The sequence below is a fragment of the Monodon monoceros genome, unplaced genomic scaffold (genome assembly GCF_005190385.1).
Source record: "Monodon monoceros isolate NGI ecotype Baffin Bay Population unplaced genomic scaffold, NGI_Narwhal_1 Super_Scaffold_1, whole genome shotgun sequence".
NCBI lineage: Eukaryota > Metazoa > Chordata > Mammalia > Artiodactyla > Monodontidae > Monodon > Monodon monoceros.
Genome location: NW_021703765.1, coordinates 54,929,988 through 55,002,076, shown reverse-complemented (window position 1 = coordinate 55,002,076; position 72,089 = coordinate 54,929,988). Strand labels below are relative to the sequence as shown.

The 72,089-nt window shown below is 44.7% G+C and overlaps 1 protein-coding gene across 2 annotated transcripts; it reads left to right on the top strand.

Moving 5' to 3' along the window:
• The first annotated feature begins 47,187 nt into the window (after nucleotides 1–47,187).
• On the top strand, nucleotides 47,188–54,515 carry TMEM200C (transmembrane protein 200C). Of its 2 annotated transcripts, none has more exons than XM_029232754.1 (2): nucleotides 47,188–47,697; nucleotides 51,379–54,515. In XM_029232754.1, exon 2 carries the CDS (start codon nucleotides 51,476–51,478, stop codon nucleotides 53,330–53,332), a length of 1,857 nt encoding a protein of 618 aa, XP_029088587.1. In that variant the 5' UTR covers nucleotides 47,188–47,697; nucleotides 51,379–51,475; the 3' UTR covers nucleotides 53,333–54,515. The 2 variants fall into 2 exon arrangements, with proteins under 2 accessions (XP_029088587.1, XP_029088578.1); XM_029232745.1 differs by lacking the exon at nucleotides 47,188–47,697 and adding an exon at nucleotides 48,160–48,511.
• Nucleotides 54,516–72,089: the final 17,574 nt, after the last annotated feature.

Genomic DNA, 72,089 nt, shown 5'->3' with positions numbered 1-72,089 from the left:
GAAAAGGAGAAAAGTCTAGGGTCTCGTGTAGTGGAAATATGACCTTGCTGGTCCTCAGATCTCAAGGACACACCATCAGGTGGCACCGCTGGGTGGAGTCCCCTGGCACTCAGGTCCACATAGGATTCACACGACACACACCTGTGCAGCCCCAGGCGTTGCTGCTACTCTTTCTAGGCCTTTCTTCTTGCTCTGCCATAGTAAACAGCAGAGAACTCCTCATACCTTCCCACAGGACCTAGAACAATCTTCCACCAGAGGTGCCGCCCACACACATTGCTGACTGACTGGGTCAAGGGTGGGAATATTATTTGGAGTGCCAGCTTGATGTTAGCAATTAAGTAATCTGTTACCTGGAAATTTCTGGACCTTTTTCCCTCCAGATTCTAAGCAGCAATTAACAAGAAGTAATCAGAGATACTCGTAATGTGATTAAGTAAAATTGTCATCAGGCAGGTAATTTTAAGTACAGCCATGCTTTAAATACAGACTCATTAATTTTAGCTCAGTGGTGTTCTAATATTTATTATGCATACAGAAGAATTTTAAATGTGAATATGTTTTCACATTGTTATGCTCGGTAGTCCTGCCACCCCCCGCAAAAAAAAAAAAAATTATCCAACTAATAATTCCCTCCCAGAGGGAAGCTAAAGGTTAATAAATGTGATTGTCGAGTGCAATGCTGAACTAAAAAGGATAACATCTTGATGAAATGGGTCTGATAAGAAGGTGGAAGGGCTTGACCTTTTATGTGAGTCACAACACTCCCAAAGTAGGTCCTAAGTCACAACTGGTTTCAATGCCCCCATTTTTCAAATTAATCATTTGGCTGCACGTTAATTTGAAAACTGCATGTTAATTTCAAGCCTTAGAGGATGTACAATTTTAGGAAAAGCAATATTTAGTTAGTTCATGCCAGGCAAGTTCTCTTAACCTGAAAAGTCTATAACAGTGTGTAACAGTGATCTGAGCTGGAATCATGAACTTTCAGAGAAAAGACCTGTTTTTCCATGTCTGACACTTTAAGAGTCCTTTAGAACTTGTGAGCACTCCCAGCTGACCTGGGCTGCAGAAACTCATTTCACGATTCCGTCTACATTCTGTGCAGACAGAAGGAAACGCCTTCAGGAGGAAACAATAAAGAAATAACTCACTGATTTCAAAACCTCAAGCTCAAAGTTCCGTACTCCATTTTTTACTGGTATTAAACTGGTAACAAGTATTTGCTTCCACAAATCTGTTTAGCCCCTATTTTCTATTTCTCTGGAGACAATAACTCATCACACACACCCATCCTCAGAAGCAACTACATCGCTTTCTCGACTTCAATGAGGATCTGAAAATAAAGTAATAGATGAATGGAACGTGACAGAACAGTTGGGTCATGTGACTGCACTCTCCTTCGTTATCCCATTTCCAAAACTGCCTAGTAAAGCAATTATCCAATCTGCTTCACAGGCTCATTCAGGAGCCCTTAGAAAAAGAAGACGATGTCCTGTAGAATTCTCCACCCCATTCAGTGCTTGCCCAGAGTCTTACCCACACCGGGTCAATAGAATTTAATATTTAACAACCGGATGGTGTTGAAGAGGCATTTGAGAAATATTAAGTAAAGGAGAAATAAAGAAAGGTGGACTTTTTCAGATATTGCTTCGATTATTCAAACTTCAGCTTAAGATGTAAAAGAGCTAGTTCTCCAGTCCCTGTAAAATCATCTTTCATATACTTTTGAAGATCCTAATGAAATCACCCTTAGTCTTCTCTTTTCTGGATTAAATCCCCCTACTTTTAGTCTCTTCATCGATTAACTTTGAAATGTTCAAATGCCTGTACTGCTAATTCTGCTTTTTTCTAATCTTTGTCCCTACGTACCTTCGCTGCTGTTAGGTTCATTAGAAAGCCCTTCCCTTCGTGATCTCTGCATAGCCCTTGAGAAGCCGGCTGTTGTCCCTCTGACCTATGGCCTGTTTCTGCTAAAAGTTAATGGTGCCATAGGTCTATTCACCCTCCTCCCTGTCAACTCTCAAAACAGTGTGACCTGTGGGGCACAAGGTTGGAAACAGCCCAGAAAGCCATGGAGTCATGCAGCCATGAGATGAATCCCGGAACGAGCATGGGAGGCCTGCCATCCTGGAGGAGAATTCCCAGGGACGGTCATTTTGCTAATCGTTTGTAAAATGTTACACAGAACAAGCACCTAAGGAAGAGGCGTCAGGCAAATTAGAATCCAGTTTTCAGGCTTAAGGATGTCACCTGAGCACTTCTACTGTGCTTCCTATAGCTCCTGTCCCACGTGGCTAGCTGTTTGGTTTGCAGACTTTTCTGTTTGGCCCACTGCGTTTGGTTTCTGCCCAATCTGAATTTCTTTCTCATGGAGAATTTGTATGGCCTGGTTTAAGCAACTCTGATGCTTCCTCGTATTCCCTGCAGCACTTTGCTCAGGGCTGAGACTGTGGTCACATAATACATTTCTCAGTTACATGAAGTTGGTTGTATAGAGGATTAGAACATTTTTATGAAGACTTCACTTTCTGAAGACATAACTTGCTTTGAATAAAGCTAACCCATTTTGGCCAAATTCTGGTTCTATCTTCCATGAGTATTTATGTCCTGCCAATGGATCCAAGCCGTGATTGTGATAACATTGATGCGGCCACGATCAGTGTGATCAGTGTGGCCCAATGCAAACCAAGCACCGTCCTCACTTGGATGAGTATGTCAGCAAAGAGGGAAGTCCTGCCTTGGCCGGGAGAAGAGAAACAAGTTTATAAAACTAACTCTTGGAAAGACTAGGCAAAGCATTACCTAATAATTAATTTAATCACTCATTCTTTCATTCATTATACATTTTTTGAGCATCTACTTAAGTCAGACACAGTGCTTATCACATAGGCACCAGTAATTACATATGGTATTTTTGATCTTTGAACTGTAATAATGAATGACTGAATGACTGAATAAATGAACAAAAGTCAGAATTAGAATATAATTTTTAGACTGTGGAAAGCCTTTAATAGTTCACACCAACTCTGATAGACTGTTTCAGAAGGTCTGAAATGTTTGAATCACATAAGGCAGTCGCCTTCTGAATTTTTAAAATTTCATCGCACAGAAAGAGAGATGCTTTAGACCGCAACCCAGTGCATAAACACACACACAGACACACGCACACACACACGTTTCTGTCAACTGTAGGTTTTTTTAATTGTTGGTCCCAACCCATTAAATTGTTCTTATGACCATGGGTTGTGACCACAGTTTGCAAAGCACCACCATGGGGGACCACAGCAGTGACCCTCCGCCCTGGCTGCACAGGAGTCACTGGGAGCTTTTTAAAAACAATCAGATGTCTGGGCCCTATCCCAGACCAACTGAATCCGAATCTGGAGATGAGGTCTGAGCCTTGGCGTTGTGTTAAAGCTCCCTCTGTGATTCTAGCGAGCAGCGGGGGTTAGCATCACCGCTCTACATCATGAGAAATGTTCTTTTAAAATAAACAACTACCATATTAATCATATCAGTAATACGTGCACACACTGAAAAGTTCAATAGTATAGATGGTTATGAAATAAAAACTAAGACTCTGGATCAACTCCTTACCCCTCACTTCCACTGTCTGGAGTTAAACATTATTAACAGCTTCTTCCCCAGAACTCGTGTTGCAGATACGGGCATCTATATAGTTTCCACAAGTTTACGTTTCCAGGTGACTTTAATAATAGGTTTTGCCAAATTATAAAAGTCACTGTTGGCATTTTGATGAGGATTACACTGGATTTATGGATTGATTTAGGGTAAACTGACGTGATTACAGTATTAAGAATATAACAGATCTTTTTATTTATTCAGTTATATTTTTATGTCCTTCAAGAAAGTATTACAGTTGTAACCTACACATTTCTTATTACGTTTATACCTAGGTGTTCTTTTTTTTTACACTCTTATAAATGAGATGGTTTGCCTCATTGTATTCCATTGCTAAATACTGCTTGCTTATCGAAATGCTACTGAATGTGGATATTAATTTTGAACCCAGTCCACCTAACTGAATTATCGTCTGTTGCTAATTTCCCCCAATTGATCCTTTTGCATTTTCTGTGTAAACACATTGTCTGAAAATAGTAATAATGTTGTATCCTCAGTTGAAATATTGATGCCTCCTATTTTTCTCGTATCTAATTGTATTGATCAGAACTTTCAAAACAAGTTTTAATTTGAGGCGATTCCAGAAAGTAACATCTATTATTATAATAATAATCTATAATAATAGTCTATATATGATGATCTATTATAACAACTTACAGCTAAGAATTATATACACTATATATAGGCATGTTAAGACTGAGGAAAAATATAGAAAACTTGGTAAAATCACTTTCAATAATTTTTTTCAGTTACCTTTTTAGGAGTCTGTCAGCTTTAAAGAAAAACATCATTCCTCCGTATTTATTATTATCACAGTTGAGATTTTATCATGGATATTCATAACAGATTTGCCCACTTTTTTTTTTTTTTTTTACTATCATTGTCAGGTTTGGTTTCAGTGTGTTGCAACTTTATAAAAATAATTTAGGAGCTTTTACTCTATTTTTAGAGTTTGGAATCATTTAAACAGCGTTTGGAATCATTTAAATCATTTAAATAGAGTTTAAATCATCATTTAAATAGAGTTCAGAATCATTTAAATAGAGTTTAAATTATCCCTTGAATTCATTTCATATAATTCACCTGAAACCATTTTATCTTGATGCTTTTTTGGCCTTTGACAAGTTCTTCATGTTTCTCCATAGTAATTTATCTATTTAAGTAGAGCTACCAGATAAAATGCAGGACCTCCAGCTAAATTTGAATTTCAGTAAAAAACCAATAATTTTTTAGGATGAGTATGTCTTGCACGAGACATGTTAAAAAAGTCTTATTTATCTGAAATTCAAATTTAACTGGGGGTCCTATCTTTCTGTTTGCTAAGTCTGGTCACCCTAGTTACAGATTCTCTTGTGGTGTGAACTTCGGTAATAAATATTTTCCTAGAAAATTGTATTTTTCATTTAGGTTTTCAGAGGGGTCAACCTAGCTTTGAGCAAAGTGGTCTCTTGCAGTATTTCCTCATTTATAACTTTGTGTTTTCTCCCATTTTCTTTTTTGGGCCAGTTTGTAGTTTATCTATTTTATTGGTCAAAGGAAAAGCCTCTCTTGGAATCATTTTGTTTTGCTTTTCTCATCGGTAAATTAGGACTGTTTCTGTTAATGTCTCTCCATCCCTTCCAGGTCCACTCTCTGGGGTAATTGTGCTTCTCCTTGACTGGGAGAGATGCAGGCTGCACCAGAAGTGGGGGAGTTCCCAGCGAGCAGTTGAAACCGTGTGGGGAGAGTGGAAGATGGGAAGAGAAGGGGCTCAGGAACAGGCCTGAAGGGGCTCCCACATTCCCAGACCTGGCAGAGGAACGAGTTCATTAGGAAGCCTGAGAAGGAGTAGCAGGCAAGTCAGGCAGGAGCCAGGAGAACATCGAACCTCAGCCCCCGCCAAGTCTCAGCTTATGCCTTCATGAAATGGGCAGAATACCACCTGCCTCACAGTCCTGACAATGCAGACGAAACCCCACACAAAGCAGGGTCCAGTGAGACTCCTGACCCCAAGGCTGCCCACGGCAGGATGAGGGCTGCTGCAGCCCTGGTCCAAGCCCATCCTGTGTTCTGTCCTCACTCTCTGGGTGGGCCCCGTGCCTGCCTGCATTTACTTAATCCTCCATCCTTGCGTCACAAGGGTCACAAGGACCCGCCACCCTGAACCCTAGAGCTGCCACTGCTGCGGGTGACACCCCGCCCTTGCCATCCACTCAGGTCTCCAGATCCTGGTTTCCCTAGGGCTCACTTTCCTCTGCCGTCCTCTCTTCTCTCTTCAAGGCTGCCCTTCTTCTTTGGTCTTTTGATTCAGGACCCGGACCAGGATCCTGGCCCCAGAGCCCCAGGCTGGCCCCGATGTGCCGCCTTCTGGGCTACACTGAGCCTGGACTGCAGTCTCCCGTGTCCATCCAACACGCTCCAGGGCTTTCGCTCATTAGGGTCTGAACGGGCCGCACGGGCGTCTTCAGAATCCTGGAAGAAGTGACTGATCCCACCCTGTGATTTGGGAGCTCAAGGAAGAGCTTCTAAGTAGAACTATTACCTACTCTAGGAGATCACTTACCTTTGTGTTGTAACATGGTCTTGACCTCACTCCTCTTTAAGAAAGTAGATGGCTACTCCCGCAGCAGAAAGAGGAGGCAATAAAGGGTCCAGATAAATATCCAGAAACCACAGTTGCCACGTGAACGGCTGCTGTGGACGAGAGAACTGGTCCTCAGGGTCTAGACCTTTGGCCCCTTTCCCCTTCCCCTCTTATGCGGGTGATCCCGGTGGATGCCGCTTGCAGCTCGCTATGACGATGTTCCCCGGCGCCATCCAGGACCACAGCACGGACCACGTGTGGCTGTTTAAATTTAACTAGTTCAATTCAGAGTAAGAAACGCAGCTCCTGACACCTGAAACTACTATAATGTGGTATGTCAATTATGCCTCAAAACAACAACAACTCAGTTCCTCAGTCTCCGGAGCCACAGGGCTGGTGGCCACCATGGGTTCAGCATGGATCCCAGAACACTTGCAAAGCTGCAGAAAGTTCTACTGGGCAGCATTGCCCTGGGCCATCAACTTGGCCACAGGGCCAAGAACTTTACACAGTCACCCTCGGAAAAGCAAAATCAGGCAGATTAACCCCCCGGGGCCTGACCTTCTTATTTCCAGGAATGACAGCGGTTCTCTGCTGCTGGAGATGGACAGCCTGAAGGTACCAATCCAGGAAACAGTCTTTTATGCAAAGTATTTCCATGACAAAAGGAAGAAATCATGTGGTGTCGTCCAGACCACAGTTTCAGGGTTCTTTTTATATTTTTAAAGAGAAAACAAAAGAGGCAATAATTCCTGTTTCCCATTCCATTCTGTTCCTTCAAGGTCCTTGAGCTGTGAGGCAGGTTTAAGAACAATACTCTTTTCTCTGTGTCCAGCCCACCCCGGAGCTCCCAGGATGGGAGGGAAGAACAGGTGAAAAAAGGGAGAAAGTCACTTTGTCCCTTACGAAACATTTGTTTAAAGTTACATGGCCCGAACGTCCACAGCAAGGCAGGGCTGGAGTGCACCAGCCGACCGGGTGAGGGTCCTCGAAGCTCAGGCCACGGGTGCAAAGGTGGAGGGAACCCAGCTCTCCCCTCCCCCCACTACCCCCACCCCCCACCCCCCGCTTCCCTTCTCCTGCAGGCAGAAAGCTGGCCAAGCTCCTTCACTGGATTCCTGGGCTCAGCCGCCAGCACCTTCTCGGAGCCCAGCGTCATCACTGCACTGCAGCGAGGGCAACCCAGCAGACGCTCCGTCCCTTCAGGAAAACAAACATAGCGAAGGCTTCTGTTCCAAAGCCTGTGCGTGGAGCCCAGCCACCACCTGCCTCGGTCCTGCGGGCGCAGCTCTGGTGAAAGGTCCGGCGTGTGGATGCGCAGAGCCGGAGACCAGAGGGGTGACCCCCTGGGGTTTACAGGAGCATCTGCCCTCTCGGAGGCTCTTACGAAGGAGCATTAGCCAAGCATAAGTGGCTGCTGCCACTTACAATGACAACAACGACAATAATGATACAGCAGCACTCCTCACGCGTCAACTTCCTTAATTCCCGCAGCGGCTCGTTTATGATCTTCATCTTGCAGGTGGGAAACTGGCAGGGGAAGGTTATTTCACCCGCTCAAGGTCACACAGGTAGCAAGGGAGATCTGAACCCAGGTATTCTGAGCACATGGGCCCCTCTGCTAACCACCACAAAGAGCTGTGAGAAAAAACTGAGAAGATACGCAAATTTGTCACCTTCCCACCCATCCCCACGCTTCACATTTTTTCTGATGATCTGGCCCAGCTCGAGACTGACAGACGCCGCTGGGGCCAGTCAGCCTTGCCCAGAGGGACCTCTAGGAGACATGTCGTCACGGGGCACTGCCAGCCTCACCCAGCAAAGTCGCCTGAGGAGGGAAGGAGGTGCAGCCCCAATCTCAGGCCGTTAGGGGACCAAAAGCACATCCACTGAATAATCCAGTGTCTGGTTTCAGGAGAGATACCCGGGGCCAGGCCTTTCTTCCACAAATACTGGTTGAGCACTCAGGATGGGCCAGGCCCGGTGCTGGGCCCGGTGGGTGACACGTCCGTTTCCAGGTGACCGGGTGCTGGCAGTGAGCTGCATCTGGGCCCCGCACACCTGCGTGAGTTTATTCCACGGCCCCGCCTCCGATGTCCTTCCCAGCATGGACTTCAGGTTCCTTTCCCAGATTAAATCCCATCAAGGTCAGCAGCAGCAACAGTGAATGTGCAGGGCTGGGGCTCAGGTAGAAGTTTCTAAATGACCCAGTGAACAGAGATGGCTCGGATGCCTCCACCGTGATCAAGCGTCCCAGGACTTTTGGTGGCCGTGGCACTGGCATCCGTCACCGTCCGCTTCCCTCCCACCGTGAGCTCATGAGCTGAGCCTCTGACTCCCAGCTTCAAGAACCACACGGCAGTCCGCGGGCCGCTTCCCCCATGCTGCATTAAACCCAAGGGCACCCAAGTTCACCTTTGAAGGGCTGACCATGCCTCAGTCGTGAGCCTGTGGCGTTAGAGATTCAGTGGCCCCTGAACCCCTGAGCCTGCCCCGTCTGTGCTGCATCTGCCAGGCTGCCCCTTCAGACAAAGTATTCTCTAAATAATTGCTCAACATTTATTTAAAGGCAAGGTTTTCCTGCCCCACACAGAAGAACCAAAGTCCCTACAGTCGAGCAGACACCCTCTTCAAAAAGCAGATAATTATCTGTTAGTCTCTGAGGATATTACTTCCTCATCCCAGCTGACTTGTCCCAAGATTCCTTCCTGAGAAGAGGGCTTGCAGATATCATTGTTCTCTATCTTGTTGGTGACATTTAGCCTCTCTCTAGGTCGGGGTCCTGGGTCGCTAACTACCTGGGCTCCATCTCAGTGCAGATCAGTGAGCCCCGAATCTGTTGTCCTCAGCCTGTAGTTCCTCCAGACCTATAGACGGAGAAGCTCCCTTTGCTCCCATTTGTATTTCCCTCCAGGTTTGGCATCTTCAACATGCCTGACGCACGCAGCCCCTGCGCTCTGCCGGCCCCCAGCCGGATCCTCAGCCTGGCTGGCATCACCACCCACCCCGTTAGGTGGACACGCCAGGCAAACTCAGGAGCCCCCTGACTCTGTGTCCACCTGCTTTCCCCGGTGACCCAATCCTATCCATTTTGCCCCCCGAGCAACCTGGGAACTAGCCCCTCTACCCTGGCTGCATTTCCCTACTGAAATGACTTTTTCTCACCACAGTTACTTCTCCCACCTTCCTCCCAAGAGGAAGATTGATACAGATTTTGATCACTTTCCTCTCCTGCTGAAGACATTTCCATGGCATTTCATTGTCCCCAACTTAATGGCCCAACTGCTCAAATGCCTTAGAAGATTCTTGTAAACTGGCCTCTTTTAAAAATTATTTATAAAAGAAAAATACTGGTAATAACCTAAATGTACAATAGGGCAAGAACGTTCAAGTTCATTATGATGAATCGAAGTGAAAAAAAATGCTACGTAGCCGTATATGTTTTCTGTCACATAATATTAAGGGAAGAAAAAAGTAGGAGACAAAATTACATATATCAATTTAGTAATATTTTAGATCTGTATAGGAAAAGACAGGAAAGGAATCTGGCAAAATGTTAATAAGTTTTATCTATAAGTAATGGTTTCATGGGTTATTTACATTTTTTTCTACGTACTTGTCTCTGTTTTCCAAATGTTCTTAACTGAACGTTAGTTAGTAACACTGTTCTAATTGGAAACACACATGGGGCACGCAGGCACCCGCCCTCCGCTCCCCAGCACCTCAAGATCCAAGTCAGTGGGTATAGGACTGGGGGAGTAAGTGCCAGGGACAAGCTGTGATGCCCCAACAGGGTGTGCCCACCACACCAAATTCTGCTAAGCAATTCCCCAGTTTCCTTATTAAATCCAGAGACCCCTACCAATACCTTAACCCAGCCGTCTGTACCTAACACTGGTACCTCTGTCCCTCAGCACAGGACCTTCCTCCCCGATTCCAGCCAGCCTCATGCAACTTCCAAGCCAACGTGCCTCCACATTCGTGGATGGCTCCTGAATCCACGTGCCTCCTCACCGGATCTTTATTCATCTTTGTTTGCTCAATGTGCCAACCACCTTCTGCCCTGAACCTAACCAGCACCTGCCGGGCAGCTGACACAGGGAGGTGGACCCTGAGAGCTGAAAGGCACCTTCTGGGTCGTCTGTATCAAAGGAGGACACACAGGCCACACACAACACAGAGCAGAACTTCAGCCAGATTGTGCGTCTGGGTTGGATCTGCTGACATAACGGTCTCACATGGTCTCTAACTGGTGTTTCCTTTGAAAGAATTATCTAGCTGTTTTAAGAACTGAAACTCTAACATGCTGATAAACCACGTGTCATGAGCCCAGCGTGGGCCGGAGAGAAGAACGGAGCATGGTGGGGTGGGCCGTGGGAGCGCTCGCAGCCATGGTGAGGGTTATAGAAATGCTCATACAAAAGATACGAATGGGAAGGCACAGACACAGGGAACCACTCGGGATCTCAACCCCTCCCATGACCTGGACGTTTCCAGTGAGTTCCGTGGGGTCCTCTGGGCCTTCTCCTCCTCTCCAGCTGCCACCCCCATCATCACTGACCCTAAGGCCATCAGTTACGCTCCTGGGGGGACCGTGCAGAGGCAGATATCCTGCCCTATTTAGAATCGCCTCCCCCTCCAAAGCCCACCTGCGACCTCAGTTAATGTGTCCAGCTCAGCTATGCCTTCCCTCTGCCTGCCTTCTTTTCCAGAGTTCTCCTTGGTCCCTCATACAGAGACCGTTAGAGGCTCTGCCCTGCTCCGGACTCCAGTCCCTGCCATGTCCCATCCTGAAGTGATTCAAGCCAGAATTCTTGCTGCATCATTACACCAGTGATGAGTCAAAATTCTGAGTGTATGGGGGTCCCCAGCATCCCCCTCACCCCTGAAGGAAAGTTCTGGCATTCTCACCAGGTTCACCCTCTCCACCTGCCCTCCAAGGAGAGTCTGCTTTTGCCAGCTCCGTGCTGAACCTTGTGTGATGCAGAATAGGAAAAAGGGGGGCAGAAAGTGAAGAGGCACCCAGGTGGGAATTGAGAAGAACTTACTGATGGTTGAGAGAAAGAGAAACTTCGGAAGAGTTGCCACAGGCCTCGTCTTGAGTTATTTTACAATGTGTCTATTCTCATGGCGTGGTCCTTTTTTGGGGTAGCCTCTCTCGTGTAGTATTGTGTTTAGATCATGTGAGTCATGGCTTCAATGGGGCTGCATATTATTTTCTGTAAAAATACTAGTGGATATGGGGAATGGTTTATCCCTGTTTTTTTCCCCAAAATTTATCTGTGTCACAGAAAGCATAATAATATGCCATGTTGACAATACTACTTGAATTTGGGGGCAACATAACAGAAGCTAGGAGAAAAAGAAACCTTAAGAAAACCCCTAGTGCTTTTGCAGGTTACCCTAAAAATGTTACAGAAGATATCTGAGAATTGACCTTGAAGTCCAGCTCTCGGGCCCAGCATGCGTTTCACTGTGGTCTTCCTTTCTCATCAGCCAAGGGAATCAAAGTTATTAATACACTGTAGGGAGCTTTCTAGTTTCCAAGTGATGTCTTAGGTATTAGCTAACCTGGATGTTCAGAAGTGCCTGGGAAGACATGAGATGTGACCTTAGCTCAATTAGGAGATGATAAAACTCAGGTTCAGGAGGGTGTTAAATGACTCAGTCGAGGTCACGTGGCCAGAAGGAGCTGCTGCTTCTGATGGAAAGACCGTCCAGAATCCAGATGAGTCAGTGATCTCTGACGCCCCGGCGAGATTCGGTTGAATGATTCAAGTGCCTCTGATGCTGTCAGAGAGTGAGGGTGCTTCTCAGTTGATTGTTAGCAGGAAAGAAGCTATTTAGATTATTACAGATGTTCAGGCCTGAAAATGAAGGAAATCAGGTTGCTGTGGATTTAACGACTTCATACAGAGATTTCATAATGCCTTAGACTCCCCATGTCCCAGGCTCACAGCTCTGTCATCACAAAGACAAGGGAAGGTCTGAGAATCATCGAGGTAACTTTGGGTCTTGAAAATTACTCATAACGGTGCAGTGAGATTTCGGAAGCTACCAACTGGGCTGGAAGGAGGAGGCTGAAAATTCTTAAGCCAGGAACTTTGCAAAGTTTCTGACAATAGAGTTCGCTGCCAAGTTGCCCCTTTACCCCAAAGTCACTGGAGTCTGCATTGACAAGAAGAGGAAAAACTGGTCTAGAAACATTTTCTAGTTGATTGGTCCAAAACTGAGGGGGAAAAAAAAAAAAAAAAGCCACTGAATTTGGTAGCTGATGTTTTGTGACCTGAACAGCCTGGCAGTGCTACTATCTGGCCAGTTACTGAGGTTCATGTGTAGAACTGTGCACAGCAAGGGAGACCCATGCTTATCTCTTTGATAAATATGCTGTTATCGTAAAGTTATTTGGAAAAACTTTCCCACTCAATACATTAGCAGTTGGAGCCCTGGTTAGGCCAAAGATCTGAGGTATGAGCCTACTTCTGTACCAAGCTAGATGTCCTGAAATCTGTCTGTCCTTCACTCAGTCTACGTGAAGCACAAGTGACTTCTCCTCTTTGGGGAGAGGGCAAAAGGCTGGTGGATTCGGGGTCACTTTGAGGAAGTGGAAGCAAGTGATAAAAGCAAGAGATGCTTCCATGCACACCTGTGGAATGTTGACTCCACCCTCCCCGCGGGGGCCTCAGTGACTCACCGGGTAACGCAGATGGTAGAAGCCGGGATCACTCCTTTTCTCTTCTCTTTATTTTGAGACCTTCTACTCACCTACCAGTCTCTCCTTCTTAAAGCTTTCCCACCCCCCAAAATGGCCTTTTCCTCTTTTCTTCTCCCTCTGAATTTAAAACTCCCAACTTGTGACCTCTGACTTCAAATATTCCTTATGACACTTGTTGAATTGTTGTCTTTTAGTTGCGGCAGAAGCCCATGAAATCATGTGGACTTACACCCTCTTTCTCCTTTCCCTTCTAAGGATGGTGGGTTCCCCCAAGGATCCTTGTTTTGCCAAACTCTCAAGAATATCTGGAGAGATGGGAGCGTATGACACACACATGTGGCCTGAGAGAGGATAAAGAAAGGCCGAGAAGGAAGGGGAGGAAGAGACAGGATTTTCAGAAAGTCTTGCTGTTTCAGAAAGTTCTGCTTTATAATTGCAATGCAATTCCCACCTTTGTCTTCTGGTGTCCACCCTCCAGAAACCTTTACAAAGAATCTCCAACAGTGTCGTGTGTGTGTGTGTGTGTGTGTGTTTTGATGTAACAACCTACTGAGACTGACCTTAAGGTGACTGGATACATTCAAATTACACACGTTCTAGAAATTCTCTCACATAACTTTTCACGTGCGCACGTGTTGCCTTGCTCTAAATTATATACTTCCTGAAGATGATAACTGAGGCTACACAATGTCTCTGTATCTAGCATACTGCCTATCACTGTGTCTTGCATATAAATACTCATTCAATGTTTCACTCCTTGACCGACAGGAAAAGCACGTTTGGCAAGAATTACTGTAATGGATTATTTTTATTTATAATTATTATTAAATTACAGTGAGGAGCCGATATTTAATAGGAGAGAATCAAGAACTTCAGCCAAAGGACACATTTTTGTTGGGATTTTTAAAAAGATATTCCATTGGCTAGGCATAACTGTATTCCTATTAACCCTGGAAGGAAAAGCTTCCTACTCAGTCTTATGCTAACAGAAAACACAGATGCCTATAAGCCGTGGGGTGCGACTGTTGTCATGACTTTACAAATTTCCAAGCAGAGCAATCTCTGAGAGGACCCTGCCTCCGGCTTTGGAAGGTTGTCTTAAGGGAAATGAACCGTGGTCTAAGAGGATCCCGGGCAGTGGAATGCTGGTAAATCTTTGACAACTGGCTTCAGGAAGAAAAGCCCTGGTCTGTGGTGTGTGCCAGTTTCCGTGGTTTAAGTACTCCCATCATGGTGGCTCTCCAGCCACCAACATGACATCAGTGAATGCAGAACTGGAAAGAGACGGGCCAAATCTGCTCTTGGAGCCAGTACAAGTCAGCTCCAGGGCACCCCTGATTCTAAGGCTGTCCCCTTGTACATAACCAAAGAGCAGGTCTGCAAACTGCAGAGGAAGGCGGGAGTTTTGTGTTTTTTTGTTTTTTTTTTCTTTCAGAAACATGAGGCTGAGACTCACAGAAGTTACAGGAGGCACCAAGAATTATTTTTAAAGCATTACGGAAAGAAAAAGATACATGGAATACAAACATCAGGCCAGTCGGCCAGGTGATAAAGCATCCCCTTGTACAGTACTATAGTTGCAAAGATGTCTCAAATTTCATTACCCCACTGGGCTAATGTGAGTACCAGGAGAGCCAGAACAGCACAATTATAGACAGTTAAGACCTTGGAGGTCGGCCACTAGCTCCTTCGAGGCATGAGATTTTTATTCTGATAAGCGCAGAACAAGGAATGGGCTGGCATCTACACTTAGGTCAGTCATCTGAAGATTTCTCCTCCGCTTGGGCCACATCCTTTGGCATCCGATATGCCATTAGAACATTAGAACACTCTTCTGTGCCTTGTTTCCCCAGGGCCCAGCTAAGATGTGCTAAAGTGCCCCGGTCTGGTGACCCGCAAAATGGGGAACAAGCTTCAAACAATGGAGAGCTTGTTGCAAGTCAATTCAATCTGTTTAAAGCAATCTCCTTCTGGTGTGTGTACTGCAAGTGGTAGAGGTGCAGGAGCAGGCATGCACCTACACATCTGCTCTCCATCCTCAAAGCCCCTCCCCTCCCCACACACCCCTGCCTAATTCCTGAACCTACAGAGAGGAGGGATACGGATGGGGGCCCTCGAAGGGTTCCTCTTCATTCTGATCAGCTGACCCTCTTCTTATTTTAATCTTAAGAAAAATATCCCCCAGGAATCTTAAGAAAAATAGACTAGATTCCAAAATAATTACTGTGAATGTACAGGGAGCATATGTCTTTTTCAAAGAAGCCCAAAGAATTTCATGTGAAATATGCTATATCACTGGAAATTATATATAATTTACTTTGGGGGAAATTTTACAGAGCAGAATGTTGTCACTTCCTAGTGTCAACTATTTTCTTTTTTTAAAAATGCTATTTGTGTGTGTGTGTGTGTGTGTGTGTGTGTGTGTGCAATGCCAGTTTTATTTATTTTTATTGAGGTATAATTGACACAGAACATTACATTTGCTTCAGGCATACAACATGAGGATTCGATAATTGTATGTATTGTGAAACGATCGATCCTCTGTAATTAATGAATGAAAACGCCTACCCAAAAAGGTTATGAACACCTCATTGCTAGTACTCATGCACAGCAATCATTAAAAACCACAAAAGAGTTCCCAGGGTTTGGTGTGTAAGCCTGGCGAGGTGCTTTTTAGGCAGAAGAGGTCATGGATGGAGCTAGCTGAGGGGAGAGTGGTGTACTTCAGGGTTCATTCTGTTTCCTGTTTCCACCCCTACGTCAGAATGTCTGTCCTTGACCCAGGGCTTGTCGAATTTTCAGAACTCAGCCTCCCAGAAGGGAGGACCAGAATCGTGGAGCTCTGCGTGAATTATTAATGGGCGTTAGTAACAGTGCCAAGGGGTCACACGGAATGGACTTCTGCGGTTTACGTACTTTCATCACACAGACATTCAACGACAGAAGGAATGTTGACCTCGTGTCAGAAAAATGATCCAGAACAACCTTCTGCTTCTGACACCAGAGCAAACAGATATTTTATGGAAGAGCTTGGTTGCCCTCTTAAATCCTAACATTTGGGGTTAAGGGTGTACCAAAAAATTCCTAAATAACAAGTTTAGCTCTGTATTTCATTTACCTAACTAAACTTTTCCGTGTTTATTTTTTTCAGCCAAGATGGACCATGTCAGCCAAATTTTAACACTCTCCATAAAAAAAGAAAAAGAATTTCCCGGTAAGTTTAGCCAAAACTTCAGGTGAGCTAAGATTTAATACAGTGTATTGCACTGAACAAAAATGAAGCCAATGGACATAGTTTTATAAGTGCTAATCATGTCTTTTAGCTGTAATCTCTGTATTACGCAGTTCACAATTGTTACAGCTTCTTGTCTGACTGTATATTTTGCTGCTGTTTTATTCCTGTTAATGCTTCTTCTCTTAAATTCTATTTTGCCTCATATTAATATTGCTACACTAGCCACCTTTTAAATTTGGTTAGTAATTATTTACCTGGGTTATCCTTGTTCTTATCTTCATCCTCCACATATGTGTAAGATTTTGTTTTATGTGTGACTTCTAAAGCAACATATGGCTGGATTTTTGTTTTAACCATTCCGATAGCCTCTGCCTTTCGCGAACGGGTAGCTATAATCATAACTGTAATCACTCATATTTGAACTAATATCTACATACCACACTGCTTTCTTTTATCATCCCTTTTGTCCACTTCATTTCCTCTTCCTCTTTCTCCTGAATATGATTTTCTATACGTCCAACTTTTGTCTCCCGTGGACAGTTTGGAAACTAGAGATTATAGTTATATTATGCTTGTAATTACTTTGAAATATATAATGTACACACCAAACTATAAATTTAGCATATTTATCTATTCAGAAGTTTTTTGCATAACTAAAACCATACCCCTAGTTATCTGTTTTATATTAGTTATCTAATATATAGTTATCTATTTTATAGTCTATTTTTAATAACATTTACTGACATATCCTATTAATTCCCGTATGTATTATTGTTCCCCCCCACACCATTTCATGTCTTCCCTTCAGGTTCCCTTTCTCCTTGATAATACCTTTAACAGTGAAGGTCTGTGTCTTTATGTGTCTGAAATGTCTCTGATTTGCCTTCAGTCTTGAGTGATAGTCTAGGTAGGTATAAAATTCAAGGTTGAAAATGATTTCCATCAGTATTTGAAGTCCACTGTTTTCTGGCATCTACTGGTTTTTGTTTGGTTGGTTTTTTGTTTTTATTTATTTATTTTTGGCTGCATTGGGTCTTCATTGCCGCACGCTTTCTCTAGTTGTGGTGAGCGGTGGCTTCTCTTGTTGCAGCACATGGGCTCTAGGTGCACGGGCTTCAGTAGCTGTGGCACGCGGGCTCAGCAGTTGTGGCTCAAGGGCTCTAGAGCGCAGGCTCAGTAGTTGTAGCGCATGGGCTTAGTTATTCTGTGGCATGTGGAATCTTCCCAGACCAGGGCTCGAACCCGTGTCCCCTGCATTGGTAGGCGGATTCTTAACCAATGCGCCACCAGGGAAGTCCAGTGGCATCTATTGTTGATGAGAAGTCTCTCTTAATTGCTACGCCTATGCCAATAATCTGTCTCTTCTCCCTGGTGATTTCCATAATTTTCTTTTTGTTCCTGATATTCTATGTTTACACTCTGATGTCAAGCCTTAGATTTGTTTCCATTTAGCTTTGTTAGCAATTGGTAGGTACTTTCAATCTGAGGACACGTCTTTCTTCAATTCTGGAAAGCTCTTAGCCATTAATTCTGTCAGTTCATCCACTATGCCTCTGAATGTCTCTTGTGTATTTTGACTTTGGTCTCTCTGTGCTGCATTTAGGGTAATTCTTCAGCACTATCCCCAAGTTTAATTGATTCTCTCTTTGTGTCCAGTCTGTTGTTTAAATTGTCTATTAAGTTTTTAATTCCAATAACAACACTGTTTGTTTCCAAAGTTTCAAGTTGATTCCTAGTCATATCTACTTGACCTTGTTTTATTTCTGCTTGGGTTTTGTTTCACAATTTTTTGTTCTTTTTATGAATACTCTTCCTGTGTTTATCTCTTGCAGCATTCTAAACTTACCTGTAAATGTGTTTCTCAGGCTGACAGACCATTTTAACTCCAGGACTTAATTCATGTTAACTATCAATTTTGTTTTCTTTCTTAGCTTCAAAATTCTTTGTGCCTTTTACAAACCAAAAAACTTTTGTAAGCCAGCAGACTTGCAGGATCATTTTGAGGTGTTCGATTTGGCTATTTGTTTTGTGTTTCTTTCTTCCTTCCTCTGTGTTCCAGACTCCCTGTCCATAAGGTGGGGTTGATCCTCACCCACCTGCCTGCACCCACTGCCCAGGGTTAGGGTTATTATTCAGACCTCCTCTTCCGTGCAACGATCTCAGCTTCAGCCTCCCAGTCGGGGGGAGGTTTCCTGAGGCTCCTCCCTGCCCCCGGGTCTGCTCTCCCTGGTCCACAACTTCCTTGAAGCAGCAGCTTGTCCGCAGCAGTTTTCCACATTGTCCTCTCATAAGGGACGGCTTAGCACCGCCCCAGCCCCAGGCTTCAGGCGCCCAGCCTGCTGCCGGCCCCCCTCGGCTGCAAGGCTGTGGTCTTCTCTCCCCTGCAGCAGCCCCCCTGCCCCTGCCTGCTTCCTGTCCCAGAGACCCCTGCAGGCCCACGTCTACAGTCTAACCACTGTTTGCATTGTTGTTGCATTTCTGGTGTAGGGGAGGTTTATCCTGAATGTTTAGCCCGCTGTGGTTATTCACCTTTTTCTTTTTCTTTTTTCATCAATCATTGCTATGTGCTTGGAGCACCAACAGTACTCAAAGCATGAATTCACTGCACCTTCCTCTCCATTGACAACAAGAAAAATGACCATTCATTAAATACTTATGTGCCAGGCATTGTGCTAGGTATTTTCATCTCTTACCTCATGTCATTCTTAACATGCTTCTGTAAGGCAGGTGCTGTTCCGCATCTCCATTTTACACAAGAAGAACTAACCCTCTCTAGAGCTTAAATAATCTCTTCTGTGACACATATTCTGGCAAGTAGTGTAGAATCCAGGTATGTCTGACTCCAAAGCCAGAGCCCTTGACCTTGATACAGTAAGGATGAGATGATGTCTCCTGATGATAATATCACATTCATTACTGGCTTTGTGATTCCAAAGAAGAACCCAAGGAGGAGGAAGGGCATGGGCTGCGTTCTGTGGTACTGGTTTCTAGTCAGAGGTCATTTACTAACTACCAGAGTAACCTTGGGAAGCCACTGCGGCCACCTAGGTCTTTATTTTCTCTATAAAATGGTGTTATTAAAAATTAATATTTCTCCCTGCTTCCTTATGAAGGTCAAAAAATAACAGATCGTGGGGTGGGTCGTGGTGGTGGGATGAATTGGGAGATTGGGATTGACGTGTATACACTAATATGTATAAAATACATAGCTAATAAGAACCTGCTGTAGAGCACAGGAAACTCCACTTCGTTGTACAGTAGAAACTAACACAACACCGTAAAACAGCTATACCCCAATAGAAAAAAATTTTTTTAATAAAATAAAAATATGAAATATTATGTATGTTATATTTTATATTGATTCTAAGCTTCTTTACTTGTATTGAAACCAAGGGATATCATAAGCAAAGTTTATATTATTTTCCCTGAATATATTGCCTTATAGTCACCCATGCTAGAGCTCATTTGCTATTTCTCTACCCACTCACTAAACCTCCTGAGATCTTACTATGGTTTATCCCTGTCAGTCTGACATTTCACTTCCATCTTTAATTTTGGAGATCTCACTGTGTACTCTCTGATCCACATCACTTATAAAACTATTAAATAAACTTGTAACATTTTTTCATCTGGAAAAGCAAATGTTTTCCTCTAGTTTTGATTTCCCACTAAGCCAATTCTTTACCTACAGGAAAACAAAATACGACCCCCTGGTGGCTGGTGGCAAATGACTATTCCACAGTTTTTCTTCAGCATATTCCTTTTCTTATAAAGAGGGAAAGATCAGATCATGCAGCAAAACCACCTGCGTGGGCGTCTGTCAATGGCAGGACCCAGCATCCATGAGCTGCAGTTATCTCATCTGTAAAGTGAAGGTAACACATCCATCCTTAGGAAGGATGCAGTGATCTTGTAAGATCAAGTACGCCAAATGCCAAGCAGCGTATCTGACATATGATAGGTTTTCGATAAATACAAACTTATCCTTATACCTGAAGCCAGAAGCATTGATTTGCAGCAAACTTCTTTAAAAAAAAAAAAAAAAAGCATGTTGACAACATTAACCGTGCTCCAGTGATGCAAAGAACTTGCTTCTTTTTTCATTTTTATTGCACTGCCAGGTTCAATAAAGCAGCAACATACCTTAACGTTCAATTTTGATAGATAACGATGGCTTTTCAAACTTCAACAGACAAGCAGGCTTCACTCTCCACGTAAGCAGGGGTCCCTTTCAGAGCGCCTCTGAAGTCTTTGAAAGAGGTGTGGGATCCCGAGGGATAATGACGAGGCCACTGAAGCCGGCTTGTGGACAGTCAGCTGTCCTTTACAGACCACGGAGAAGCTGTCCGTGTGACTCATTGGTGGCTACAGTGTGCTGTCCAGCTGAATGCAGATCTGTCCCGGAGAAATCACTGCCCTGCTCCAGTGGACAGAGGCAGCTGGTTTGGAAGGAGTTTCACATTCTTCGCAATCATGTGGCGTAACCTAAGCCTCCGTGGGTACTGGACAGAGAGACTTTCAACCGAAAGACAGCTTTTAGGAATTCTCTGGCCTGGAGTTTCCTAGGCTGAGTAAACGCATGTGTGCCAGAGGCGGGGGGCGGGGTTGAGGGCATCCAATTAATTGGGGAAAATGGAACTAACTGGGGGGGCGCGGGGGGGGGGGGAAGACTTGAGGGAAGGAGGGGGGCAGGGGAGCCACATGGAATCTCATCACTGTCTCCTCTCCCTTCCTCTTAAAGAAGTTTCCCCATCGCCACTTATGTGCTACCTTGCTAGCTGCATTTTTCCAGAAAGTTTCACTGTTAGGTTTGATAAAGCAAGAGCATTCTCTAATTTTCAGTGTTGACAGATAAAGATGACTCATTTCAAACTCCAACCAACATGGAAGCTTCATTCTCTACATAGGCAGTGGTCCCTTTTAAAGCTAACCTGCCCACTGCATACGTCTGCCTATTTTCAGAACCTTGTACAGATTCATATAATTGTCATCGTAGCCTATAGGAAACAGAAGGATTTCTTCCTAGAGGAAAGGAGCTATAACTGCAGCCTGTTCTTTCAGAACTATATTTGTTTGCGCAGCAGTAGATTTCTCTCCAAGTCACTGAGTCATCTTCCCAAACACAAAACTCAAAACTGAAACCTTCTTTTCTTTTTATTGGGAGACTGACAGTCTCATAGGACATTTCATAATAATGTGTTCAAAGGGCACATTTAAAATATATATGAAATAAAGTCATTGAGAACTGGAGATATTACAAGCCTCAAGCCAGCAGGCTGGCTTAATAAAGAACCACCATAACTCACAGACTAGAAATTCAGACTAAAGCCCAAATGAAGACCCTCTCTCACGTCTCATCCACCTGAGTTCTAATATTTTCAGGTGCTGCCCCAGGGAAGAATCTTTAACTGGATGACTTCAAAACTATTTTTTTCCCACTTAAATAGAAATGTGCTGTGTGGAATAAACTGCATCAGATTTAAAATACGATGACTTCATATCTGTTGCAGCTGCCTTTTATACCACGTTGAGTTTGGCAAAGTATCGAAAATTCCAATGACTTCTTGAAAAAGCAACACCTCTCTCCTTGGCACTTACTGTTATTTCTCAAACGTTTGTGAAACCATCATCCTATCACACCTCAGGGAAATTTTCTTCAATGAAACTAAATTTATGTTTCTATTTTTCCTGAACATGCGCCCAGGTAGGAATTTAGTAAAACCAGAATGAAAAGTGTTGCGGTGTTGGTGTGCAGCACTGAAGCCTGTCCTCCAAATAAAGATGCGTAAACAATAAGAGAAAAGCTCTGGCTTCCCGGTTCAATATTACCATCAGCGAGCACACAGCTTTCATTATAAGGAGGCGCGAAAATAAGTCCTTCACTACTTCTTCCCACCCACAAGCCCCTGGAAGCTTCTAAGGAGTCATAACCCAGACATCACTGTGGCTTTCCCAGACTCTTAGGAACCGTATCAGGTCAGGCTAAACTCCCTATGGAAGTGTAAAGCCAAGAAACCTTGAATTCCTGAAAGGCTTATGTTTTCATGGCCACTTTTTCACTTGGTGTCTTGCTAAACAGATGAGAAGTTCAGCTTCTGACTCAACACACGCACACACACACACCCCGTTATACAAAGCCAGCTCTAGTGAAGGTTGGAGGACCATGAGAAAAGGTCACGTGTTCAACATACGTCAAATGACAGAGCATCCCACAGTACATCTTCCTGTCCTTAAATATCCTTTTGGCCATTCTTTGTCCACTGTCTCCATCAAGGAGGCTTCTCACCACCCTTTCCTCAGCCCTTACCCAGACTCCTCTCCTCAGTCCCACCCGTTGACTTCCTGGACCGCCCTCTGAATTCTTTTCCCCATCTCTCCCTGCAGGTGTGCAGAGCAGTTCCGCCCTTTCCAGGTCCTTCTCCCAAACGCACGGAGATGCTCCACACACAATAGCATCGCAGGTTACAGGGACCCACTCCCTCAGAGAGACAATGTGGTTATACACATTACTGTCCCATCACACAGTATACATTTTCCCCGTTTGGGGTTTTTTAATCTTTTCAAAACATTCTGCATCTTTTTCACTTTTTGCCAGAGACCATCCAATATTTTTGCAGCTTCAGTCTCACATTTCATTGACAGAACAAACTCATTTGCTCCCCAAATGGAAATTTTATAGGATACGTTTATCTTTCACAGTCTGACTGATAGTTAAATTGCCTGCAGTAAGACTGAGAGTAATTTTCTCTTCTTTATAGGCCCTGATTGCCGTGAAGCTTTTCTAAGCCCTGAGGACTAAACGTAGAGTACGGGTCCTCCCATAGCTGAGGGGCAAGGAACTACCATTAATCAATGCTTGACTCTGTGCTAGGTATTTACATCTACAGCGTTAAAGTCAGAACGTAATTACTTTTGAGAAATGTTCTAAGTATCTATGTTTAATAACAACCTCAGGATATACTGGTGGAATCACTTTTAGTATCAAGTAGCTTTTTAAAAAGAATTGTGTCCCCATTTCATAGTTATTTTCTCTTTCATACTGGAATTTATCCTTTTTACAATTTTTCAAGTATCAGGACCAAATTTTAATGCCAGACACTTTCACGGACCACTGTAAATTGGGAAAAAAAATTCCCAATGACCCAAACCCATGGTGCCTTTAGCAACATGTTCAAACTAACGTGCATTTTGTGAATCACCGTGGTGCTCCTATAGGCCCCCCAGTCTCTGTAGACTGGAGGAGAAGCCTCTCTGAGGAGCTGACATCTGAGCCGAGACGGGAAGAAGCTGTCGGGGGAAGATCAGAGCAACAGCCAATGTAAAGGCCTGGAGGTGAGAATGGGCCTGCGATGTTCAACAGGGAGAAAGAGGCTAGGGTAATGAGCAGGGGTTGGCTTTCAAGAGGCAGCCAGGACCAGGCACCACAGGGCTTTGAAGTCCAGGTAAGAAGACTGACCTTGATTGTAAGTGCGGTGAGGATCATGGGGGGGCGGGTATAAGCAGGGGGGTGGCATTGATCCGATTTCAGATTTTACAAGATCGCTTGGGCTGCTGTGAGGAGAGAGGCTGTAGGGGCAAGGGGGGCAGCAGGAGGTCTGTCAGGAGGCTCCTGCCTGCGTCCAGGTGAGAAATGATGGCGCGTGGCCCAGGGTAGGAGCAGCTGAGGAGACAGGAGAGCAGCACGGGGGCATGTGCCACAGTATGTGTACCACCCCGGTTCCCAGTGTCCACATGACGAGACCACATGCATGGCAACAACTAGTCTCCAGGGGACGTTTTGGGTTACATGTATGGAAACATAGGCTCCTTTCAGGAACACCAGGCTCCTCCTGAGAAGCCCTGCTTTAAAATACTGCAGTGGGTCTGTGGGAGACCCATCCCTCCCTTGCGTCATTAGGTGAACTTGGCAAAGTATCCCACAAACTGTTTTCATCTACAGAATACTGGAGGCAATTCTTTCGCCTCAGTGCCTGATGAGGCTTAATTAATGAATGCTTACAGGGTGGTTAAAAGAAACGAAAAATGTTTAAAAGTCAACTATGCCTCCGCCTAACCGTATTGTAGGCACTCAGCGCTGAAGCTTGCTGAGAATCCCTTTCAGTCGACAGCTATTCTCCAGGGATGGCGAGAAGGCGGAAGCAGCCTTTTCGAACTGCAATCAAGAGTCCATCCATCACTTCATGCCATTTTCCAGAAAGGATATAGGAGTCAAGTCCCACAGGGAGGCCCTTCATTATCTTCTAGAAAACCATGTCAGATGATCGTTTTTATGAGAAGAAGAGACGCCCTTCGAAATACCACACTAGTCAGTATCATTAGAGAGGAATCCTTTCCAGATAGTTGGCTACCTTGAAGCATCAGAGCAGTTTTATTTTAACTAAGTTTGACGGATATCTCTTTTAAATGTAGGGCACACTTCCCTCCATATGGGGAGGTATCTTAGGTATGACTGAGCCTTTTTTCCACGTTTCGGGGTCACGAGTCAAACAGTGAGTAATGAGTTGTGATGTCAGTGAGTAGCTCTCCTCCAGGAGCTGTCACGTTCCTCAGCGTCCATTACCACTAAGCGTCTGCCTCTTGTGGCCTCTCTGTGCGTTTTCTATCTTTTCTCTCACAGCCAGGCCACCCATCATCACATACTGTAACTGGCATTACTCTTGCTCCAAAAATTCCTCATCTGTTATTTTACATCTGCTGCAGGCTGGATAACTAGTTAACAAAGCCGTGAGCATTGCGTGTGACATCAAGAGTGAGGGCGTTCTGAGTGAGGGATGCGGTGACTCTGTTTCCAGTTAAAGTGCTTTAAATTTTAGAATCTCTATTAGGACCATGTGGAAGGCTTTGGAACACTGGAATTACTTTATTTTTTTTCCTCTAATTTTTACCTTGTTTTTTTAAAAATAATTTTTATTGGAGTATGGCTGCTTTACAATGTTGTGTTAGCCTCCACTACACAACAAAATGGATCAGCTATACACATACAGATATCCCCCTCCCTTTTGGACTTCCCTCCCATTTAGGTTACCACAGTGCCTTAGGTAGAGTTCCCTGTGCTCTACAGTATGTTCCCATCCGTTGCCTATTTTATACATAGTAGCAATAATGTGTATGTATCAATCTGGCACTACTTTATTAAAGAAAAAGAAAACTAAGAAGGGATGCATCTTTACCAGCCATTATCACTGTATTCGTTTCCTATTGCTGCTTCTGCTGCAAATTACTCTAAACTTATTGGCTCAGGACAACACAGATCTATTATTCTACAGTTCCGGAGATCAGAAGTCTGAAATGGGTCTCACCAGGCTCAGGTCAAGGTGTCAGCAGGGCTGGTTCCTTCTAGAAGATGCTGCTTTCCTTAGCTCACAGCTTCCTTCCATCTTTAAAGTCAGAAGAGAAGCATCTTTGAATCTCTCTCTGACTCGCACACTCTGCTTTTGTCATCACTTCTCTTTCTCTGACACTTTTAAGGACCGTTGTGATGACATTGAGCCCATTCAGATAGTTCAGGATAATCTCCCCATCTCAGTGTCCTTAACCACATCTGCCTTGTAAGGAAACATAATCACAGGTTCTGGAGGGAATTAGGATGTGGACATCTTTGTGGGGGGCAGGGTGCATTACCCTGCCCATCACACTTGCCAATGTGAGCCTCTTTAGTATTGTGTTAGACATGGAAACAGACAGGTGTTTACAATTATTTTTTATTACCAATTTTCTTATAGGTCAAGAGGACCTAACAATTCAAACCACTTAAGGAAATTTAAGCTTATTTCCTTCATGTTTAAGTCAGGATATAGGGATTCACCCACCCTTCCTGGCAGGGCTGGAGATTCACCCACCCTTCCTGTCCGGGTGTAGGGGCTCAGCCCTCTCTTACCTCTATTATTAGTGTTCCATTCAGGGAAGCTCATGTATGCACAAGTGGCCACAGTGCTGTTTGGAATGGATCCCAGAAGCAAACCCTTGACTGCACTGCAGAGATAATTTGGTGCTGGGAATGTGCTTCTTCCTTTAGATGACGAGCTAGCTTGAGGCACCTCTATTCTACCTGCAAAATGTATCTGGCTCCATGTTACACACACATGTGTGCACAGATAGAATGTGGGTACCTGTGCTAATCATGTTAATTGAATAATGAGATTCTTCTAAAAGTTGGGTCATTAAATAAAGAAGCATTTCAGATTTACTCTGAAAGAGGACAAAAATACAGTCACACAGATCTAGAACCTACACTTTCATCCATTCACACATTTGTATGTTGGGAAATAGAGATGAACAAGAGAGATGAGGTCTCTGCCCTTGGGGGGTGATACTTGGGTTTGGAAAGGCAGACTCAAATAAGCAAAACACACAAAAAATTTTAAATGTGATTGGAGATTGTCATTAGGACCATAAAATAAATAAACGGGGCTGGAGTTGCTGACCAGTTGAACTCCAGGGAGAGCCTCTCTGAGGCAGGACAGTTACTCTGAGCTCTGCAGGACGAGGTTGTGGCAACCATGTGAAGAGCTGGGCAGACCGTTCTAGGCAGAGGAAACAAATGCAAAGGTCCTGAGGTAGAAAAGAGCTGAGCACATTGAAATAATAAGTAAAACGTCAGTTTGACTGGACATAGTGGGAGGTGGGGGAAGGGGGAGGGGCAACGGGACCCAGATCAAACAGGGTCTCTTGGTTGCTATTTTATTCTATTCTAATTTTTTATTGGAGTATAATTGCTTTACAGTGTTGTATTAGTTTCTGCTGTACAACAAATTGAATCAGCTATACGTATACATATATCCCCTCCCTCTTGGACCTCCTTCCCCCCACCCCATCCCACCCATCTAGGTCATCACAGAGCACTGAGCTGAGCTCCGAGCTGAGCTCCCTGTGCTATACAGCAGGTTCCCACTAGCTATCTATTTTACACATGGTAGTGTGTCTACGTCAAACCTAACTTGAAGATAAACAGGAAATCAGAGTTTGGGGCAGATGAATGGTAGGAAGAGACTGACATTTTTCTAAGACAATGCTGCCTGCCTTATGGAGATGAGATTGGACCAAACAAGAGCAGAAGTAGGAAGACAACTTAGGTGACCAGCACAGCCCCCCACGCAAGATGGTGGGTGGTGCCCATGGAGATGAACTGAAGGGGATGTTTCCAAGATCATGTCCTGAAGGTGGAATTGACAGGAAGTGCTCGTGGATCAGGTGTAATGTGGCTAGGAAAACTGAAGTGCTCAGAATCACTTCTTTTTGGCTGATTAACTCGGTGGATAGCAGTGCCACTTATCAAGAAGAGGAAGATCAGAGGGAAAACAGGTTTGTGAGAGAAAATTAAGAATTCTCTTTGGAGCTTTATGATTAAGAAGGCTGTTACACACACATGTTGAAATGTCCAGTAGGCTGTTGGATATAGAATTCAGCACAGGAGGAAACCAAACACAAAATTGTATTTGCTGCGGGACCGTCGCCTATGTTACAGTCCCTCCTTCCCTGGGCATCACCCTTTGCCCACAGGCATTTCTAACTTATCCCACTTCTTGGGGTGACCCAGGTTTGCTAGTTGATGAGAGAAGATCCCTGAGTGTTAAGAATATATTTGGTTTTCAGACCTTGGAGTCTTCTGCTGTCACCAGAATTAATGGGGCTACCTATGGTTAGAGTATAACCAGAACAAATACCAAGTGTCTAGCACACAGAAGGTACATAGAGACTTGCTGAATGAATGATTTCCTTCAATTTCTTTTTTTTTTTAATTGGGGTGAGAATGAGATTAGCAAACATTAGTCTAATTTTTACTCAGGTACAAAGCAAGTTATTTATCGGTGTGCAGGCTACGTTCTTAAGAACCTTACGTTCTGTGAATCACTGTGGAGGTGGGTCTTGTTAAAAGGCCGATTCTGATTCAAACTCTGGGGCAGTGCTGGGATTCTGCATTTTTGACCAACTTTCAGGTGCCCCTGAAGCTGTTGGTTCTCAGCTCACACTTCGAGTAGCAAAGGAGTAGACTCAACCTGCCATCCTTCTATTTCATCGGACAAACTTGCAAGAAGTGGACGCGATTAAGTGGGCAAGGCTTCCACAGCCAGTGTGACCGTCAAGACTGCCGTCTCCTGTGAACTTCTACAGCAATTGTTTTTATCATTTGACACTCAACACGTATTGCCTGATGTGATTAGTTAGCATTCTATGCTGTCTTATTTTCCAAACAAAACTAAAAGTGCCTAGAGATCCAGAACAAACCTTGACAAATTTCTTTGTATACCTAGCCCCCAGACTCCAACTCCATACCTTATACGAGGTAACTGCCCAAGAAATATTTGTTGACTATTCGTAGATTTCCCTAGTAGGGGCTATGGCCGCATTAACATTAGTTAGACTCACACAGAGATGGCAATCTGGCTTTTGCTGTGAAGCTTAAAATTTAAATCAGATAAGCTTATAGTTATATTTACATGCAATAAAGACACAGAATGTATGTCTGTTAATAAGCTGGGTTAATTGCATAATGGGATTCTTCTAAAAGTTGGATAATTGAATAAAGAAGTATCTCAGAGCACCTGGACCTCTAAGTGCTTCACAATTACAAAAGGATTACATAAAACTATATCCATATTAAAAACAAATTAAACAATAATCATGAATATTATACGAAATAATAAAGGAACAGTGAGTAGCTGCTTGATATGAATTATCAGGAACATTTTCATGATTGTTCTTTAATTAATTGCTCCATAATCTGAAAGCTTTCTCTGCCTCTCAATGTGCAAAGCAGCCTAATACTGTGTTTCCTTCCCCAGAACTCACTAAGAGCTGAACAGTTAGTTCGATTCATCATGGCAATGAAAAGAGCATCGAGTTATGTAGGAAAACAATCTATGTGTTGCTGCCACTTGGAATTCAGTACGGAATTACATCCTGCAATTAATAAGAAGACCATTGTCTGAATGACCGCCGTCTCTCTGGGGGCCATCAGTTCCCCTCTGTGCTCCCTGGGAAGAGAGTTCCTGGCACGGCCCCCAGAGCAAGACTGCACCAGAGCTCCGAGGACGCCCAGCTCTGATCTCCATCCAACACCACATCGCAGAGATGGTGCTCCAAGTGGTGGCCAAGTCCCAGCCAAGAGGAGGCCTCACCACAGCTGGCTCTGCATTTTCAGAGGTGTCAATTACCCAGTCATTCTTTAATAAGTACTTTTTAAGCATCTATTCCAGGTGAAGTGCTATCCTGGGCTCAAGATGGAGAAGCATGGACAGGATCTCCATCTTTGAGAATCCACAATCCACTAAAATGTAGCTGTGAAAGGGCTGGAGCTTCATCTGGCCTGCTCACACTATACCCCCAAATCCATGTGAGTGCTTGGCTTATAATAGGTCTTCAAAAATATTTATCAAGTAAATGGATGGATGGATGGGTTTAGTGGGGAGCACAGATGCATAAATTATTAACTTCCAACGAATACAGTACTTTATATAAACTTACACCAAGGCTACAGTTTATGGAGCCCTCACTAAGCTATGTGCCAGGTACTGTCCTGCAAACTCTTCAAATTACCTATTTTAATCCTGGCACTCACCTCTGAGTAGCTGTGATGTCACACCATGGCAGGTATGGTGAACTGGTGTGAAGAGCACCCATGCCTTGTGCCCGAGCTCACTCTCTCAGTGATAAAGTGATGACTCAGATTTAGGTCTTTCGACTCTAGATCTCTTAACTACCACACTATACTACTCTCTCCCAGCTTTCACAAAAGTCAGGAGCTTCCAAATTGTGGGCCCAAATTTAAAAAGGAAAAGGAAAAGCGGTGAGTAATTTTCTGCCATGGGACATGCTAAACACGATAGCGAAAGCAATCTGCATCCTGTTGTGAGATTGCTCTGCTTTCCTCGGGGTTTTCCTGCAGTCTGAGCCCAAGGAAGAGGCTGGAAGAAGACCCCGGCTGACTTACTCACTGGTTAGGAGAGTCAAGATGGCGGAGCTTTTCTTGGAGAAAATTCCGGTTTCCATTAGTAGGCAGAAGCCGGGTGGCGCTCCTTCTTCAAGACAAGCTACGAAAGGAAACTTAACCTTCAGCGGTTTTTAATATCAAAAATCTGCTGGAGGGCGGGGGCAAGAGAAAGGTCAACATTCTTTAAAAAGTTGACATTTTTCAATCATTTCCAAATAATGTTACAACATAGAGACTTCCCTGGAGGTCCAGTGGTTAAGACTCTGAGCTTCCAATGCAGGGGGCACGGGTTCGATCCCTGGTCGGGGAACTAAGATCCCACGTGCCCCATGGCAAGGCCAAAAAATATATATATATTAAAACATACAATTCTATATTAAATGACAAAGGAAGCAAGTATATGTGCCACAAATATTTGAAATGAATCACAGATTTATAAATTCAGAAGAGTCACTCTTCAGACCAGGTACCCACCACTTAGCTTGGGAGGGGATTATAGAGCCTCGGGTGTGAGCGGTGGGGGGTGGGGGGGGAGGGGTGGGTCCACGTGGAGGGCAGAAGCTGGGTACCTTGAACAGTCAGAAAAGCCCCAGAGTACCAAGCTCTTGGGATGCCAAGGAGACAAGGCTTATAGAAAGAGGTGGGACCACACCCAAAACAAATTTCTCCTCCTGTAAAATCTGCTGAGGGCTAAAGACCATATTTTTTCAAATCCCTTTTCTCTACTCTTCTATACAAATGCTAAGGCATTCGCCACATTCTGTTCAGCTCCGCAGATTCCCTGCCTTGAGTGGAACAATAAACACTGAGGAGCGTGTCTCCGGGCATTGTGTGATAGGCCAGGGCCAGCTGTGCCAGGAGTAAAAGGGGTGTTTAGGAAATCAGTTTGGAGCAGTGGCCCTCAAAGTCATTCCCAGATGCGCAGCACCTGCTCAACCAGGGACCTGCAAATATTTTCTGAAAAGGGCCAGAGAGCAAATATTTTAAGCTTTGTGAGCCAAGAGGCAAAATTGAGGATATTATCTGGGTACTTATGTAACAAGGGAGGAAATCAAAATTCCCCAGTTTTATTGATGAAATGCAAACTGTAATATTGAGTATACTTTTTTTGTAATACAGATCTACTAATGAGAAGAACGAAATTACTTTCGCGGGGGCAGCATTTCCCTTAACTGGGGTTCAAAGTTAGTGTTTCCTATCATGGAATCAGTTGCAAAGGTTCCACGTGTAAGAACCATTATTAGCTTGCAGGCCTTACCAAAACCTGTGGCAAAACAGATTTGGTCCTCAGGCTAGACCTGGGAACTTATTAGAAATGCAAATTATAGGATCCCACTCTGGACCTACTGAATTAGCAAATCTGGAGGTGGGCCAGATACCTGTGTCTTAACAAGCCCTCCAGGTAATTCTGATGCACCCTAGCATTTGAGAACCAGTGATTTAAAGTAAAAGTTGAGGGGCCAGAATTAGCCCCGCCCACCCTGTTATTACCATGGTAACGGCCATTTCTCAGTCATCGGTCCTCGCCTTCTGCCCTACTTTCCCTCTGCCATTATTTTAATGAGTTTGGGTGTATATTTTTATTTAAAATAACCTTCTGGGTCTTAGGCAACTCTTTTGGGAAACATGGCACGCCCACATCTGCTTGGAGATATCTAAGCAAAGAAGCAGGAAGTCCTCTGGGAAAAGGCTCAGAGCTTGGGAAAAGGAAGCACTTCTAACCAAAGCCAGAAGGAGAAGCTCTCAGACATTTTGCTTTCAGTAGGTAGCCCGAGAGATGGTTAAGGGAAGTGGTGACTTTTCACCTTTTCAACTGCTGCTCAGAGCTACCTCTGGTCAGTGAAAAATAAACGGGGCTACAACACAGGTGCTGTTTCTTGATTGAATCGGTGGTCTTGGCGCTATCATCATTCCACACAATTTGTAAATAATATTTTTGTAGCAAACTCAGAGGGAAGAAGTATAGAGACTGTCCCCTGGGTTAATTCTCACTCTGGCTCATCTTTTTCTCTGTAAAATGCTGCCTCAATTTCTCCATGTGTACAATGGAAATAATCAAAGCCCACTGACAGCGTTGCCTTGAAAATAAACCTAGGTGTGTGAAGATCTCTGCCTTTGACAAATGCTTTGAATTATTATTAGGTTGCATTGTCCTAACAGACTGACAAGATGATGTTTACGCAGAGCACCTATTAGTCATGCAGTATCGCTCCTGTGGCTACGTGGACTGCTTCACGGTCCATCTGGCGCCTTCCCGGCATACTGCATTTTTTTCCCTGAAAATTCAAATAGCTCTTTAGACCCACTGGCCAGGATGTGTCTGCCAACATTTAAAATAGGTTCCCCACCAGCCTGACCCCACCTCTCCCCACCCCTGAAATTCAGATTAGTTGAGTGACTTGGGGTTAGGCATCCAGAGGAGGAGGGGGAGGGATGCTGTCTCCAGAAGGGCTTTGGCGAGTCTTCCGGGACCAGCGTACAGATGTTTCCCATTAGTATGGGTTAACTGATCAAATTCACGAGATGAAACCTACGAAGTCACAAAGAGCCAGACGCAGGTGGATGAGAGGTGGGATTTTAGGATATTAACTTTCCCGTTTTAGAATTATGGGGATAAAGCCAGGAAGGCTGTAGATGTAAGAAGGGAGCCCTGTATTCTCCTACTTTAAGGTTCTTGCCTAAGACAAGCAAAAAACAATGTATTTTGTGCTCTCAGAAGCTCAGAATCATGTTCCTTCTCAGGAATCTTCCTGGCACCTAAGCTTCAGTGCAACAGATGCCAAGGAAAGACCTACACACCCAAGAAGGCTCACCATGTTGGTGGATGGATTGGAGGCACTTTTAAAAGAGATAGAAACAGGAGGAGGGATCCTAAAATGACTTCGGCTAAACTATGAAGTTCCTTGTACCTCCATTTCTTCTATATTTTTAAGGTTTTTAAAACCCTTTTTATTTTGAAATAATTGTAAACTCAAAGGAAGTTGCAAAGGAGTGTAGAGAGGGGTCCTGCGAACCCTCCACTCTGCTTCCGCTCAGTGTTAACACTTGCATCACTATATATAATGATATCAAAACCAGGAAACCAACCCTGGTACAAGCCACAGAGCTTACTCGCAGTTCACTGATTAAATATGTACGTGTGTGTGTGTGTAGCTGCAGGCAGTTCTATCACATCTGTGGTCTCATGTAACCAACACAACAATCAAGATACTTAACTCCACCATCACCACAAGGTTCCTTTAGGATACTCCTTTATAACCACACCCCTCCCCACTCCCCACCATCTCTAACCCCTGGAAACCACTAATCTGCTCTCTATTTCTATAATTGTGTCCATTTCTTCATTTGTAAACAGATTTGACATTTCATATCTTGTAGTTAGTTCAAGAATTCCTTCACAAGATCTGTTCTTATTTTCTTTTTTTCTGTAATTACAAATGGTATCTATGATCGCTTTGGAAATGTTTGACAAGAAAAGAAAAATACACAAAGAAAGAAGTGAGGGCTTCCCTGGTGGCGCAGTGGTTGAGAGTCTGCCTGCCTTTGCAGCGGACATGGGTTCGTGCCCTGGTCCGGGAAGATCCCGCATGCCGCGGAGCGGCTGGGCCCGTGAGCCATAGCCGCTGAGCCTGCGCGTCCGGAGCCTGTGCTCCACAACGGGAGAGGCCACAACAGTGAGAGGCCCACGTACCCCACCCAAAAAAAAAAAAAAAAAAGTGAAAGAAACATTACCTATGAAGTCCCCTCACTGAAGAGATGAGTATGGTGCAATTTTGATGTGTTTCTCTACACTGTCTTTCATTCTAGGTTCCATCAAGTAGAAAACTGAAGTTTTGAGAGTTCAGGGCTCATCTGAAGAAAAATTGTAAATGTTTAATTTCCCTTCCATTTTGTATGAGTTAAGGAATGCTTTTGGATGCGCGTTACAAAAATCCAACTAATAAAGGCTTAATCATATGAAGGGCAGGGATTTTGTTTCTCACATGCAAGGAGTTGGCAGGGCAGGACTGGGGCACTGACTGGCTCAGGGATGCACTGGGGACTCAGGCTCTTTTTTGTGCTCTACTATCCTGAGCAAGCTGGATCGCCTCCCCAGGCTTATTTATAGGTGTCCTTTCATCAATAACATAAAAGCTGTCTCAGACACCATCCTGAATCTCACTGAAGCACCACCACACAAACTGGTCCCCACACTGTCTGTGCACCTTTGTGCTGCAAAAACAGACTGGAGAACTCTTGACAGTAGCCATATGGCCGGCAAGGCCAACGTCCTCGCTACCTGGCCCTTGACAGAAAACGTTTGCCAGCCTAACTCAACAGCATCATTTCTAATGGATGCTGACTTTCAATACAATGGATGGATATAGCTCCTCAATTAGCTAACCAATTTTCTGCTTTTCAATACTAAAGTTGTTCTAGCGTTCACCATTGTAAAGAAAATGGTGATGAACGTCCTTGTACATACATCTTTCCATTGATCTCTAATTATTTTCATAGGAAGACAGGGAGTATAGTTCAGTCGTTAACAGCATGTTCTCTGGAGCTTGACTGCCGGGTTCAAATCCTGGCTCTTCCCATCATCAGCTGTGTGACCTTGAATAAGTGATTTAACCTCTACAGACCTCAGTTTTCTCACCTGCAAAACCCACCTCAGTGTTGTGAGGATAAGGTACCTTTCACCCTGTATTTCCCAGTGGTTTTGATGTTGAAGAACTATTCACAAGCCCAAATTTGTCCCCCAGATTTTTTTCCTATGTTTGCTTCTAAACATTTTATAATTTTACATTTTACTTTAAAATCTAATATATTTTAGATTACACCTTATTTAAGGTGTGAAGTTTAGACCTAGGTTTGTTTATTATCAGTATGGGTGTATGGTATTCAATTACTGTTATTATTCACTTTGTGTATATCCTTTAATCCAGAAATTCTCCTTCTAAGGCTTTTCCCAAAGGAAATAATTAATGTCCTGTCACAGCTTGTTTTTTTTTCCTTTATTTTTCCAAAAGTGCCTGGGCTCCACATACCTCTCTATTCATTCTTATATAAAAACTTAACAATTTCTCTTTTTCTTTATGGAGACATAATTTACATAACAAAAAATCGATCCACTTTGGGTGTACAATTCAACGGTTTTCAGTTTATTTGCAGAGTTGTACAACCATCACCACAGTCTCATTTTGGAACATTTCCATCACCCTAAAAAGAGACCTTGTACCTATTTCCAATCACTCCTCAATTCCACCCCCAGGCCCAGGCAACCACAAATCTATTTTCTATCTCTCTAGATTTGCTCTTCTAGACTTTTCATATAAACGGAGTGATAGAATCCAATATCTGACCTTTTACATCTGTTTTCTTTCACTGATCATGATAGTTTTGAGATCATCCATGCTGTAGCGTGTCAGTATACTTCCTTTTTATTGCTGAGTGGTATTTCATTGTATGGATGCTCCACATTTTGGTTACCCATTTACAACTTGATGGGCATTTGAGTTGTTTCTGCTTTTTAGCTATTATGAATAATGCTGCTATGAACATTCACGTACAAGTTTTATGTGGAAATGTGTTTTCACGTCTCTTGAGTAGACCCCTAGAATAATGCTGATATGTTAAAAGGAAAATCCCAGTCAGATTTTTATTGGAATTGCATTAAGTTAAGGGAATAACTGACATCTTTACAATATTGAGTCTTTATATCCAGAAAAATGGTGCGTTCCTGCAGTTGTTCAAATGTTAGAACCTCCTTCTAATTTTTCTACTTAGGTTAATGGGATGCTGCCTTAAATTTCCATTTCATTTTTGTATACTTCCCTTTTGCCCTCAAATCCATTCACTGTCTTGTACATGGAAAGTACATGATAGATGCTCGCCAGTCACTTTCTTTGGTGTTAAGGACATGGCAGTGAACAAGACCTAGCAGCGGCTCTCATTGAGCTTACTTTCTAGCTGAATGAAGGGACAATTTGCCTGAAATCTTAAAATAGCTGTTGAAGTGGTAGAGCAGTGACAGGAATGAGTGAGTGAGAATGAGAAGTGGAGGAATCACTGTTCCAGGTAGAGGCCGGGGCCATCTTTCCAATCCAGAAGTTCTCCGAGATGCGACTGACCCAGATTTTTTAGACTAGCATGCACCTAACATTCTATCCTCATTCGTCGGGTCCACGGTGCTGGGAAGAGGGGCTACGCTGGAGAATGGATCTGTGCATCTTTGCCAACTATAGGCCAGGAGGGGACGATGGGTGAGCCACACTCTCAGAGATAAAACACCTTTGACAAAGCCAATGAGAATTCCATGACAATCTCATCAGTCTGTAAGATCCTGTAAATCCCTGTAAATTCTTCAGGTGTATTATTTATATGAAGCAGGCTCTTGGCCCACGTGATTGACGGCAAAACTCTAACGAATGTACTTGTTTGGAGGGTATGAGAAAGGTGGTAGCCAAGAAGAAACATCCCACTCCGAGAATGAGTTTGGAGAGAGAAAAACCCCAAGGAGGAGAGTGGATGGGTACTACTTACTAAGAGGAGAAGGTAAGCAGCATTCCTGGGGCCTGCTAGTAAGAAGAACAGGGGGCCAGAGAGGCTGCACAGCGAGGAAGGGACGCTGGTAAGGAAGAGGGGCTTCCCTCTGGAGACTGAACACCGTCTGTCTGAGAATCCCACAAGGGTGGGGGGGTGGAGGAAGAAACCCCCCCGCCCCCGGAAAACCTCCTAGAGATTTTTACAAACAGCTAGTCCCCCATCATCCACCTCATACAGAGATCCTGTGATGAAAAAGTGTTAGATAATCCATGGAGTGAACACTCCTGATACAGTCCTGCAGAGGGAAATAGAGACAGCTGTTAGAATGCAACGTGAGCTTGGTACCTGATTTACGTAGAGAGACATTTCACGAAATGTTTCTTCAAAGATGGACTCAGAGTGGGTTAAACCCTTTCTCTGTCTTCAAATAATACAGGCCCCTAGGTGCTTGTCCCTCTGACGATAGGGAGGTTTTGAATACAAATAACCGGAAGAGCGATTCCCCCGGTGATCCTGAACCTTCTGCGGGTTCACTAATGACCAAGAGAAGGGAGTACACAGTACCCTCACTAACAGACCAAACGAAGGAGGTGTATAGACACCCACGAGGATAGAGAAATGATAGCAAAGGATTTGCTTGGATAAAGAAAATGTGCCGGGGGAAAAAACAGATTCAACTGAGGAAAAGTGTCACCGAATACCTCTGGGGTATTGTCCAGAGAAACAAGGTAGTTAATGAGCTAGGGAAACCTGAAAAGCAGTGTTGCTGAAAGAGGCCAGAGCAGAGAGAGAAGAAACAGGTATGTGTTTGCAGGGTGAACCTGAAGGTCAAAGAGGCAAAAGCAAAAATAAATGGCTGAAGACAAACATTCTTAGTTATCTAACCATTATGATAGCTAAGCCCATGTTTTTAAAATTATACTCTTGGAGAGTACTTGTGTTTGTAACTAGGTCAAAGTGTCCCGTGGTACAAATAAATGATTGTGTTCTTTTCCAATTTTTAGGAAAAAAAATGTTATCAGACAAAGGTTCACAGTTTTAAAGTTTTCTTCCATAAGTATTCAATATTTGATGCTTACTCTATGCTTATGTACGAATCTAATGTTAGATGGTTTGTGATTCAATCGAAAAGCATATGTGAATTCATTTTGTTTGCTATCTGAAAATAGTCCAAGAAGAGCTCTGAGATTTTCAAACATCCCACCTCCTGAAGAAGTCTGAGAATCTAATCCAAGTGAGGGCAAAGTCCAGCGCAGGATAAAACCAAACCCAATAGCTTCTGCTTTGGGATGTTGTCATTTTACTGCATTTTGTACAAACCAGTGTTTCTGGGAAACACAGTGGCCTAATAAACATTCCAGAAATGACCTATCCCTGGTTTCCACAGCTTTAAGTGAGAATATAAGGGACCAGAAGACGGTAAGGAATCTTTAAAAGCCAGCTAGTACTTTCTTCAAATCCCAGCATTCAATACCAACTATTCAACATTATGCGTCATTTAAATACTGCATTAATATGCATGGTATCCAAGAGGTTATGCACTATGCCCTTGAGATTTTTATGGCTGCAAAGGCAAAGGGGGAATCAAATTATCTAGTTTGACTTTCCACATCCTTTAAATAAATAGGACATTTAAGGATCACCCAGGAAAAGGGTACAAAAATTATCATTTCGACATGGTTTAGAACCCTGTCTTGCTCAGAGATGGAAAGGCTAGCTGACTTTTTGATGTCTCTACGTGCCAGTAGAGACAGGCACAGAAAACCCGAGAGCTGGTCCCACTGATGGAATCCCTGGAGCTCTGTAACTTCCTCTGAGTCGAGATCCACAACTCTGTGCACCACCACCCTCCTCGGCCCACACCCCCTCACCTGTGCCCTCAGCCTTTGCAGACTCCTGGAGAGATTCCTTTCCTGCTTACAAAAGGAAGCTGCAGATATTCTCCGAGTCCTAGTACTTCTAAAGTAAGCCATTAAATATATGTTCTGATGTATAAGCTCTTGAAGTGACTGCTGCAAATGACCACTTTTTCTCATTCTCCTCCTTTGCTCTGTGAATTCTCTGCCTTGATCAGAACATACTTATCTCTGTAAATGGGAAAAACAGCATTTCCTTGGCAAAAAAAAGTAGAGCTGGAACACTGACTGGTATCAAATTTCCAGAAAGGATAATTTTTCTATCATTTCATTCATATTAATGTCATCAAAAGCCAGAAGTTATAAGTAATTGGGAGGCATTGGAAGGCAATCTGTGACACAGCTGCCCTTCAGTGAGCTGAATATATTAAACTCTTATATGATTTGCTGTAAGTATTCAGAGCACTACAGACCTTTGTGTCGCCAAACCCTAATCCTGGGAGGAAGTGGCTTTGGAGAATAATAAAAACCAGAAATATTTTGAAGCATTATCTCTGCTTTTTCTGCATATCATTTTCCAGTATACCATACCAATATTTCAGCTCTGTAAAAAGCTGTGTAATCACTTTACTTCACCTGTCAAGGAATCATGTTGGCATCTTTCTCGCTAGAAAATTAATACTTGTGATGCTTTTCTGATGTCATGATACTTCTGTCTTCTTCAGTATAAAGAAGCCAGCTGAGACTGTTTTCAGTAAGATTTTAAAGAAATTCGAAACTAAATTTAGTGTGGTAAAATGTGTGTGCTTTTCCCCTTCAGAAAAAAATTAATATTACTTCGAGCCCACATTAATCATGTAACTTTTTTTGTGGTTCTGATGAGAGTTCTTCATTGGGTAAAAACACTCTATCAGGGCTGATTTATTGGTTTTATGTATTAGACATCTATGTGCTTTGTGATGGTCGTATGGGGCAGGCAGTTTTCTCTTTTGCTCTGACTATTTATACTCTAAAAGGATTTAAATATATTACAGTTGTTACAATGGGGTCATCTGAAAGGGGTGTGTACTAAAAAATGAATTGGGTGGCACCCCCTTCAAATGTAAAATTAATTCCTCCTTGTGGTTGTTTGGCTTCTAACAATCTTAAGCCCCAAACATTAAGATTCTGTAGTTACATGTTCAGTAGGTCAGCAGCGGGGATTCCAAAACAGGGTGAGGTCACGTGAGGCGCACCGCCTGGATTCCTGAACAGTGGAGCAAAGCATGGGACTCACATGATGGTCGCAATGGCCCCGGGCGTGAGGCTGAGGAAACCCAGGCCTACTTCAAAACACAATTACTCTCAAAATATCTGACATATTTTCCAAGTGTAGATACATTTTAATTTTATCTTAATCCTTTTGAATAAAAGTATATAGGCTTTATAATATCAGCTTTTCTCCAGACATAACATGCATAACTTTTTCCCACTCTTTGTTTTAGAAAGGAAGCAATAACCTGTTTCCAATATGAACTCAAGTTAGTCTGGCGAGGACTCCTTTCACAGTGATACTTAAGTGGAAACGCTCCTTTTTATTTGTCAATACTCTGTCCTTGGACAGGTATAAAGGTCTCCTCAGTCACCCTAGTCAATCAATCTAATTTCACAAGTCCATAGTCACATACACAAAAAATATATAATTTTGTACTGTTCCAAACATAGGACTAGAACAGTATCTGGCTCCCACACAAGTAGTTGTTCAGTAACTATTTTTTCAGGGAGGGGTAGCGGGGCAGGCGCCACAGATGTGCTCCTTTGAAGGGAATTAAGCTGGAAACTAGAGAACAGCACAGAAGTGAAAGGGATCCGGACCCTGCCTTCTGGGACAACAAATAGGAGAGAAATGTATGAAAATGCCATTTACTTCCATCAGAGAGAAAATGAAGAAATTGATCCCAAGCTTTACAAGTGCAATTAAAGCCATTTCCAGACCCATCTATGGAGGAAGTGACCATCTTGGCGAAGCTTAGTAACCAAAGGCAAAGGAAAAGCACACTTCAGGATTTATAAACAAACAAACAAAAAAAACCCACAATGACTGCAGGAGTATCAAAGATTAGAAGATAAGGAGGTGAGAGCGGCAGTCACTGCCCCCTGCCTGGCTGGGACTCACTGGGAACCGCAAAGCACCCTGGGGAACGCTTCCCTGTCTTTGGATCCGACCCAAGCTTCATAAGGAGCTTCTGCCCTCCACTGCATCTCCAGCACCCAATGCACGATGAGCCCCCTGTAAGGATTCACCACCATCATCACAACCACTAATACCTGAATAAGGCTGCACAGGCCTCCACACCTGTACCCCAAGCAACGCCTACAGTGGCAGCTCCAAAATTTCTATATAGAATAGGATTAACGATACGATGGCGGGAGGAGCATTTCCGTAGCAAGTACTCAGTTTTTACTTCCCTATATTCACTTAGGGGTGCTTCTTGGGGTGGCGGTGATGATGGGGGCCCGGAGGGCCTCTTCCCCACACCCGATTCTCCGCGCTGCTCTTGGCCATCTCACTTCTTCCCCACAACCACCTTGAGAGGGAGGGGTCAGGCAATAAGACACTCAGGCATCTCACCACCCATCTCATACCCAACTAGAAGGGGCAGAGCTACTTCAGTGTAAATGGTCTGAATCCAAAGAGTAATCCCAGAGTAGAGTAAACCTGATCTTTCAGAAAGCTGGATTCAGACCTCACCTCGGCCAAACCTGTTTCCTAGAATGACGCATACACCTGCGAAAGCCACCAAGTTTTAATTTCCTCTTCCATTTGAGCTAAAAAACATGCTGCTGCCCTGTGTAAGAAACACACATTGGGGACTTCCCTGGTGGTGCAGTGGTTAAGAATCCGCCTGCCAACGCAGGGGACACGGATTCGAGCCCTGGTCCGGGAAGATCCCACATGCCGCGGAGCAACTAAGGCCGTGCGCCACCACTACTGAGCCTGCGCTCTAGAGCCCGCGAGCCACAACTACTGAGCCCATGCGCCTAGAGCCCGTGCTCCGCAACAAGAGCTGCAATGAGAAGCCCATGCACCACAAGGAAGAGTAGCCCCCGCTCGCCGCTAGAGAAAGCCCCCGCACAGCAACAAAGACCCAAGGCAGCCCAAAATAAATAAATTAATTAAATAAATGTATTTAAAAAAAAGAAACATATATTTGGCCACAGATGTTATGTACTTCCGGGTGCACTACTTGAAACAGAGTTAAAAGCAAAATTCTCTTTCTCTCACACACGGATGCACACAAAGATGGGGATGAGGTGAACTCTGTCCCCTCATCCCTCAAATGAGAGGACTGGGCTAGAGCAGTGGTTCTCAGAGTCTAACGTGCACACAAATCATCTGGGCATCTCGCTAAAATGCAGATTCTGATTCAGCAGGTTTGGGATGGAGCCCAAGATGCAGCGTTTCTAACGAGCTCCCAGGTGATGCTGATGCCTTTGGTCCATGGACCACACAAGGAGAAGCAAGAGACTAGAGCATCTGAAGGTTCCTTCCTGTTCTAAGCATCTTAACATCTCCGTCGATGGCGTGCTTGGCCCCTACTCCCTGGGCCCCTTACACCTATCAGAAAGGTGATGTTCAGGTCATTATGCTCACAAGCCCAGTTCTACACCTTCCCTCCACTGGCCCAAATCTACCCCAGGTCAAGGGTGGGATCCTTATCCACGAGGTATTCCTTAACTGGTTTTTTTCTCCCCAGTGATCATTTTCTTCTGACGTCCTCCAGCACTTAGAGATTTTGCCCTCTTGCCTCGCATTGGTCACTGGTTATTTTTTGATGAATCTAACTAAATTATAGGCTAATAGGGCCATGTCCCCTAATCTCTTCTTTCTCCAGGAATACTCTCACATGGTCGGCTCCTTTTCAGCCTTCAGTTCTCAGTGCAAACCCCACTCCTTGGCGAGGCCCTCCCTGAACACCGATAGAAGTTATTCTCTCTCGATGAACCCTCTGACCAGTCACAGCACCCTCTTTTAATTTCTTCGTAACACTCATCAAGGTTTGAAATTTCCTCGCTTGTTTACTTACTTGTTTATTACCTGCCTCCCCCCCACCCCAGAGAGGGACTTTGTTTACACTGTTCACCACTCTACCCACCGGTGCCTAGAATGGTAACTATAACATAGTAGGTTATTTGTTGAGTGAATAAACACAAGAATCAAAGAGCTGGGCACACAAGAGGCCCTAAGAAAATGCTTGTGGGATGAGTCAGAGACCTGTCACGCAAGCAATAATCTTGGAATCTTATGTTTCTTTACTTTTGAAAACGAGTTCCTTCTCTGTGCTTCTCCTTTCCTGCTGGGTACTCACAGCAGCTCACATCACAATTAATTTTGAAAGGAGCTTGGACATGTGAGTTTTTATTAGTTCTCAGTAGGACAAGTCTTCTACCTGTAGAGCTTGTGGATTACAAGAAATAACGGGAGCAGTGTCAGTGTGGACATTCAGGATATGTTTTGGGAACATAGGGCACATTTAGCTGGGGGTTTCTTTTTTTTTTTTTTTTTTTTTTTGCGATACGCGGGCCTCTCACTGTTGTGGCCTCGCCCGTTGCGGAGCACAGGCTCCGGACGCGCAGGCTCAGCGGCCATGGCTCACGGGCCCAGCCGCTCCGCGGCATGTGGGATCTTCCCAGACGGGGGCACGAACCCGTGTCCCCTGCGTCGGCAGGCGGACTCTCAACCACTGCGCCACCAGGGAAGCCCAAGCTGTGGGTTTCTTCTTGACTGTTCCATTGATGGAGCCCTGCCTGCAAAGCCCTTTCCAAGCTCGGCTTTGATCAGCTTTCAGGCCTGCCAACACACCCTGGTTTCTCACTTTAGACCTCAATTAATCCAGCTTTGACGGTGTACCTGGAAAATGGCGGAAAATGGCAGAAAATGCAGGCCATAGGGGGAAACTGAATGTACAAAAATGAACCTACTTATTAGAGAAAACAACCACTGGTCGGTCCCTAGAGCCTGGTGATTTGCAAAATTAAGAACGAATGCTGCTGAAGGCAGCCGCGAAGGCAGTCTTTGCCACATGCCATTTGTCTGGAACGGAGGTAAAGGCCCCCGTACGATGTGCTCTACGGAAGCCTCTTTAGACGTTTCATCATTTCCTTCCCTTTGTGGTGTAAGCATTGGGGCTCGAACACTGACAACCTTCAGCAACACAAGAAACAGGCTGGATCGTGACCTTGACACAGCATGAGTTTACCCTTAGTTTGCAAACAGAAGTTCTTGAGAGTGATGCTGAGTTGCTTCTCTCAGAGGTTCCTTTGTGGGACTCCGGGGAATAAAGGCAGAGGCAAGCGCCAGTCCTTCTAGCACAGCAGTGTCCGTGGGGAAGGGCTAGAAACACGAACCACGTAACCTCTGTGAGAAACCAAAGCTTTCCCATCCTTGGGCTTCTATTGCTCCACCCAGGCTCTGCTGGGTGATTTCCTTCTTGCCTATTCTGTTCCAAAAGAAATCTAATGGGGCTTTAATCCACTGTTGCATTTCCTGTTTTCTGTTTTAGCAGGCTCTTTTGTCCTTTGCATGTGCCATGAAAAAAGTGTGAGGCTACCAAGGTATGTAATGGTGGGGATAAAGATCAAAGACTGTGCCCGCTGAAATCTGAATTTCAGCTAAACAACACATAGCTTTTGAGCGTATGTTCCATGTGAGATGTTATTTGCTAAATCTATTGCTTGGTGTATTGTTTCCTTTGGTCGTGTTTTTGTTTGTCCTATTGTCTTTTATCGGCAGGGGTATGAAGAGGGAACAAGAAGAGAGGAGGAGGGCTTCCCTGGTGGCGCAGTGGTTGAGAGTCCGCCTGCCGATGCAGGGGACACGGGTTCGTGCCCCGGTCCGGGAAGATCACACATGCCGCGGAGCAGCTGGGCCCGTGAGCCATGCCGCTGAGCCTGCACATCCGGAGCCTGTGCTCCTCAACGGGAGAGGCCACAATGCTGAGAGGCTTGCGTATCGCAAAAAAAAAAAAAAAAAAAAAGGAGTAGTGAGACATTTGGTGTCCCGTGTTCAACCTCGAGATAGTGGTTTCCTTCCTCTGCTGTAGAGATGCCAGAAAAAGGCTTTAGAGTCCTTTCTGTGAAGTCCTCAACCTCCAGTCTGAAGACTGTCCTCTTGGTTGTGTTTCTGCAAACTCCTAATTTGCTTCTAGACTGACATGAGTTTGAAATCTGGGTTCTCCAGCAAACTGAAATGAAAGGGCCCTTGTAATTGCAAAATGAGTCAGGTAGCAATGGGGAAAATGTTTCCACTCCCCCAGAGAGTGGGCTTCTTGAATGGCACTGGGCCATCGCCACGTGGGCCACAAGGGCAGGTGTCGTGCAATCACCACAGCTGATCCTGTAACTCCACTTCAGAGTGATTAAGTGCAGGGACCTCCCATGTAGATGCTGGCAAATGTGAACACAACGGGAGAGTGAGGGTAACAAGCTGGGAGAAGATGTGCAGGCGAACGAGGATGATGGCTAAATGTAATGAGTGTTTACCACGCGCTAAGCGTTAGTGAACATGAACTAACCTTGTTTAATCCTCACAGTAATGCTATCAGGTGTGTGTCATGATCCCCGTAACAGATGAGGAAACCGAGGCAGAGATTACATCATTTACTTATCTGATTAAATTACATCGTTAGTTTGTGGAGGATACAAACTGGTTCCAGAATATACGGCCCTAAACTACCTCTGTTTCTGCAGCCTGAACAATCTGTGCGATGAGGGCGTGGGGAGAGGTAGGAATCACTGAGCGCTGACACAAGCAAAGCCTCTCCCACTGCACGTTTCTGGAGACCAAGGGGGGCCTGAGTGGGCCTACGGCAGGCCAGCCACCATGGTGTCTCCCCTGAGCGGCCCTAGGAGCACAGGCAAGCAAGCCGCCAGCCCAGGGTGATGAAGTGATCAGGGTCAGTAAATGGATTGTGAATTACTTATGAAACAGAATACATTACATAAGGGTTGTTTTTAAGAAAGAGCAGATGAAAGATTTCAGGTCAGAGTTTAATACAACTAAACTAAGCTCATCTTTTCCCTCTTCTTTTTTCCCAAGGCCTTCGTTACTGTCCTGCTACCACATGTTCTGAATGTTGGGCTGAGCCCCGAGTTCTTGAGACACCGGTGAATTATTATGATTAGGTAGCCTTGGCCCTTCAGTTTCCAGCAGGGCGAAAGGGAGTGTCCCACAATCTCAGAAATCATCCCAACTGAACGGCCAGTGTAATTAGAAAGAAAGTAACTCCAGAAGGGCCAAGAGCATCATTATTCCTTTCAAAATAACTACATAACTTGGAAACCCGTGGGTATATATGTTGATATATTATTACAGAGGTGATAAAGGACTCCACTGGAAACAGATGTGATCTGATTTCCTCTGATACCCTGAGCTGAAAACAAAATTACCGAAGGTGATAACACTCAGGTGAAATGAAACAGTTCAAAGTTCCAAAGAACTTAGTTTGGAAGGAAGCCTTTGAATAATAAACCATAAATTTTATTGCAGTCACCAACATAAGAAAAATATGTCCCAAGGCCTGTTTGTCTAGAAAAGGATGCTTTTCTTTTCTCCTCAAATCCCTCAAATGAGTTTTAACTGTGCAAATGAGGGCTATAATTTATGTAGAAATTTGAAACTATTAACGGCTTAATCCACCTCAGACTGTACTGAAGTTCTGCAGCATGATTCCTGTTTACACAGCTCAGCAAACAGAGGCCCACGAGGATAGGAGTTGTCCCCCGTGGCCCCTGGCAGCTAGCTGTGTAATGAGATCTTAGATCCAATCTTTGTGCAAAACACCAGTTTATTACTGGGATTCAAGAAGTCTAGATGCTCAGAGCCAAAAAAAAAAACAAACCCAAAAACCTTTTCAAATCACTATTAGACCAAGTGATTTCTTCTTTGCAGTGATTTCTCTAAAAGGAAACACTCCAATGTGGGATTGAAAACTTCCCCTTGGTTATGGCTTGTTTTCTAGCATTCTGAATCTGAGCAGGAACAGACAGGTAGAAGGTGGTGGGCTCTGAACACCCTGATCATCATCCAGCTTCATTATTTGCTTGGAAAGGGGGACAGAGGCCACCTTCCAAACAAGCAGGTGCAGGAGGTTTCCTCTGAGGAAACATTTCTCCTCCACCCCCTCCTGTCTCCCCACCATCTCCATCCCCATATCATCACATTTCTCTCTTTAAGCCCGTGAATGTTTGGTCCTTATTGTTCTTTTTGCAGAGTGCAAGCTCTAGCTTTAAACACAAGAGAATGCTGTGCACCTTGAGGAACAATCTTGTAACTGGAACTGTGGGCGGCAAAGCCCACCTGGGTGGGAACCGTGGACCCTTAAACAGCCAGCCAAACTCAGAATATACAACAGCGCCCCCAGCCAAATATTTCTGTCTGGATCGCGAAGTTCAGACAGCACCTGCTCTTCTGTTGCTTTCTTCTTGAACCTCGGCTGCCCCATTTCAACAGATAATTTAAAACTTTCTTACTTTCTTCTCAATTCTCCACGGGGAAATTCCACTTCGAAATTCTTTTTTCCCTGTCATTTTTACTTTACAGTTGAGAGGGCAGGGACGAGCTAGGAAACAGGATTTCTCTCTCCCTCTCGCTTTTTAAAAATGACGTAGGGAGTTTGGACGGCCTCCCTACCCCCACCTCCCCTCTGATTCTAACCCTGATTCCTGGAGAATGACAGTTTTCCTTTCCATGTTTGCTGATGACCGCGCGGGTCGGAGCAGGAGGGGCTGCCCAGCGAGAGCCCCGGGGCCGATTCTAATCTCCGATGGGCCCCAGCTGCCCGCGTCCGGGGGAGCGGCCGAGGTCCCGGGGAGGCCGGCCACAAAGCCCGGCTGGGCTGGAGCGCGAGGACAGCGGACCGCGGTTGCCACGAGCCCCGCGGGGCGCGCAGCTTGGCGGGGGCGGCTCCGCTCGGCCGGGCCCGAGTTCGCTGGGGGACAACTTACTGTGTTCGCTCTGGGTCCACACTGCCAACTCCCAAGTGGGAGGGGGGAAACAGCAAAAGCTGTGTCGCGTCCGAGAGTACAGGCAACAAAAGAGGAGAGAGAGGGGAGGCGGGGAGGAAGGGAGGCAGGGAGACGGGAGCGCTACCCCGTGCTCCCCGAGAGCGCCCCTCGGATGCTGATGGGGAGCCCCTCCCGGAGCGGCGGCCCTTTCTCTGGGCCCCCTCCGGCCCGCTGCTCAGACAGGTTAGTTGGGAGAAAAAGAACAAACCTCCCAGCCAGGGCAGGCAGCGGTCTCGGGGCGCCCCGGGGGATGGGAGGGCCGAAGCCGAGGCGCCCGGCGCCCTGCCCTCCCCGCGCGCGCCCCCGGCCCGGGCCCCCTCCTCCGCCTCCCCTCGCGCCTCCCAGTCCTCGGGGAAGCGGTTCTTCCGAAGGGACGCGCGCCCGCGGGAGAGGAAGTGGTGGGAGCGGGGGGAGGCCGGCGGGGGGGCGGCGGCGGGGAGCCGGGGAGGAGGCGGGGGACGGGGGGCGGGTGCGCCCCAGAGCTGCCGAGTCGGGCCGGGTACCGACTGCCATCCTGCAGCAATTTCCCTGTGTCATGGCTCCGGTCTCTTAGCAACAGCCGCGGGTCCGGCCGCCCCGAGCCGAGCGAGCCGCCGCCGCCGCCGCCGCCGCCGCGGGCTCAACTCCACCCGGCGGAGCCCGGCGCGCCGCAGCCACACAAAGAGGCGCCGGGCCGGCCGGGAGCGCCGCGGGAGGGCACGGCGAGGGACCGGGGCGGCGGCGGCGGGGAGAGCGGCTCCAGGCAGGATGCAGGATGCGGAGGACCTGACACTTCTTGGAAACTCTTGGAAATGGCTCCCGCCCCGGCACCGTAGGGGGCTGCGCATCCCGGGCGGGCGCTCGCCCCTGCTGCGCTGCTGAGCCGCGCTCGGATGGAGGGCCCCGAGGCGCTGTCCCTGCGCTCCGCCGTCGGCTCGGGCTGAAAAAGTTTCTCCATGGTTCCTTTGTGTAGCCCGAGCGCCCGTTCTCTGGCTGCGAGCTGCCCCAGTCTTCCCGGGTAAGTGAGCGATATTGTTTGCTTACAGTGCTGCCATTTTGAGCAATTCTGTCTGTCCCCGGCCCCCGAGCGGCCCCTCCCCAGCCCTCCTGCCCGAGCCCGGGTCACCCGGGCGGGTGTTCGGGAGAGTAATTTTCCTGGGCGGGCTACACGGCATGCGCTGCCCAGATAAAAGCGAGTTCCGGATTGCCCTCACTTCGCTTCTGCCTGTTTTCTTTCCAGAGGCGGACTCCCAGCTGCTGCACTCATGTGACTCCAACATACATAAGCAGACCTAATAAGAAGGGCAAGGGGCTCGCTGCCCTGCCAGTGAGGGACCGGGGGTCGAGAACCTGGGTCGAGTCCCGGGCAGGGCAGGGCGCTCCCAGTCCTGTGGGCTCTGAGCCTCAGACACCGAGTGGGGCTTAATCCATCATGAGCCGAGAACTTGAATGTCTCTCTTGGAAGCGGTCGTATTTTTAGACATCCCTCCTTTGCTTCCCCATCCTCCATTCCTTAACCACCCAAAGACCAGCACTAGGCAGTAAATTGCTAGGGCAGCCAAGCTCGAATGATAAGTTTGTTTTCCTTCGTTCTGTATGAAGAAAACCTCAAAGGTGGGTTTTCCGTGCCATCTGACCTTTATCAGTATTTCCCGTCAGATGGAAATACATAATAAAGGAGTTCAGGCTTCAGCAGAGCTGAAGGAATAATAAACTAGGGAGTTAATTACTAGCTGTTAAACTAATTTTAAAGATCTTCTGTAAGCGATTTGTTGAAACCCATTCCAGCCTTCCTTACACTCCACCCAGAGCCAAAGCTGCCTTGCTGAGGTGAAATACAGGTGTGGACCTTCCTCTTCCAAGACGTCCAGCACCCATATCAATGCCCAACAAAATGTTAGCCTTTCTCTCCTCTGGGAGAGCCACCTTGCCAACTGAGTCTGGGTTTGCTTCTAAAATGTCTGGCTTCCTCAATCCTTCTTAAAATCATCACAGGTCTTCAGATTATTACATTAAAGATGCTAGAGTCTAAGCAGCCTTTGTGTTACAACTACGTAATGAATGTGTTCATTTGGGGGTGGGAGGAAGGGATGGACAGTAAGCTACTCTGGTTTTGGGTTTTTTTTTTTTTTTTTTTCAATCTGTACTTACTGGTGCAGCTCCTTAAAAACAAAATTCAAAAGGTTTATAGATGTCTCTCTACTAACCCTCTGTAACCTACCTCATGTTTAACCCCTCTCTAACCCACTTGGCGTTCCTCCTTACTGAAAACCAACCAAGTTCGAGGAGATACTGATTTGCAAACATTAGAAATAGTTGATTACCATTTGATTTTCCACCAGTGGAGGAATGATCCTGCCTGAACTGGTATGATGGAGGTGAATCAAGGGCCAAAGCTCTTCACCCAGGCACCAATTAAAAACAAAATTCTACCGAAGTAATCCCACATTTCCAAAGGGTAATTTATTCTAAAACATTATTTTATAAAGGATATAATTCCCAAAGGCTTGTGAGTGATATCTAAGCCTTTCAATTTCATACAATGCCCTTAATTTTAACATCTCTATTATAGAAGGGAACACAACCAATGGAACAGAAAATGTGTTACTCTGGGGATCCAGTAGGATTGAAATTTTTAGAAGCTGACAGATATCCACAGAGATGCGTCTGTGCATTTACCTACCCAAGCTTTATTATAAACAACTAAACTTCCTATAGGAGAGTCCATTGACCGTTGCTGCCCTCCTTTCCTAAAAATGACCTCATAAGATGAAAACAGCTCTCACTTGGGGAAATGTCATTCTACAAATCATTATTATGTAGACTCCTGTACCTAGTTAACTGCCTCCTCATTTGAATATTTGGATTGTTTAGAATGTGCTGTTGGCACAGTAATAAAGGGTCGGAACGCTATTATGGCAGAGTTTGTTTTTTAGTTTTTGTTTTGTTTTGGTTTTAGATTGGAATTTTCCCATATGAGAAAAAGATCTTTCTCTTGGAGATTCCGGGGGGACTTCTCAAATTCCCTGATAAGATCTAGCACATGGTACCTTTAAGGGAGTTCCTCTGAGGGAGGAGAGGAAGCCAGAAGGAAGAGCGCAGTTACATAACCAGTTACCTAAAACTAAATATTCCACCCCAAGAAGCTGTCCAGATGTTGCAAAAGAGAAATGAGGAAGCGGCTGTGAGAGGGATCAGCCTGCCTCTAGCTGTAAGAACAGTGATGGCTGGGAGACCAGTTGGTGGAGGGATCCATGGTCAGAGCACTGACATAGTTCTCTACTGTTCTCCTAGCCATGAACTCTTTATTAGTTACCTCGGGTAAATAGTCCGTCTGCGAGGATATGACTTTTAATTCCCATCCAGTGAAATGATTTCCTTTTCTCTTTATAAATCAGTAACTTTTGTGACTGTTTTCGGGACTGTGGGCCCCACACTGACAGATCTCTGTGCTCCGTTTAGAGACTTGGAACTCTGGGGCAGCTCCCTTGAGAAAGCCAGGAAAGCCCTCGCCCACTACCGCCGAGTCCCACATTTATTGATAGCTTTTACTAATGGTCAGAACGCCGTTGGCTGTCAGGCAGGAGCGTTTGAAATGAGCACTGCTGGAACAGTACCTACAGAGTGAGTGGAGGATGCGGGGGGAGAAGGAGGTGGACTCTCAAAGTGTTTTATCGTCTCTGATCAATTATTGCAACAGCGCTTCTCTTCCCTAATCCATTTCCCGCACCCCCTGGTCTCTACCTAGGGCACTCCCGTTAGCGGGTAGTGGCCCTGGGACGAGGGACACGCACGTGGTGGGACCCGGGAGCGAGACCATGGCAGCCCGTGGGATGTTGCTGCAGCCAAGCCTACACCCTCTGACTGTCTTCCTCTGCTTTGCAGTGGGAGGAGGTGGCGGAGCAGCTAGTGGGCAGCTGGTGCCCCCGTCCCAGCACAGGCCTCCGCCCCAGGGGCTAGCCCCGCACTGCACCCGTTCGCCATGATCGCCACCGGCGGCCTGCTGAGGATTTCCGCCAGAAAGCAGGATCCCCTCCGCCCCCCGAGCCAAGTCCCCAAGCGCAGGCGGAAAGCCAAGAAGAGGCGCAAGAACGACGTGGTGGTGGTGAAAGGCAAGCTGAAGCTGTGCTCCGTCTCTGGGCTCATCGCCCTCTGCGGGATCCTGGTGCTGCTGGTGGGCATAGCCTTGGCGGTGGTGGGCTACTGGCCCAAGGCCAACGGGACCAACAGGGAGGGGGGTAAACAGCTGCCGCCCGCAGGCAGCGGCCACCGCGTCCCCACCATGACCAACAGCAGCAGCAGTGGCAGCAGAAACCGGTCCAGGAAGCACCCGGGGCCTCCGGAGGGTGTCACCGCCAGTTCCGTGGGCGCGCCCAGGAGCACGCCTCCAGCGCGGTCCTCCGCGCCCTCTTCGTCCTCTCCTACGTCCGTGGGCTTCTTCTTCCGCATCTTCTCCAGCTACCTACACTCGGACAAGCTCAAGGTCTTTGGGCCCCTCATCATGGGCATCGGCATCTTCCTATTCATCTGCGCCAACGCAGTGCTCCATGAAAACCGGGACAAGAAGACCAAGATCATCAACCTGCGAGACCTCTACTCCACCGTCATCGACGTGCACAGCCTCCGCGCCAAAGACCTGGCAGCCGCCGCGACTGCGGCAGCCGCCGCCTCCTCCTCGTCCTCCGCCCCCGCCTCGGCGCCTCCAGGGGCCGCGCCGCTCAACGGCTTCCTCAGCTACGTGCAGTCGCGGGGCCTGGAGCTGAAGCCCGGAGGCTGCGGCGGCGCCGGGGACGCCTTCGGGGCGACGGCGATGCTGGGCAGGGGTGCGTGGCCCCACCCAGCGGCGCTGGGCGGGGGAGGGGCCCGGGGCGCCGCGTCCCCCCCAGACCTGGCCTCGTCCCCGCGCCGCCCGCGGGAGCCCCAGGGCATGGCGGAGGCCGTGTACAGCATCTACCGTGAGCGCTCCGGCGTGGCCGGCCGTCGCCGGGCCGCCGCCGCCACCGCGGCCGCTTGCAGCAGCAGCAGCAGCCCAGCGCCCTGCAGTCCCCCCGAGAGCTGGGGGCGCCAGAGCACCGCCAGCTCTCTCGTGGGCTCCTCGCTGAGCGCCTTCGCGCTGCTGCCCCTACCGGGGGACCGCGACGGGGATGGGGACGCAGCGGGCGCGAGCCGCGGCTGGCAGCGGCCGCCCGGGGAGCGCGGCTCCCGGGAGATCCCGCGGGGCGAGCTCGACCTGAGCTTGACCGACCTCCGCGGCCCCCGGGGCGGCGCGCGCTGGGCGCCCCGCGAGCCGGAGGAGCCGGCGGGCGCGGCAGCCGCATGCACCGCCAGGGGGCAGGGCGGCCGCCTGCCCAGGACCGGCAGGTACGCGGCCCTGCGACGCCGCAGCACCAGCGGGCTCCCGGACTACCGGGCGCCCTCGTCCCCCGAGCCCCCGCCCGCCTCGCGCAGCGCGGACGTGGACTCGAGCGTCCCGGCCCCAGCTGCCTCCCCCGAGCCCCCGCTGCGGCGGGAGCGCTCGCCCCACGCCGGGCCGGACTCGCCGAGCTCCCAGTCGGATGACCCGTCCTGCAGCAATAAGGGCTACATCCCGCTGCAGGAGGCCGGCACCTCCCTGGAGTCGGTGGTGGACCCGGTGTCTGGTGAAAGTCCAGACGGTGATGCCGCCACCTCCCCGGGGGCGGAGCAGAGTCCCCCGGAGGGTCCTGGCCAGAAGCCCCCAGCGGGCGAGCCCCACCAGCGGGTGCAGAGGCAGTTTACAAACGAGGAGAAACTCTTCATGATTTCCCGATCTCACGCCCCAGCGGTCGAGGACGGAGAACTGGAAACTACTGGCATTTAGGGAAAGAGGAGGCGAGAAAAGAGTGAGAAAATGGGAGAAACGCCCGCTTGAAGCAGTGAGCTTAACAGTTCCCTCTGTCCTTGGGGATTTATCCGAGGAAATCGTCCACTACCCAAAGAGCTGCAGAATGTTAGCCTTGAATTGCGTTCACGAGATTCCTGTAGATAACTCCAAGCAATTTTTTTTTTTTTAAAAAGTAAACTAGTCTTATATGTCCGATGGTGATTGTTCTATGAAAACCAAATGTATTAAAAGGTCAGCAATCTAGTTCATGGATAAAATTCTCTGAATTTTCTTAGGATCAAAATAATATATTTTTGACAGTAACTGTGCACTTTACTCCAACTTTTTTTTTTGGATCCCTAATTTCCCTAACCTGTACTCTGCCGCTGGTTTTGTCCACAGCTGCTTGTGAACGACAAGCTTTTTGCCTCCTATGCTTTTGCGGAGCATAGAAGGGTCTATCTCAGTTCTCTGAGAACCGATATTACTAAATGAAGTAAAAGCCAAAAGCATGAGTTTGTCGGGAAAGAGCACTTTCCTCGCCCCACCCCACTCTGCTCATCCAGTTGCCCAAAGGCCTCTCTATTTTTGAAAAGGGAATTTACATTTTGCTACTAGGGCGTCTAATGGAGACCAGAGGGGGCCAGCACCTAGATGGACTGTTACATTCCTAAATTTACTCTATCAAGTACACGATACTTTATGGAGTACTATCACACCTGTACTGAAAATAGCATTAACATGAAAAAAATCTTTTTTAATAAAACAAGTTTCCAAACAAACAAACATAATACTCCCTCATTTTGCCTTGGAACTAATACTTCTAACACACATAAAACATTAGGCAGTTGAGCTGGTAAATCTAAGATATTTTGCTATGATACTGCTACTGCGATTCTAGCTCTCTTCCCGCAAAGTGCTCAGCACCATCCTCACTCAATCAAGTTCCATCATATTTTTATCTTTTAAATATAGGGTAGAATTGAACATTTGGGAGTGTGTCTTTCAAAGAGAATGAAACATTAAATAAACAGTAATTTTCTACAGTATTTCTAGTTTACCTCTAAGTATTAATTTACAGAGCATCAGGCTTAATGTTCTGCTCTCATCCTCTTGGAGTTGACCATTTGATTTTTTCTTTTAAGTTCATGATCTTGAATCCGTGGCCTACATAGGCTAGCAGGTGATGTTTTAATAATGTGGTAGACTGTTTGTGCTTGACTTTATTAAAAGTCAATTAGTTAATTTTCAAGACCAGTAGACAAACAGTAATTAATGTACCGTTCTGATGCCCTCTTCCGTGGAGTGTGAGCTGAGCATCTTGGGAACGGTATGGCTTTTTTTCACCTACTCAGTTACAAGTTCTACAGTTACGCACAGCTCAGGCTATCATTGCAGGAAGTTAAAATACTGATTTTCAAGGAAAACCTTGTCAAAGGTATGGTCGTGTCGGCGCCCATGAGTGAAACAGTGGGTCCAGCGGAAAGAGTGCAGATTCATGAGTGAGGCTGGACCCCAGCTTTTGGCATTTGCTAGCTGTATAGCCTTGAACAAGTCACAAATGCTGAGTCTCAGTGATGCCATCTATAAAAGGAGAATTACTAGACAAACCTCATAGAGCTGTGAGAGGTGGGACAAGGGGTCCTGTGGACAGAGCCAGGTTGAGTGCTTGGCTCAGAGGAGTACTCAAAGACGGTGGTTATTAGAATTGTTACCATTATAACAGTGTCTGAATGCATGCTGGAGAAGAATGGGCCTTCCCTCCCCCTTGAGCTCAAGAAATCCCGGGCTCAAATCTGGAATATCCACTTACTATCTGTGTAACCTTAGGCAAATCACTTAATCCCTCTGGGCCCCTGGTGGAAGATATAATCTCTCTGATTGCCTTCAGGTCTGAAAGCTTTACTTAAATTCAGGGTATTTGTTTTGTCCCGGATATAATCGTATCATATTTGTACATACAACTTTGCCAGATGAATATACTACTTCATAAACTACCATTAAGTGTCACATTCTGTGATCAATTTTTGAAGGACCTAATTTCTTCCCAGATTGAATTTGCATTAAGCTAATAACACATTTTAAAGCTGTGGATTAATTTATTTGGCTCTTCCATAGAGCAAAAGTGAGTTTCCTCTAAGAAGGGTGACAGGCGAGTATAATCATACCTCCAGGTAGTGTTAAATTTCAAGTCTCAATTGTTTTATCACACTTACAAAAGTATTTCAAAATTTCCTAGTCTTTCTTCTCCATTACCTTGCATACTGGGTAATTTATATACTGAGAGAGTTTGATGAGTTGTCTAAAAGGGAAAATAGGTTCTAGTCCTCTAAAATGCTATTTCCAGTCCTCAGAAAATATACTATAAAACGTTTAGCAAATAATTAAGCCATTTCCTCTTAGTTTAACTAAGGGGCAGGCAGAATATTTATATCTTACAAACTTTAGAAAATTCAGTCCAACCAATTGACTAGGCTTAACAACGCTGATTGCCTTGTTATATTAATCAGATTAAATAAAAACTTCTAGCTCGTATTGATCTGGACACAGGCCCTCTGAAATTAAGTAACTTCAGCAAACTAATTTAGCTCAGTATCAAGTCACATCTATCTTAACCATTAAGCAATTTAACTGGATTTTTTTTTTTTAAGCTGGAGGTAAAGAATGAGCCCAATTTTCCAAATCTTGGGAGGAGCTGGGCTGCCATCAGACCTCAGAAAGGAATCGTCTGCAGCTATGACCATAGTGATTTGCAATCCTTCCCTTTCATAGGAGCAGAGATCTTCTGCAATAGTAATGTTAAATGTTTACTTACTACTTTCTGTGGGCCAAGTTCTCTTCTGCCCGCTCTGGACATATGATCTCGGTGACTCCTCACTCAATCCTCACTCAGCTCTATCGAGGTAGGATTATTATTATCCCCACTTTACAGAGAGAGACACTGAGATCAGAATGATGGAGTACTCGCCCAGCTTACACAGCTGGTGGATGGTGGAGCCAGGATTTACACAGAGTGTTGAGGATTATCTGTACCCACTGGCACATGCTGAGCTGAAGCTGGCGTTTCTGGAGACCATCGAAATATTTTCTACATTTTTAGCATCCTGCTTGATCCCTTTCCAGAAACCATTCTTGGAGATATCCGGAGGAATCAGAAGGCACAGCCGTTTAAAAGCTGGAGTTTGCACTTAAGCCTTCAGACTGGCATAAATGAGGCTTTTCAATGCGACTTTGCAGGGTTTGTTGAGGACATCTTAAAAGATCACGGAATCAGTCCCCCTCCTTCATAAATGAGGTTGCTAAGAATCAGAAAGATGAAATAATTTGTTCGAAGGCAAACAGCAGGGGCAGGACTAGAACGTTAAAATAATTGCAACAATTGGCACATGCATTGCCTCCACACCCTGGATTTCTATCATACTAGCTGGGTGACCATGGGCAAGCTACTCAATGTCTCTGTGTCTCCATTTCCTTCCTCATACAATGGGATTAATAATGGTACCTACCCTTATAGAACTGGTGCAAAGATCAAATGAATTCACACCTGTGTAGAGTGCTTACAACGACCTTGGCACATAGGAAGTGTTTTTAAAAGCTTTTAAAGTTTTAGTTAAAATAGAATCAACTGCTAAACAGAATAATTTCATATGGCCTTCCTATTTATTAACAGAGTAATGTTAGGTTTGAAGTCTAAAGAGTAAGGCAACACAGCATGGTGGCTGGAAGCCTGACTTGGGGGGTGGGGATTAGAACACTGGACCGGGGTTAAGTGGAGGTAATAAAGAGCATCTAACGCACAGAATTAATTATTAAAGTACATCAACTAATATACTTAAAGAACTCAGAACAACTCCTGGCACAAATAAACCTTCAGTAAATGTTAACTACCATTATTAAAGGCAAAATAGAGAAAGGTAATTTAGTAGGCTAAATTTACTGCTCAGTTTTTAGGGACAACCAATAACTTACTGTACTCAAAAGTCTCTATAATTCAGGCATATGAGAAAGAAGAGAACTTAAGAAGTGAGGACTGAGGCCTCTGCAATGCCCCCAGTAGACCATGGAATGAAGGAGCGCTGGATGTGTGCTCTTCATGGTCTTGGCGCCAGAATGTTATATACAAGCAGTGAATACGCAAACCGGGTAACTTGGCTGTTTCTGGACATGATTATGGAGGCTGGTCACATCAGAAGGGCCAGGCTATCCCCCCTCTCCCCGCGCCCCCATGGTCCCAACCCCTTTCTGTGAGGGGAGCGGGCTGGGAGAAAGGCTGGATGAAGACTTAAAGTGATGAGCAGATGTGTTTGGATTTTAAAAATTGTCTCAACAAACGTTTTTTCTATGCTAGTTTTTCTGCAGTTTTGAAAATTTTTTTTGAGTTAGAGAACTGGAAAAAAGGAAAACCCTGCCAAGAACATTAAATTAGAACAAAGTATATGAATTTGTATTTTGATCAGAATACTATTTTTGCCAAGATATTATATATATGTGTGTATATATATATATACACACACACACATTTTATAGTCACATGAAGAATAGGACTGATCTTTGTGGAATTTGTTTTCTATAGACCCAGACTGTTTGTTTACTTATTTATTTTGGACTAAAAATCCAAAATAAATAAGTAAATTCAAAATTTGCGGTACGCGGGCCTCTCACTGTTGCGGCCTCTCCTGTTGCGGAGCACAGGCTCCGGACGCGCAGGCCCAGCGGCCATGGCTCACGGGCCCAGCCACTCCGCGGCACGTGGGATCCTCCCGGACCGGGGTACGAACCCGTGTCCCCTGCATCGGCAGGCGGACTCTCAACCACTGCGCCACCAGGGAAGCCCCAAAATTCACTTTTTGAATGACAGACTCTGAAAAGGATTCTGAGGCGCTTCTTTTTCCTGTCTCTCTCCAGGGAAATCATCTCCTAGGTCTTTTCTTCAAAAGGAATGACTTTAAGTGGATATGAAAATTATATGTGATTTAAGTCACCACAAATTGAGGAGTCCATCTGCACTAACAACTTTAGTCAGCTACCTGCCACCTCCAGAGACCCGGGGAGCAACTTCTTTTGTGTGTGCTATTTCTCTCTGATGGCAGAAAAGCCCTGGTCAGATGATGGGTCCCTCTAGGCACGAGCCACAGCAGGAGTTATAAATGGCCCCATCCTGGGAATTTAGGCTACACCCCTGAGCCAGGGTCCTTTCAGGTTTCTAGCATCTCAAATATATTTATTCAAGTTTAAACTGGCCCTGTAGGGCAAACAGGATGTTTGGCTAAACCATTACTAAAATAACAGGGTTTTTTCTGCTCATAATATTGCCGTCAAAAGACTAAAAAATGTTAAGCAGATTCACCTAGAGTATGTAAAGCTTGTGCCTGACTCAGCACCTGTGCTGCTTTATCTGGCTTCCTCATCCCACACTGTGACTGAGGCCTGCTAAGGGCGAGAAGGCTGGCTGTCAATCACAAGAGAGGAAACAAGGGGGCAGATCCCGATGTGGGAGAGCCAGCATCGTGCAAAAAAGACAAAAAACAAAAAGTTAGGCTAGGAAAACTTTTTGTTTCACACATGAGCACTTGGTTACTCTTGTCTGCAGATTATCTGTATGCCAAGGAGTGTTTCACAATGGAACATTATGGTAACTTTTATTCCTTAGAAAATATTATTTCAGCAAATGTATGGTGGAGTATATTTTCCAATATTTAAGAAATTCAGCATAACACTGTATCATTGACACGAATCTGCTTGATACTAGGGATTGCCAAACGTCTGATAATGTTTAATAATGAAGAAGAGAAACTTATCTGCACATTTACAAATTGATTTCATGTTGAGAAACTCAACTATCTTTAAACTATGTCTATACTTTCAAAGGGAGAAAGTACACAAGTTATTATAACTGGTGTGTTAGGTCCATCAAAGCAAGACAGGGCAAAAAACTACTTTGTCTCAGTGCAGGACTTTGGCCATTCCTTTGTGTTATGTGGTAACTGCCTTACTCCATTTTATATAGCTTATAACTTAAAAGAAAATAATTTCACCTGAAGGAATAAACAGCTTTAGCTGAAGCTGCTGCTGTTTGGGTAAAATACCTAATTCATTTTCAGATCAGTTCAGATTTTTAACTGAGGGTCAGGAGGCAGGCAGGCACCATGGTGCTAGGTGTGAGGAGTGAAGCTATGACACAGACACAGTTCCAGACCATGGGGTTTGCGGTAGTACTGTTGATACAGGCACGTAACCAATCATTTCAGTACAATGTAAGAATTATGAGAGTTATCATGTGGACCCTACAGCTGAATCTTGAGAAATGAAGATGTCAGCTAGGTGCAAGAAGGTGGGAAAGGTGTGTCAAACAGTGGGACCAGCCTGAGCAACTTCACGGAGGGAAAACACCATTTAACGAGCTATACTGTCATAACACAATGTCATAACACAATGTGTCTTTTTCCAAGACTCCCCACAATTGCAGACAGAGCTAGGTGCTTGTTTCAAAAAAATGAAAAACAACAAAACTATCTATGGACAGATAGATAGATATCTCCTTTTATAACTAGTAGAAGCATTTTTGGAATCAAGATTAAAGTAATTTGGGCATTAAAGTACTTAAAATATATATTCTCTACCATTAGATATTTATTAGACATTTAATTATGCCCCATTTATAACTGACCTTGACAGGCAGGACTTTTTAGTTGTGAAGTATCAGTACATGGGAACTCACCGTATTCTCATTGGACCTAAGCTGTCTTTATGAGCAAGAATTACTTTTGCTGAATCATATATTGCTTTAAAATAACCATTTAGTTTAAATGTTCAAGTTCTGGAAATCATTTCTCTCGGTGTGGTATAAAGGGGATAAGACTGCGTGGGGAATCAGCCACGTGGCAGGGCTGTGCGTGTGCTTCCAGCATGGTGGGTAATGTCGTGTTGACCCACATGCTGTGAGGATTGGAAACAGCGTGAACTCGGGGCTATTTTATCAAGGCTGCAGGGCATTTTTCCAGAATCCAGACGTGATAAATGAATGCATTTGTACATTAATTTGCAACATCATTTATATCAGAGCAAAGATAATTTATCTTTATTAATAAAGCATCCCATTCCTATTTTTTTTTTCACATCAGTGTTTATGGCAAAAGGAAAGATTATCTAAGGCCTAGTTGTCTCGGATGCAAATAAGAACGAGATAAGTCTGAGTATTCTTTACGGACTATAGCACCAAGACTATGCTTTTAAATTTCTAAGTAGCCAGTCATTTGGGGATAGTCACTGAAACCAGATTCAGCCCGAATAATGGTTTGGCACTGTATAAATGCAGCCTAATACTTCATTTACACATAAAGCTGCAAACTAAAAGACAGAGGGAAAATCTACTTTTTTCAATACAAATATTCTAATAAAGTAAAAAAAAAAAAGTATTATTCTCTTCCTTTGAATTTCGCACATTCTGATTTCTTCAAAATCTTTTTAGTGTGTAAACAGCCAAGGCAAAAATATAGTGTGTTCATTCTTTCTTCTAATCCATCAAAGTGAGAACTTTGCACAAGCACTTTCTATTACAGATCAAGTTCAACGGATATATTATCAACTGCAGTGTCGCTATCCGAGCCACCAGATAAATCTTTCATAGAGATGTATTTATCGGTAAGAGATTTAAAATGTGGAAATACTGGTAGCTAAAGTGCTACAGTTAAGTTGGCATGGTAAAAGATGTTAGGAAGAAAACAGAATTCTTGATAGAGCAAGAAAATTCAAAAGACTAATTTGGTGACCTAAATGCTGATCCTTCTGCTTATATAAGCACACATCTCAGTGTGTTTGGAGCACAAAATATTACTTCGGTGTTTGCACATTCGGTTGTACAATTTCTTCCATTTGTATTCCTAATTTCATTTCAGCTTTATTCCTCGGAACATTTCTTGATTTACCAGTCTTGCTTGGGATTACTATTTTAGAAAAAAAATGAAAGTATTTATAGTAACAGTCATAATAATAATTGTAATAGGCTTAAAGGAGCCCAAAGAGAAATCTGAGTACTTTACTAATAATATAGTAATTATTTGTGCCCAGTTTTTTATATCTTCTCAGAGACTAAATTGAATGATATCTTCTTGAAACATGTGCTACCAAAACACAATTAAAATGCATGTTTGCAATGTCCTCCTTTCTTAATCCCACGGACGTTGTACCCTAAAACCTTTCTTTTATTTTTATGATATATTCTAAGTCGAGATTTAGGGATGGATGCTTTCCAAGATTTCTTTTATTTATAAAGCGAATGAAAAAGAAATTTAATAATGCTATAACTGCTTGAAAAAAACTGCCATCTTTGATTAAGTCAATGGCAATTAAGCATAACACAAATAAAGTGAACAGAGCATCTGGCTAGTCTGTAAGGATGAATCATCTTCAATGGAAGTACCAAATAATAGTAAAAAAAAAAAAAAAAGTAAATAAAATGGTATGAAAAGAAGAAACTTCTTTCAGGCATGATTAGAGCCATAAGTAAAAATAATCTAAGTTGATGTGTGGCGATTTCTAATGCAGCATAATTTTAGAAAATTATTTGGTGATTGTATAACTGTGACATGCCTGAAAAATGTTGATTAAACTGGTTTACACAATGGTTGAGAGGTATAATTATTTAGCCACGCTCCCACAGTCATTTGGAAAGCAATTGTAAGTTCCAATTCTAAAAGGCTGTTTTGGATTCTAAGCCCTGGAGCTGGTGGTTGAACGCAAAGCCGTTTCTATCCCCTGAAAATGATGAGGTCCTAGAAGTGTCACAGTCCTGTTTCATTCAACTCTGCTTTCATTTGCCCACGTTAGGAAGAACAACTTCAACAGCAATGCAGATTTGTACTTAAATGCTTTCTCTCTTGCCCAGTATCGTTTAGCACACTTAATTCATGGAAGAAAGACAGTGATAAAATATGAAACAGGGTCTCAGAATAAATAATCCAGCCATTGTATCTTTTGACTGATAAGTATTCCATGCAGTCAGTCTTCAAGGCAGAAGAAGGGAAGATGGTTGAGAAGATAAGCCAGAGGACCTCTTAAAATCTGGGGCATTTTTAATAATCTCCTGAAACTGATATGAGTGCCTGAGATTGATGTCCGGATCTTGGCCTGGAATTGTATCAATAGATTTGGGAATCAGTCTGTTGAAATGAACATTAGGACTGATGATAAAAATATCAAGTGGGAAGATTCCTAGGACTTTGAGTTGCAGAAGTGACAGAAGAATGGAGAGCTCAGAGGTATTCACGAGGGCACCAGTGGTCCCACTGCAACATGGAGCAAGGTCACTTTTGCAACTTACTGCATTACCTTGAGGTCTAGGAACAAAAGCAGCGTAGTAGGAAAACCTAGCTTCAGGCAGACAATAGTTCTTATGACACAGACTGCAACCTTAAGAAAATCACCAAATACCAAAACTTAATTTCTGCATCATAGAATTCTGTCATAGCCCAGGCTTAGGAGAAAAGGTGCTCATGGCCACTTTGGATATTATATTTTGATTTTCCTATCAAGTAGCCTATATTTTCATTATGCACTTTATAGTCAATATTATGAGCATAAGTGAAGGCCTGAATGTTTTAGAAGCTCTGGGCCTTGCCAAGTGGGCTTAATGAAACTAGAAAGAAACCCTGAAAGTAAAACAAAACTAACAAACGTCAATTTTACAGGCACTGGAATTGATTTCATACCAAATTTGCATAATTAAATTAAAAGAAAATAGGAATAATTCATTACGCAACTAAGTTGCTCCTTTTAAACAGACAGGATTTTTTTTTTTCTTAGACTCTAATTAGGAAATTCAGAGATGGTCAAAATAATTTTGAAAGAGCTTATGTTTGTTCCAATGCCAGTTGGGGGCATTTTCAAGGGAAGATTTGCTAGGGAGAGTGTTTGAAGAACTCAAAGTATCACACCGTAAACAGTCATTGGTGGAGTTCACACACTTGATGTGAACTTGCTTTTCTCTGGTTTAGTCTTCCTAGAACCAGTCTATGAACTTCTCACATTTCAAGGTAGAATATAATGCTAAGCAAAACACAGCAGTAGCAATGCAAATTTTATCTTATCATGCTATTTTACGCCTAGGGTAGTTCATTTAAATAGCATCATTAATTTTCACTTCAATTCTGGTTTTCCATAGACCGCAATAAAGGGTTCAAGGCTGGGTCTAATTGGCATAAACATGGTGGGAATTTTACCACTGTCAAAGGATGAATCATTTGATTTAGGTTAAAAACAATCTATCCTGCTTTATCCTTATTGAACACCTATGTTGATCCTTGTGAAATCTTCCCTGAACCATTTTGTGCTAGAATTGTCCTGGTGAGCAATTCCAAAACCATATTGAACAGAAGAGTCAGTCTTTAAAATTTATCAACACCCATTTTCAGACTGCTTTCTGTAAAATCACTTGCTCATGCTTTTATCCCTAGGTAACAGAGAGCTTCCCATTTTTTGTTTAGTGATCTACAATTTTAGATTTTTCTGCATCTTGCTCCCCCTACTGTTGAGTAGATATCCGTGCTCCCTAAAGTAAAAATCACTGCCATGTTTCAAGATATTCTATGCTTTTTCTATAAAATGAATGCCCTCCCCGGCTGCCCCTCTCCCCTTGATCAAAATGTGAGGCAAGCTAGATAATAAACATTTCTTTCTATCATTACTATGCCCATCAATAGCATAAGCCCACTCTGTATTCTTTCTGAATTCTTTTATGCAGCTAGGCTCACATCCTGACAACATGAACAGAAGTCCACTGTGAGGGTCCCTGCCAATTTTTCTTGACCTGTGGTACCAAGGCCGATCACATCTCCCACCACCATCCCTTTTATGTGTTCATTTATTCAGCAAATGTTTATCATAAACTTTCTAGTTTTCAGACCATGTATTTTAACAATGAAAATATGAAAAGGATGCACTTCTTGACCTTGGACTATCATACTCTAGTGGCAGACACTGATACGTACACATAAATAATTTTAATGTGTGACAAGTGGAGAGGTGACATATATATATATCTATATATATATATACCATAGTTGTTAAGAACACACATTTTCAGCTCTGACCTAACCCCCGAAATTTTCTCACGTGCAAAATAGGATGACAACTGTACCTCCCTCAGAAGGTTTTCGCGAGGAAGAAATGATACACGGTATATAAGGCCCTGTGTCTGACACATAGTTGGTGATCAGTAAATGTCAGCTATTACGACCGGTGTTATAGTCATCAGCAGTCGTCTGGGTTTCCTGAAATGAGCACTCTTCTCCCACTCACGCCTCAGAATTCCTTCAGCTGGTGTGACACATCATTTTGAACTAGGCAGGGTTCCTGTGTACCAACACCCACGGGGTTCACCACCAAGTGTCTGGGGGTGGGCCTGGAGCTGCCGCTGTTTCCCCCCCGCCCAGTCATCAGTCAGGAAGAGCTGGGCGTGGGATGGAGGAGAGCAAAGGCAAGCTGGACTCCCCGCACCTCTGCGTCTGCTGTAACATCATCTCACCTTCCCAGGATAATGGCAGCTGCTTTGCTTCCTCCTTCTGCAAAGTGGTCTTTTGGCCAATTCCCAACTCAGAATTATACAGGGCAGTATATTCTGGAAAAAAAGATCCAACTTAACCTAGTTGACACAGGTGAGAAAACACCAGAGTCCATCTGTCCTCGACTTGCCATCTAATACGCGCCCCTTTGACCGTATTTAACTTCTAGATGAAGACTTAAGAAAACCATGCTTCTGCCTAACATAATATAATCACGTCTCATATGACTGAAAATACTGAGCCCCCTAACATGCTGGTCCTGGTGAAATGGGTGCAACTGGCCACAGGCAAGACTGTTTAACCATTTGAAAAACAACGAACTCAAAAGTGAAGCCCATGCTTTGTTTAAAGATGAGGGCCCAAATCTGCCTGGAGATCTTTCAATGTTAAACTATTTTTGGTCAACATATTCTCCTTGGTGCAGGGCCCTTGGGTTCTCCAAGTATTATAAGAGGCCTGTGGCTCTTGAGAAGCAAGTCTTAACCCCTTAAACAGCAGGCATCTATCTCAAAGATCTAACGTGACCCTTGATTTAGAAGGTTTACAGCTGGGGTGAATGACACCTGGGTACAGTAAACAACCCCTGAGGAGGTACAATAACAAACACCTGTCAGGTGATTTCAATAGCTCTCTGGGCCCTAGAACTTAAGGACCTAAACCAATACACTAACGAAAATGAAAATTTTAATTATATACACCAGAGCCTTTGAAAACCAAGTTTTGGAGAAACTTGCAGTTTTGGAGAAAAACAGAAGTGAGCAAATATTGCATGGACAGTACTGCAAACGTAGATTAGGGGATCATTCTAGGGACAAGGAAGCAGGTATATGAACTGACACGAAATGTTGACGGGGGCTGAAGAGAAGAGAGAAAAAAAGGAAAAAGAGTTTGCAGCTTTCTAAAGGAAGTTCTTATTTGCTGTCACTATTTCCATAGCTGCTACATTTCCGCTGTGTTGTGACTATTTATGGACGTCAAAGAGTCTTTTTCATGTGTAGGTTCCAATTACAATCTGCCAGCAATTCATCAGGGCTGTGAAGGCAGCGCTGTAGCTGTGTTAGCGGCGTCACCTAACTCAAGCAACCTGGCTCCAGTTCCCCAAATCAGCTTTTTCAGCAACAAAGAAATCTGGGGAGCCCTTTATTTATAAGGCAAGCGGTGCAAGGGCTTCGCCGTGGGACGTGTGTCTTGACGGCATCTTCCTGGTGGTTTTCACCATTGGCCGCTCTGCATGTCCAGTTCCGTAAGCAGAAAGTTCTACCCCAATATTATGTTCCTTCTTTACTGAGCAAAGTAAATTTTCTGTGGAATATGAATTTCCTCTCAGCTTCTCACAGTTCAGTAATGCCTGGCAACATCAAAGAACCAAGATGACAAAATGGGATGCTTTCGGAACATAAAGATGCTGGGTCCTTCAGTCTCTTTCAAGAAATAATGGTGTCAGCAACACCTCTCAGGTGACATTAGCATCAGCACAAACAGCCCCACCAAGCTGGAAAAAAAGCTGGGTTGTTAAAGCGGGGGCATATATGCCATTTTCAAACCAGAAATGCATCCAGCATTTGGATGATATTAAGAGATATTTGGAGATATTAAGATTTGGAGATATTAAGATTGCCTGTTATTTGGTAATGATTACTGCACCTCTGATATTTGAGGAAGGGAACAATAAAGAAGAAGCTAAAAATTAATCATTGCTTGGGAATAAACAATTGTTGAAATCATGAAGAGCTGCCATAAAAAGTACCATTCTACAAATATTACTCCCAACTGTGTGACTTAGGAATGTCACAGCTGGTGAATCTTTCTATTATGTGAACAAAAATGAACTCAAATCCTAGCAAATTGTAAAATGCTTCTTCCACTCCCATCCACACACTGAAACTCTTTTCCCTTCTCATTTGAACAGGCCTCCACCAGCTTGTCGTGGCCCCATAGAGCCCAACAAAATCAGTGGATGTTGATTGTGGGAAACAGAAAAAAGGAAGGCAGGGAGGGAGGGAGGGAGGGAGGGAGGGAGGGAGGAAAGATAAAAGCTGATTGCTTCCTAATGCTTACAAGTGTCCAAATGTGATGATGCGTTTCATATTGCTCAGCAGAGGGGCATACCTCTGCTGGTGAACTTCTTGTTCTGGCCAAGTGAGTTAGTCTCGATGGGGCTATTAATTTATACAGGCAGATCTGAGTCAGTGTTGTTCTGACAAAGTAGGTGCTGATACCAAGAAATAGAGAATCCATCTTAGAAAAAGAAATCAACACCTGGAACAGATCAGTGGTTCTCTACTGGGGGGAGATTTTGCCTCCTTCCGGGGACATCTGGCAATGTCTGGGGATATTTCTGGTTGTCACAACTGGGGTGTGGGGATGCTACTGGCATCTAGTGGGTAGAGGTCAGGGATTCTGCTAAACGTCCTGTAATGCACAGGAAAGTCCTCTCTCCCCTGTTCCCCACCCCACTGAACAAAGAATTAATTGACTCAAAGTGTTGATTAGTGCCTAGAACTAGAAATCCTGTGATATATTAAATATGGCCCCAGATGTTTTGCCACTTCTTCCATCAAGAGATGGAGTGCTTCCCGCTGTGGCTGGCCTGGACCAATTGAAGACAGTGGAACTGATGTTCACATTCCAGAGCTGAGGTCCCAAGATGCCTTTTAGCTTCCTCCTGTGCTCCCTGCGACCATCTGCCAGGTCATCTCAGGCTGCTGCCCTGAGACCATCATGCCAGGAAGAAGCCCAAGATGAAAGATCAAGTAGATAGAAAGACCCATCTGTCCCAGCTGTACCCACGAGGTCAGCAGATGAGTCCCTACCACCCCACAGCATGGTGAGAAAGAAAAACTGGCTCTTTTGTGTCACTAAGGTCTGGCTGGTATGCCGCGCAGCCATTGGTGACTAATTTGGGGATACGCGGAGCTTATTTTCTCCAGCATTCTCCGAGCGACGGTCCACCAGATCTTTACCAGAAACCTACCGGAAGTGGTCCCGGAGGGGACAGCAGCTAAAGCTACTGCTTCTTTGCCTTCAGTGATGAAACCAAACCAGTGGGAAATTCTGGGGAAAACACTCTTCACTAGTGAAAACATTCTAACCACCACTGGGCCCTGCTCTCTTTCCACTCAACTCAAGTCAGTATCAATCGGGGTATGTTGAGGGGAGAGAAGAGGATAGGAAAACAAATCACAGCGCAGAATTGAGAATCTCCACAAACCATTATGTGTTACATCCTTCCTGCATTCCATGGTTTTCTCTCTGGAAAACCCCAGGAGAGACTGACATTCTACTCGCGCACACCAGGAGAATGAGGGGACTGCAGGCCTCAGGACGTCCGTCCTCCGCGGTCACTCCCACCCAGGTAAACCATACACCCAGCAAGATGCCAAGGACCAGCCGCACGCGGCATGAAGGGGCTGGGACTGGAGAGGGGCAGGGCCAGTCTTCCGCACTCTGCAGGTAGAGGATTATGGCCCACTGTGGCTGACAGCACTCCCCTCTTCCCTCAACCTTACTTCTCTCCCTTTCCTGCTTCCTGGGCCATTGGGTCCTGCTTGCCCCAAATCATGCAGCCAAGAAATCAGATTGCAGGGTTCCCTCCACCACAAGCTCCAGGCACTGTTCTCTGTAGACAGAAGCAGGGCTTGTGGGGAGCTGTAGGTAAGCTGCTTCATCATGACATGAGCATCTTTTGGAGCTTGGGTCTGTGGTAGAACGAGGAAGCCTCAGCTTTGGGCAGAACTCACTACATGGTGCCTCTGCAGGAAGCAGTGTGGACTGTAGTCTGTGTGGAGCATCAGCCCCTCAGAGCCACCCCCACTCCCAGGAGACCTGGGAGGCTCGGTCTTTCCCAGAGCTGAGGAGGGGCCGGGAGAGGCAGGAAGGGGGCTCACTGCTGTGGAGCAGGGGCAGCTGGACCAGGTCCTGGAGGGAGTGAGAGCTACAGGCATATTTCCTCCCAATCCTTCCTGGCACCTGGGATCACGTGGCTTTTACTTTCCTTTCGCATCCGGGATTCGCCATACTGGCTACACACTGGAACTGCCTAGGAATTTTTTTTTTTTAAATGCTGATATCTGGACCCACCCCCAGAAAGTCTAACAGAAACTGCGGGGGACAGAATCCTGGCATCAGTAGCTCCTAATGTGCAGGTATTTGTTTGTTTGTTTGTTTGTTGGAGGGACGCTACTATTCTTTCTTTCTTCTGGGTTGAGGCTCTCGCCTTCTTCAGCCCCTGGACAGCTCACCGTGGGCTCCACCCTCAAGTTAGCACGGGGTCGGGGGTGGGGGACTCACAAGCATCAGCGCCCTCTGGTGTCAGTACACTGTACGGTTCCAAAGGAAAACATTTTATCACGCAGGTCATTGCCACTGAAGAAAAATTAGAAGATACAGATACACAGAAAAAAAATGCATAAATAACCTGCACGGCTCAATGTTAATGACTTGTGTATATATTCAAAGAATTTTTGATAGATTTTGTTCTTTACAAAAATGGAAGTAGGTTGTATAGGCTGTCTTGTTAACCTTTTACTTAGTATACTATGAATGCATTTTGATGCAAATAAATTTAATTGTATACCATTTTAATTGCTTATACAATTGAATGGTATTTCACATGCAATAACAGTAAAAATATGTGACATTTATTGAGCACTTAGTGTATGCCAGGAACTATGTGATGTACTTGACATGGCTAATCTCATTTGATATTCACAACACCCCTATAAAGTAGGTATCATAATTATTCTTATTCTGTAGATGAGGGTATTGATGTTATAGAGGATTGATAATTTTTCTAAGTGGTGGAACCAGAACCAGACATAAACATGTTATTTTGTTGCCACTGTTATCATATTAATAGTTGTTGTTTCCTTTGGGGATCATAAATTGTATTGTGTAACACAAACACACACATACCTGTGGTCATAGATCATTTCCTTATGCTAAGACTCTGTATGAATTCACGGATTAAGGGGTATTCATTTTAATTATCTTACATCTATCACCAAACTTTTCTCCAAAGATATCCTATTACACTCTCAGTGGAAGGCTTGCATTTAAACACCTCCTCAGCTTTAATTTCTAACATAGTACACACACAAACACACACACACACACACACACACACACACACACCACAAAAGCTTTTTAGGATCTCAGTAATTTTAAGAGTGCAAAGGATTCCTGAGACCAAAAGTTGGAGAACCTCTACACTGAGTACATTTATATGGGAGGCACCCCCCATCGCCCCATCTCCTACACCGCTCTATTGGGTCCACAGACTGTCCCTTGGCTGCAGGAAGATCCTGATATCATATATAAAAAACTCTGAAGACTCCTTCAAAAACTATTAGAACTAATAAATGAATTCAGTAAAGTTGCAGGATAAAAAAATCAATACACAAAAATCTATTGTTTCTATATACCAATAACAAACTACCAGAAACAGAAATTAAGAAAACAATCCCAGGGGGCTTCCCTGGTGGCGCAGTGGTTGAGAATCTGCCTGCTAATGCAGGGGACACGGGTTCGAGCCCTGGTCTGGGAGGATCCCACATGCCGCGGAGCAACCAGGCCCGTGAGCCACAACTACTGAGCCTGCGTGTCTGGAGCCTGTGCTCTGCAACAAGAGAGGCCGCGATAGTGAGAGGCCCACACACCACGATGAAGAGTGGCCCCCGCCTGCCACAACTAGAGAAAGCCCTCGCACGGAAATGAAGACGCGACACAGCAAAAATAAATTAATTAATTAATAAACTCCTACCCCCAACATCTTCTAAAAAAAGAAAACAATCCCATTTACAAATGCATCAAAAAGGATAAAATACTTAGGAATAAATTTAACCAAGGAGGTGAAAGACCTGTATACTGAAAACTACAAGACACTGATGAAAGAAATTGAATAAGACACAAAGGAAAAATATTCCATGATCATGGATTAGAAGAATCAGTATTATTAAGAGGTCCATATCACCCAAAGCAATCTACAGATTCACTGAAATCCCTATCAAAACCCCAGTATCACTTTTCAAAGAAATAGAACAAATAACCTAAAAATTTGTATGGAACCACAAAAAAATCCTGAATAGCCAAAGCAATCTTGAGAAAGAAAAACAAAGCTGGAGGCATCATTCTCCCTTACTTCAAATTATATTACAAAGCTATAGTAATTAAAATAGTATGGTATGGGCTTCCCTGGTGGCGCAGTGGTTGAGAGTCCTCCTGCCGATGCAGGAGACATGGGTTCGTGCCCCGGTCCGGGAAGATCCCACATGCCACGGAGCGGCTGGGCCCATGAGCCATGGCGCTGAGCCTGCACGTCCGGAGCCTGTGCTCCGCAACGGGCGAGGCCGCAACAGTGAGAGGCCTGCGTACCTCAAAAAAAAAAAAAAAAAAATAGTATGGTATTAGCACAAAACAGACACATAGATCAACGGAACAGAAGAGAGAGCCCAAAAATAAGCCCACGCAAATATGGTCAATTAATTTATGACAAAGAAAACTTTCCTAATGGGGAAGGGACAGTCTCTCCAATAAATGGTGTTAGGAAAACTAGACAGCCACATGCAGAAGTATGAAACTGGACCACTATCTTACACCATACACAAAAATTAACTCAAAATGGATTAAAGACTTGAATGTAAGACATGAAACCACAAAACTCCTAGAAGAAAACATAGGTAGTTATCTCCTTGACATCAGTCTTGGGGATGATTTTTTTAATCTACGCCAAAAGCAAAAACAACAAAAGCAAAAATCAATAAGTGGGACTACATTAAATTAAAAAGCTTCTGCACAGCAAAGCAAACCATCAACAAACTGAAAAGGCAACCTACTGAATGGAAAAAAATATTTGCAAATCATATATCTGATAAGGGACTAATACTCAAAATATACAAAGAACTCATACAACTCAATAGAAAAAAACAAAAAAATCTGATTAAAAAATAGATGATCTGCACAGACATTTTTCCAAAGAAGACATACAGATGGCCAACACATATTGACATGAAAAGATACTCAACATCACTAATCATTAGGGAAATACAAGTCAAAACTATGAGATAGTACGTCACACCTGTTAGAATGTCTATTATCAAAAAAACAAGAAATAAGTGTTGGCAAGGAAGTGAAGAAAAGGGAACCCTCCTGCACTGTTTGTGGGAATGTAAATTGGCCACTATGGAAAACAGTATGGA

What these genes read in the sequence shown, in the direction of transcription:
- TMEM200C (XM_029232754.1), top strand. Translation starts at nt 51,476, where the DNA reads ATGATCGCCACCGGCGGCCTGCTGAGGATTTCCGCCAGAAAGCAGGAT.